The 67,158-nt window shown below is 57.4% G+C and overlaps 3 protein-coding genes across 4 annotated transcripts; 2 read left to right on the forward strand and 1 right to left on the reverse strand.

The window, feature by feature from the left end:
- The first annotated feature begins 10,880 nt into the window (after positions 1-10,880).
- GTSF1 (gametocyte specific factor 1) lies at positions 10,881-17,902 on the forward strand. Its single transcript, XM_068167490.1, has 7 exons — positions 10,881-10,953; positions 12,471-12,568; positions 14,199-14,325; positions 14,807-14,884; positions 15,433-15,493; positions 17,215-17,285; positions 17,731-17,902. Coding segments are annotated over exons 1-7 (459 nt in total). The 5' UTR covers positions 10,881-10,931; the 3' UTR covers positions 17,733-17,902.
- Positions 17,903-22,919: 5,017 nt separating this feature from the next.
- LOC137456190 (tudor domain-containing protein 5-like) lies at positions 22,920-40,503 on the reverse strand. The gene is made up of 9 exons (XM_068167495.1): positions 40,426-40,503; positions 38,920-39,155; positions 37,810-37,983; positions 33,329-33,444; positions 30,514-30,734; positions 28,202-28,408; positions 27,287-27,353; positions 26,475-26,675; positions 22,920-23,553 (listed from the first exon to the last, which is right to left on the reverse strand). Exons 2-9 carry the CDS (start codon positions 39,146-39,148, stop codon positions 23,479-23,481), a joined length of 1,290 nt encoding a protein of 429 aa, XP_068023596.1. The 5' UTR covers positions 39,149-39,155; positions 40,426-40,503; the 3' UTR covers positions 22,920-23,478.
- An 869-nt stretch (positions 40,504-41,372) lies between these two features.
- LOC137456265 (endogenous retrovirus group V member 2 Env polyprotein-like) lies at positions 41,373-48,699 on the forward strand. 2 transcript variants are annotated; one of them, XM_068167569.1, is made up of 2 exons: positions 41,373-41,575; positions 46,856-48,699. In XM_068167569.1, exon 2 carries the CDS (start codon positions 46,994-46,996, stop codon positions 48,308-48,310), a length of 1,317 nt encoding a protein of 438 aa, XP_068023670.1. In that variant the 5' UTR covers positions 41,373-41,575; positions 46,856-46,993; the 3' UTR covers positions 48,311-48,699. The 2 variants fall into 2 exon arrangements, with proteins under 2 accessions (XP_068023670.1, XP_068023669.1); XM_068167568.1 differs by lacking the exon at positions 41,373-41,575 and adding an exon at positions 41,946-42,611.
- Positions 48,700-67,158: the final 18,459 nt, after the last annotated feature.

The raw sequence follows: 67,158 nt of genomic DNA on the forward strand, positions 1-67,158 counted from the left end.
CTTCCTTGAACATACCTCGAGAAGCCTTGCCCTCCTTCCAAAGGTGATACTGCCTCTTTTTCCCCTTAAATCCTCCAGGAGCTGCTTGCTCATCCAGGCCGGTCGCCTTCCCCGCCAGCTCATCTTTTGGCCCATGGGAACTGCCAGTTCCTGTGCCTTCAAGAGCTCCTCTTTGAAGTAGGTCCAACCCTCCTGGACCCCTTGGTTCTTGAGGGCTGCTACCCAGGGGACTTTACAAATAAGTTTCTCAAACAGGCTGAAGTTTGCCCTCTGTAAGTCCAAGGTGAAGGTTCTGTTGGTGCTCCTCCCTAGCTCCCTGCATATTGAAAACTTCACTATCTCGTGGTCACTGCACCCTAGGCAGCCTCCCACCATCACATCTCCCACCAGCCCTTCCCTATTGGAGAAGAGTAGGTCAAGCAGAACCTGTCCCCTGGTAGGCTCACTTAACAGCTGCAGCAGGAAGCAGTCCTCCATGCACTCCAGGAATCTTCTGGACTGCCTCCTCTCTGCTGAATTAAGTTCCCAGCAGATATCTGGGAGGTTGAAGTCACCGACAAGGACAAGATCTGATGATCTTGAGACAGCCTCCATTTGCTTGTAGAATAATTCATCAGCCTCCTCATCCTGGTTGGGTTGTCTGTAACAGACTCCAACCAGGATGTCAGATGTCTTAGGCTGCCCTCTGATTTTAACCCACAGGCTCTCAATCCCTTCATCCTCCACCTCAAGCTCTGTGGCATCTAGTGACTCCCTAATATACAGAGCCACCCCTCCTCCTCTTCTCCCTCTCCTGTCTCTCCTAAAGAGCCTGTAAGCCCCCAGTGTAGCACTCCAATCATGTGTGTTATCCCACCATGTTTCTGAGATGGCGACTACCTCATAGTCATCCTGGTGGACCAGGACTTCCAGCTCCTCTTCCTTATTGCCCATGCTGCGTGCATTGGTGTACATGCTCTGCAGCTGGGTTCCCGACTTCTCAATTGCCCCTAATTTGTGCCCTACTTTTCCTCTGCAGAGGAACTGATTTCCTCACCTACCCCCTTCTGACCTAGTTTAAAGCCCTCCTAATGAGTCCTGCCAACTCTAGTGCTAGGACTCTCTTACCCTTTCTAGATAAATGCACCCCATCATGGCCCAGCAGGTTGGGTGCAGTAAAAGTTGCCCCATGATCGAAGGAACCGAAGTTCTGCTTCTGGCACCATCCCCTGAGCCAATTATTGATGGCATGTGTTCTCCTGTTCCTCTCAGTGTACTCCTCCAAGCACTGCTGGACTGATAAGAAGGAGACAGTGTTGGCCTTGATGGTTTGTGAACTATGGGAACTCAGTGCAGCAGTGCTGTTGGAGGAGGGCAGATATTTGATTACGTGTGATTGTTATGACCTGAGAGGGTCAGACTTCAGACTTACAGAAGAAGGATGTAACGGAGTCCCTGTTCCTGTTGTAAACAGCTTCTGCACTGTATTAGTTTTATAAAGAAGAATTCTGCATAATAAAGTGGACACCTGGCCTGCATCAGGCTGCGTCCCGTCTCTTAATCGCGGCAAATGGTGACCCCCGACACGATAGGGGCGATGGAACGCTAATCTGCGTCCTGTCGTGTATTCCCTCGGAACTTTGAAAGAGCTGCTGAAAGGAAGTAGGAAAAGCCAGTCGGCCAGAGCAATCCCTCCTGCTGGACGAGAGGTGAGCCGTGGGAAACATGGGGAACCAGGAGAGTTCCTCAGAAAGAGACACTTATGAATTAATGAAAGAACTCCTTAAAAAGCATGGCAAGGTTATCTGTGGCCGTGATCTTAAGGAGATGCTGGAGTGGGTGCAGGAGAACATCCCAACAGTTACAGTATCTAGCATGTTTACGAGTGAAATCTGGGAACAAGTGGGGGTGAAGTTATGGAATGCTGCTACTACAAGGAATGCTGAGGCGCAGCGCATGCTCCCATGGTGGCGGATTATATTTGAGATGATTAAAGCAGAAGAAGGGAAGTTGGAACAGAGTATTGAGGGAGCTCAGACTCCTCCTCTGTTACCCTCTAAGCTGCCACCAAAGCCTAAGCTGCAGACTGAGACTTTGGGTACAATCTCAGCAGAATACCCCCCCGAGGACAACCTCCTAGATCCAGGTCCTGTCTATCCTGAATGGGAACCAGACCTTTATCTCCGGGATCCTCACGATGTGTGGGCTTCTATTAAGTGCCAAGCTTTGCGGGATGGAGACACTGAGGTTGCCACAAGAATCATGGCTCCTGTACTGTACGCGGGAAGAGGGGGTAACCCTCAATGGGAGGCTTTGTCCTTCCCAGTGATTAAAGAACTCTGTCGTACTGCCGCTGAGCATGGGCTCTCTTCTCCTTACTTCACTAATCTTTTAACATCTATACTCGACAATCATGTAATGACACCATATGACTTAAAATCTCTAGCGCAACTGTTGCTAATTCCATCTCAGTATACTTTATGGGAGTTCCAGTGGAGAAAAGGGCTCCAAGCACTCTTACTTACATATGCGGGACATAACAATCAGGCTTTACCGGCACTCACGTTGGATCACCTTGTAGGCACAGGTCAACATACCGACCCGGCAGCACAAGCCCACGACTGCCCGCGGGAAGCCCTGGAAGCATCGCGAGAGGAGGCACGAAAGGCTTTTCTTAAAGTCCCAGACTTCCAAAAGCCACAAAAAGTTTTTAAGAATATCGTTCAGGAACCACGGGAACCTTACATGCAATTCATAGATAGGCTTAAACTGGCCTTAGAACGCCAAATCGATAATGGGGAGGCAAGGGAAATATTACTGTTGAAATTAGCTGTGGAAAATGCAAATGCAGATTGTAAGAAGCTGTTAAAATCTTTGCCTAATCAAAACCCCACCTTGTTAGAATGATTGAGGCATGTAATGAGATAGGTACGATGGAATATAAGTATGAAACTATGGCTGCAGCTTTTGCAGCTATGAATGGTCCAATGAATACAGGAGTTTGCTATGGCTGTGGGAAACTGGGTCATCTCAGAAAGAATTGTTTGGTAGCTAATACTGGAGCCAAACCTAAGGCACCCGGGATTTGCCCTAAGTGCCAGAAGGGGAGGCATTATGCTAACCAGTGTTGAGCTAAGTATAATTCTCAAGGGCAGCCTGTGCAGGGAAACTGAATGCGGAGCGAGGGAAGGTGCCGCGCGCAGACACAAATCATCCAGCAGTCACCGGCCAGCCAGATGCTGGCAGCACACATCTCTGACCTCCGCCCAGCAACAGCAGGCAGCGTAGGACTGAACCTGGCAACCTCCGACACAGTAACTTTACCTGATACCACGGTACATTTATTGCCAACAGGTGTGTCAGGTCCTCTTCCAGTTAAAACTCAGGCATTAATATTAGGTAGATCATCAACAACGATATCAGGACTTTTTGTGCTTCCTGGGGTTGTTGATTCTGACAGCACAGATAAAATTCAGATCATGACATGGACTCCGTTTCTTCCCTGCACGGTACCGAAGGGAAGTCGTATTGCACAGCTATTACTTCCCTTGGGATCGGAACGTCCCCTTTCAAAGGGACCTTTAAGAAATAAAGGAGGATTCAGGTCTACTGGGGATCCACACATTCTGTGGGTACAGACTATCTCTCAAAAACGTCCTATTTGTCAACGTGTCCTGATGTACGGTCGGCAGAAAATAGTGCTTAGTGGTATTATTGATCCTGGAGCAGACATCACAGTGATTTCTAAAGCTAAATGGCCCCCCCGCTGGCCTGTAGCTAGTGCATCTCAGGCACTGGCAGGCATAGGGGGAGCTGGAGAAAGTCATCAGAGTCTGAATTTCATTCAGATTCAGGGACCAGAGGGACATATAGCTTCTGTGAAACCTTTTGTTTCATCTGTGCCTATGGTGCTATGGGGTTGTGATGTGCTTTCACAATGGGGGATGACCATGAACACCCATTTTTAGAGGGGGCCATTGCAGTGCACGACACCCTCCAGTTAACATGGAAAACAAATTCCCCTGTCTGGGTGGATCAGTGGCCCCTACCATTGGAAAAGCTTCGCGCACTCCAAGAACTAGTCACAGAGCAACTGGGGAAAGGGCATATTGTACCCTCCATGAGTCCATGGAACTCTCCTATTTTTGTCATCAAAAAACAATCAGGCAAGTGGCGCTTACTCCGTGATCTCAGAAAGATTAATGATGTTATGGAAGATATGGGGAGCCTTCAACCAGGGCTACCCTCACCCACAATGATACCACGATATTGGCATTTAACTGTTATTGACCTGAAAGATTGCTTCTTTAGCATTTCTTTACATCCAAATGATGCTCCTAAATTTGCTTTTCCAGTTCCAGACATCAACATGCAACAACCTTTGCAGAGATATCATTGGGTTGTGCTTCCACAAGGAATGAAAAATAGTCCTACCATTTGTCAGTGGTATGTGGCAAAAATTCTTAGTCCCGTTCGAGAGGCATTTCCTGATGTTCTGATATATCATTACATGGATGACATTCTAGTGGCAGCACAAAGCCCCGAGCTCATGGAGAAAGCCGTAGCCCTTACTGTATCTACGGTGACTAAAGTAGGCTTTTGTGTAGCACCTGAGAAAATTCAGAATGTACCACCTTGGAAATATTTAGGGTGGAGAATTCGGACCCAAACAATTGTTCCACAGTCTTTACAAATCAATGTACAGGTGAAAACACTTCATGATGTTCAGAAATTGCTGGGAACCATAAATTGGGTTCGTCCTTTTTTGGGAATTTCCAATACAGATTTAAGTCCTTTGTCTGAACTCCTAAAGGGTGACACTAATCTGTGTTCTCCTCGAGTTTTCAATTCTGAAGCACTTCAGTCTTTGCAGAGTGTGACCATGGCCATTGCTTCGAGGCAGGCTCATCGATGTGCACCTGAACTACCTTTTTTCTTAGTTTTGTTGAATCCTGCTCGACAGCCACATGCCCTGATTTTTCAGTGGGATACAGGTAAAACAGACCCATTGCTTTTAACTGAGTGGGGTTTTCTTTCTAACCAGCCTGTTAAGACAATTTCTGTACAGCATGAAATGTTTGCCTTTTTAATTATTAAGGCTAGACAGAGACTATTAACTTTAGCAGGGAGAGATTTTGATTGTATCTATGTTCCTGTTAAAGAGATTTACTTGCAGTGGCTTTTTCAGCAATCAGATGTTTCTGTTATGTCTTTAACAGCCTATGCAGGTCAACTCTCTATGCATCCGCCTTCACATAAATTGTTTCATCTTGACTTTTCTTTATCCCCTTTACCTCGTAGGAGTGAGCAACCACTGTCTGCCCCTACTGTTTTCACAGATGGATCGGGGAAGACTCATAAGTCTGTCATTGTTTGGTGGAATGATCAGTCCTTAACATGGGAGTCAGATATTGCTGTAGTTTCTGGTTCGCCTCAGATAGTAGAATTAGCTGCAGTAGTACAAGCTTTTCAGAAACGGTCAGAGCCTTTTAATCTAGTTACAGACTGTCTATGTAGCAGGTTTTGTTCAGCAAGCTGAGGCTGCAGTATTGAAGGAGGTGAATAGTCCTCAATTGTTTGACCTGTTACAGAAGCTGGTCTTTTTTCTAGATTCAAGGAAACATCCTTATTTTGTCATGCATGTTAGATCTCATACTACTTTACCAGGATTTATTGCAGAAGGAAATCGTCAAGCAGATTTTATGATATTAGCAGTGCAGGTATTGCCAGATCACATTGCACAAGCTAGGCTTAGTCATTCCTTTTTCCATCAGAACGCAGGAGGACTGAAACGGCAGTTTGGTCTGTCCTCACAGCAAGCTGCTAACATCATAGCTGTGTGTCCTGACTGCCAGAAACATTCTTTTCCTTCTGTTGCCAGTGGAGTTAACCCAAGAGGATTGCAGAGTTTACAGTTGTGGCAAACAGATGATTACTAGCTTTGTTAAGAGGATTCTTGTTATATAACAGAAGGGGGAAATGAAGGGTTAAATCTTGGAGAGCCGTGCTCCAAGCACTGCTGGACTGATAAGAAGGAGACAGTGTTGGCCTTGATGGTTTGTGAACTATGGGAACTCAGTGCAGCAGTGCTGTTGGAGGAGGGCAGATATTTGATTACGTGTGGTTGTTATGACCTGAGAGGGTCAGACTTCAGACATACAGAAGATTGATGGAACGCATTCCCTGTTCCTGCTGTAAACGGCGTCTGCACTGTATTAGTTTTATAAAGAAGAATTCTGCATAATAAAGTGGACACCTGGCCTGCATCAGGCTGCGTCCCGTCTCTTAATCGCGGCACTGATGGGTGCCTGGTGCTGGTTTCTTGGCACACAGATGGCAGCCAGGCCCTGGCAGCCTATGGCTCCCATGGTGCCCTGCGTGGAGCGGCCGCGGCACGGGGTGGGAGCAGACGGTAAAGACACTGAGGGCACAGAGAGAGGCAGGGAGTCATAGTCATGGTCATGGTAAGTCATTAAGAGGCATCAAGAAGCTCTCCAAAGCTGTGCTGTCACCAGCAGCAAAGACTGCAGAGAGGGCTGCACACAGCCGTGGAGCGCAGCACAGCGCTGGCTGAGAGCAGCACACAGCCGTGGAGCACAGCACACAGCCGTGGAGCACAGCACAGCGCTGGCTGAGAGCAGCACAGAGCCATGGAGCACAGCACAGCGCTGGCTGAGAGCAGCACACAGCCGTGGAGCAGCACACAGCCATGGAGAACAGCACAGCGCTGGCTGAGAGCAGCACACAGCCGTGGAGCAGCACAGAGCCATGGAGCTCAGCACAGCACTGGCTGAGAGCAGCACACAGCCATGGAGCACAGCACAGTGCTGGCTGAGAGCAGCACACAGCCGTGGAGCACAGCACAGCGCTGGCTGAGAGCAGCACACAGCCATGGAGCACAGCACAGCGCTGGCTGAGAGCAGCACACAGCCGTGGAGCACAGCACAGTGCTGGCTGAGAGCAGCACACAGCCGTGGAGCACAGCACAGTGCTGGCTGAGAGCAGCACACAGCCGTGGAGCACAGCACAGTGCTGGCTGAGAGCAGCACACAGCCATGGAGCACAGCACAGTGCTGGCTGAGAGCAGCACACAGCCGTGGAGCACAGCACAGCGCTGGCTGAGAGCAGCACACAGCCATGGAGCACAGCACAGCGCTGGCTGAGAGCAGCACACAGCCGTGGAGCACAGCACAGTGCTGGCTGAGAGCAGCACACAGCCATGGAGCACAGCACAGTGCTGGCTGAGAGCAGCACACAGCCATGGAGCACAGCACAGTGCTGGCTGAGAGCAGCACACAGCCGTGGAGCACAGCACAGCGCTGGCTGAGAGCAGCACACAGCCATGGAGCACAGCACAGCGCTGGCTGAGAGCAGCACACAGCCGTGGAGCACAGCACAGTGCTGGCTGAGAGCAGCACACAGCCGTGGAGCACAGCACAGCGCTGGCTGAGAGCAGCACACAGCCATGGAGCACAGCACACAGCCGTGGAGCACAGCACAGTGCTGGCTGAGAGCAGCACACAGCCATGGAGCACAGTACAGCGCTGGCTGAGAGCAGCACACAGCCGTGGAGCACAGCACAGTGCTGGCTGAGAGCAGCACACAGCCATGGAGCACAGCACAGTGCTGGCTGAGAGCAGCACACAGCCGTGGAGCACAGCACAGCGCTGGCTGAGAGCAGCACACAGCCATGGAGCACAGCACAGCGCTGGCTGAGAGCAGCACACAGCCGTGGAGCACAGCACAGTGCTGGCTGAGAGCAGCACACAGCCGTGGAGCACAGCACAGCGCTGGCTGAGAGCAGCACACAGCCATGGAGCACAGCACACAGCCGTGGAGCACAGCACAGTGCTGGCTGAGAGCAGCACACAGCCATGGAGCACAGCACAGCGCTGGCTGAGAGCAGCACACAGCCGTGGAGCACAGCACAGCGCTGGATGAGAGCAGCACACAGCCATGGAGCACAGCACAGCGCTGGATGAGAGCAGCACACAGCCGTGGAGCACAGCACAGCGCTGGCTGAGAGCAGCACACAGCCGTGGAGCACAGCACAGCGCTGGATGAGAGCAGCACACAGCCGTGGAGCAGCACACAGCCGTGGAGCACAGCACAGCGCTGGCTGAGAGCAGCACACAGCCGTGGAGCACAGCACAGCGCTGGCTGAGAGCAGCACACAGCCATGGAGCACAGCACAGCGCTGGCTGAGAGCAGCACACAGCCGTGGAGCAGCACACAGCCGTGGAGCACAGCAAAGCGCTGGCTGAGAGCAGCACACAGCCATGGAGCACAGCACACAGCCGTGGAGCACAGCACAGTGCTGGCTGAGAGCAGCACACAGCCGTGGAGCACAGCACAGTGCTGGCTGAGAGCAGCACACAGTCGTGGAGCACAGCACAGCACTGGCTGAGAGCAGCACACAGCCATGGAGCACAGCACAGCGCTGGCTGAGAGCAGCACACAGCCGTGGAGCACAGCACAGCGCTGGCTGAGAGCAGCACACAGCCGTGGAGCACAGCACAGCGCTGGCTGAGAGCAGCACACAGCCATGGAGCACAGCACAGCGCTGGCTGAGAGCAGCACACAGCCGTGGAGCACAGCACAGTGCTGGCTGAGAGCAGCACAGAGCCGTGGAGCACAGCACAGTGCTGGCTGAGAGCAGCACACAGCCGTGGAGCACAGCACAGTGCTGGCTGAGAGCAGCACACAGCCGTGGAGCACAGCACAGTGCTGGCTGAGAGCAGCACACAGCCGTGGAGCACAGCACAGCGCTGGCTGAGAGCAGCACACAGCCATGGAGCACAGCACAGTGCTGGCTGAGAGCAGCACACAGCCATGGAGCACAGCACAGTGCTGGCTGAGAGCAGCACAGCCGTGGAGCACAGCACAGTGCTGGCTGAGAGCAGCACACAGTATTCAGCACTTCAAGGCCTGTCAGGATGGATTGTCAGCAAGCAAGGAGCTGCTCTCCCTTCTGCTTGCCTTTCTCAGGACAAAAGAAGAGCAGAAGTCCAAACCAGGAGAGGAGAAGGCAAGGCAAGGTGCAGTGCTGCTCAGAGGGGTTCTGCAGAAGCCATGTGTCACCTGTGACAGTGAGGAGACAGCTCCCAGAGAGCTCTCCCAGGTACCAGGAAGGGGCCACAGCCCACAGCCCATCCTTGTATCAGCAGTCACAGAACCCCAGCAGGGTGGGGGCTGGAAGGGACATCTGGAGCTCATCCAGTCCAGCCCCCTGCTAAAACAAGGGCAGCCACAGCAGGTTGCCCAGAATGGCAATGTCCATCCTGTCCCCACAGCAGAGCTTCTCCAGCCTCGGAGCAGCTTTGTGGCCTCCTCTGGACCCTCTCCATCAGGGCTGTGAGAAATTGTCACCTTTGGCACTCGCAAAGGGAAGGTGGTGCTGAGCATGGCTGGGGACCGCGGGGTGCGATCCTGAGGCCGCTTGGCTGCTTGTAGTCTGTGCTGTGCGGGAGGTGTTGGGAGCGAAGCGCAGGGGGGAGTGAGGCCGCGGAGACTGCGGCTGGGAGCGAGCAGGTCCAGAGTGCAAGCAGGACCCCAGCCCTGGCAGGCAGGACTGGGGCTAGGGGGTGGGAGCCTGCTTGGGCAACGGGAAGGGTTTGTGGAGACAGCTGTGAATAGGTCTGAGCTTGACATCTAGGCTCAGCTCTGTTGTTATGGCCCTCAGCCACTCTGCTCTGCGCCCAGCGCTGTTTGCCTTCATGTCATCATCAACTGTTTGCATCTCAGCCCTGAGCTCCTTTTCACAAGGTCCAGGTCCTTCCCGTGCTGAGGGCCCCAGAGCTGGACCCAGCCCTGCAGCTGAGGTCTGCCCAGAGCAGAGCAGCGGGGCAGGACCCTCCCTCTCCAGCTCTGGCCATGGGCACTGCCAGTGCCCAGTGCTGGCTCCCGTCCAGCTTCTTCCCCCCAGCACCCCAAAGCCTTCCCTGCAGGGCTGCTCTCAGCCTCACCCCCCCAGCCTGCACCCATGCCGAGGACTGGTCTGACCCCGCTGCAGGACCTGCCCTCGGCCTCGCTGCCCCTCACCAGGTCCTCCCGCGCCCCCTGCGCTACCCTGCCCTGTGCCTCGCATGGATCCCAGCCCTCAGCCTGCTCAACCGCACCCCGCAGCCTGCTGCCGCCGGCACCGCTGCCGAGGCCGCCCCCGCCGCCCCCGCCTGCGGCACCGCCGCTGCCTGCGCACAGATGCGGCGCCGAGGGCCAGGCCGAGCGGGGCCCTGGCAGCGCTGGGTCGCAGCTGGGACTCCAGGAGGCTCTGCTGCAGCCCCAAGGCCTCAGAGGCTCTCGGAGGGACTCCGCCCCGCACGCGCCGGCGCCGCGCAGAGAGAGCCCCGCGCGCGGCGTTGCCTCGGCAACGGCTCCCGGCGGGAGGGGCCTGGCGGGAGGGGCCTGGCGCGCGGGGCGGCGCGGCGGGAGGAGAGGCCCAGCCCCGCCCCGCCCCGCGCGACGCTTACAGCCCTGCTCTGCCCCGCCCCTCACAGCTCAGCCCCACCCCACACAGCTCTGCCCCGCCCCTCACAGCTCGGCCCCACCCCACACAGCTCGGCCCCGCCCCTCACAGCTAGGCCCCGCCCCACACAGTTCTGCCCTGCCCCCCACAGCTCGGCCCCGCCCCTCACAGCTCTGCCCCGCCCCTCACAGCTCTGCCCCGCCCCTCACAGCTCTGCCCTGCCCCTCACAGCTCGGCCCCGCCCCTCACAGCTCGGCCCCGCCCCACACAGCTCTGCCCTGCCCCCCACAGCTCTGCACCGCCCCTCACAGCTCTGCCCCGCCCCTCACAGCTCTGCCCCGCCCCCCACAGCTCTGCCCTGCCCCCCACAGCTCTGCCCTGCCCCTCACAGCTCGGCCCCGCCCCTCACAGCTCGGCCCCGCCCTTCACAGCTCGGCCCCGCCCCTCACAGCCCGGCTGGGCTCGGCTCGGCCCTGCTCTGCTCGCCATGGAGCTGCAGGAAGGCTTCGGTGAGGCTCTCAGGGGCTCTGCAGGGGCGGGAGGAGGCTGCTGAGGGCCGGCCCCCGCCGCGGCTCCGTCTCTCGGCTCTCTCAGCCCAGGGCTTGCCGAGGCTGGGACGGGGCAGACGCTCCCCGCCCCAGGCCTGCTGCTGTGGGCGCGGCCTGGCCTGTGGGGTGAGCCCTGGGTGCCAGCCGAGGCTGGGGGGAGGCTGCAGGGAAGGCCTTGGGGGCGCGGGGGGAGCGGCTGGGCAGCAGCCAGCAGTGGGCACTGGCAGCACAGGAGGCCAAGGGCAGCCCGGGCTGAGGCCAAAGCAGCTTGGCCAGAGCTGGAGGGAGGATCCTGCCCCTCTGCTCTGCTCTGGGGAGAGCTGGCACAGGCTGCCCAGGGAGGTGCTGGAGGCTCCATCCCTGGAGACGTTCCAGAGCAGAGCTGGGGCCCTGGGCAGCCTGCTCCGGCTGGGGCTGGCCCTGCTGCCTCAGGGGCTGGGGGCAGGTGGCCTTGCAGGGTCCCTTCCAGCCCAGGGCACTCTGTGACCCCAGGGAGGTTGCAGTGCTGCTCCCGGCTGTGCCTCTTGTCTCAGCTGACTGCAGGTGCAGGCTGCAGGGCTGCTGTGGGCAGGGGCTCAGGACAGGGCTCCCCTGTGCTGCTTTGGAGGCCTTGCTCGTTGCAGCCTCGGGCTAACTGTGCCTGCTGAGCAGCCCCTGGCATTTTGTGCTGGCTGCTTTACAGCACCGCAGCTGGGGGGAGACCTGGCTGTGTCTCATGGCTGCTGCTCTTCCTCCCTGAGAACATGGGAATGTGGTCGGTGGGGACTGAGGGAATGGTTTGGGTGGGAAGGGCCTTGAAAGCTCCTCTGACCCAGGGCCTGCAGCCAGCAGGGCCCTGCAGCTGCACCAAGTTGCTCAGCTGCTCCTTTTGCTCTCCTCATTGTTCAGAGACATAAGCAATGTGCATCCTGGCTGCTTGCCCTGAGGCTGCCTCGCTGGTGGCTGCCTGGATTCTCAGGGGCTGCAGCCAGCTTGGTAACTCCTCAGCTCCTCAGCCCTGCCCTGGCTCAGGAGCTGTTCCCTCCGAGCTCCCAGACACCGTGCTGGGCACACTGCTGCCTCGGCAAGCAAACTAAATTGCCTGGCAGCTGCCTGCAGCCGAAGCAGCTGTGGGGGGAAGGAGCTTTGGCTGAGGCTGAGGTGCAGCTGAGGGCCGTGGGGGTGTCAGCATCCCCCTGCCCCTGCTGTGGGAGAGCTGGGGAAGTGCTGCTGTCAGCACTGCCTTGGAGCCCCTGTGGTGCCCTCCCCCGCGGCAGCTCCAGGAGCAGCCCTGCTGGGTGCCTCTGCCTGCTCCCTGCCTGGCCTCACAGCCCAGTGCCACCGCTTCCCAAGGACCCTGGCTGCACAGAACCTGCCCTGATGAATGCTTGCAAACCAGGGGCAGCTGGCTCAGCCCCCCGAGGGCACGGCCCTGCCTGGGGGGCGCTCTGCTCCCCCGTGCCGGTGCTGCTCACCAGGGCTTCTCTCTGTCCTGCCAGATGCTCAGGATCCAGAGCGGTTGCTGCAGTGTCCTTACAACAAGCAGCACCAGATCAGAGCCTGTCGCTTCCCCTACCACCTGGTGAAGTGCAGGAAGGTAAGGTGCAGAGGAGGCATCCTGAGATGTGTGACCTGCTGTCCTCCTCCTTGGGGTAAGGTTCTGACAGGCCAGCCCAGAGCCCCAGAGCTGCTGCAGGCACCGCAACATCTCCTGTGGGGCCAGGCTGAGGGAGCTGGGGCTGGGAGCAGAGGAGCCTGAGGGCTGCCCTCACTGCTGGGCAGAAAGCTGTGCAGGGCTGGAGCCAGGCTCTGCTCAGGGCTGGCCAGGGACAGCACAGGGGGCACTGGGGGCAAGCTGGAGCAGAGGAGCTGCCAGGGGAGCAGGAGGGGAAACTTTGTCCCTGTGAGGGTGCAGAGCCCTGGAGGAGGCTGTGGATGGAGTCTGCTGCTCTGGAGAGCTTCTTAGCTTCTAGTTGTAGGCTCTCAACCCCAGTGTGGGGAAGAGGAGGCTGAGGGAGACCTCCCTGCTCTCCACAGCTCCCTGAGAGGAGGCTGGAGCCAGGTGGGGGCTGGGCTCTTCTCCCAAGCCCAAAGTGGCAGGAGCAAAAGAAATGGCCTCAGGTTGTGCCAGGGGAGGTTGAGGTTGGCTTCACCAAAAGGCTTAGCCAAGGCCTGGCCCAGGCTGCCCAAGGTCCCTGACCCTGGAGGCCTTTCAGAGCCATGGAGATGTGGTGCTGAGGGCCATGGGTTGGTGCTGCCCTGGCAGTGCTGGGTTGCCATTTGGGCCTGATGATCCTGAAGGCCTTTTCCAGCCTCATGATTCTCTTTCTGCAATGCCTGGCTGGATCCAGGCCAGCATCTCCGTTGGGTTTGGGATGGTGCCAGTGTGCTTTAACCCCCTCAGCCCCACTGCCAGGCTTGGAGTTCAGCCCAGGCTGGGTTTCATTTCAGTCAGCTCCAAGGGCCTCAGCTTCTCCAGGGCTGGGACTGGAAGAGAGTCATTTTAGTTCTGCCTTGGCTCTTGCTAAGAGTCTGAACAGCACATGGCCCAGGCATGAAAGCATAGAAACGGTTGGCTTGGAAGGGAGCCCCAAAGCTCCTCCAGTCCTGCCCCCTGCACTCAGCAGGGACATCCTCCCCTGGAGCAGCTTGCTCAGAGCCCTGGGCAGCCTCACCTTCAATATCTCCAGGGCTGGAGCCTCAGCCCCCTCCCTGGGCAACCTGCTGCAGTGTTCCAGCAGCCTCCTGCTGCAGAACCTGCTCCTCACATCCCATCTCAGTCTGCTCTGCTCTAGTTTGAAGCCACTGCCTCTCCTGCCCCTGCAGGCCTTTGGCAAGAGTCCTTCTGCAGCCTTCTTCCAGCCTCCTTCAGGTACTGGGAGGCTGCTCTGAGGTCTCCCTGGAGCCTTCTCCAGACTGAGCAACCCCAACCCTCCCAGCCTGTCCCCACAGCAGAGGCTCTCCAGCCCTCTCAGCATCTTTGTGGCCTCCTCTGGAGCCTCTCTGTCAGGTCTAGGTCCTTCCTGTGTTGAGGGCCCCAGAGCTGGCCCCAGCCCTGCAGGTGAGCTCTGAGCAGAGCAGAGGGGCAGGGCCCTCTCTCCAGCTGCTGCCCACCTTGTTCAGTCTCCTCAAGCAGCATCACAACCCTCCTTGGGTGCCTGGTGTGGGTCAGGGAGGCAGGGGGGAGGTGTGGAGCCGTGGCCATGGGTTTGTGTTGCTCTCTGCAGAGCCACCCCGAGCTGGCCAAGCAGTTGGCCACCTGCCCCTTCAGCGCTCGCCACCTGGTGCCGCAGCCAGACCTCAGAGACCACATCCTGAGCTGCCCTGACAGAGGCCTTCTGGAGCAAGACATGGGTAAGAGCCCCCCAGGGGCACAGGGGTTGGCACACCCTGGGGGCCTCTTTGTCAGGGGAGCTCCCAGAGCCAGCCCAGCAGAGCTCAGGTTGGCCCCTGAGGCGCTGTGGCTGCTGCCTGTGCCTGGCTGCTGCCTGTGCCTGGCTGCTGCCTGTGCCTGGCTGCTGCCTGTGCCTGGCTGCTGCCTGTGCCTGGCTGCTGCCTGTGCCTGGCTGCTGCCTGTGCCTGGCTGCTGCCCTGTGCCTGGCTGCTGCCTGTGCCTGGCTGCTGCCTGTGCCTGGCTCCTGCCTGTGCCTGGCTCCTGCCTGTGCCTGGCTCCTGCCTGTGCCTGGCTCCTGCCTGTGCCTGGCTCCTGCCTGTGCCTGGCCTCTCTCTGGCCTTTGCTCTACAGCCAGGAGATGTTGCCCAGCTTGGTGCAAAGCTCTCCAAGCCCCTGAAGCAGGGCTGACAGCTCCTGCCTGAGCTTTCTCTCTCCCTGCAGTGCACCAGTCCTGTGGCTCCCAGAGGATGGCTGTCAGCACGTGGCAGGCACCACCGTGTGAGGAGGACTGGGAAGCAGGTGAGGAGCTGCTGCCTCCTGCCTGGGCCTGTCCTTCAGCTGTCCTGGGGCAGTGTGAGCCCAGAGGGGCTCTTCCCTGGGCTTGCACTGCTAGGACACCTTGCTCAGGCTCCTTCCTGCAGCCTCTGCAGCCAGCAGCCTTCCCGTGGCACAGAGCCCTGCCCACCCTGCTGGCAGCTGCCTGCAGATTCATTCCCAAGCCTCTGCTCCTTCCCACGCCAGGCTCTGCACCTTCTGTGGAGTGATGGCAATGGGAACCTGCTGACTTTCACCTTCCTCAGTTAGATGACAGTGAAGCAGACACAGTCATCATCAGAGCACCTGCTGCTCCCTCTGCAGCATGCAGACATGGGAGCAGGCTGCCCAGGGAGGGGGTGGAGTCCCCAGGGCACCTCTGGCCTTGGGGCCATGCTTTGATGGCCATGGGGCTGTTGGCTTGGGCTCTGTGAAGGCTTTTCCACCCCAAACAGTCCCACAAATATGGCAGAGATGTTCCTGAGCTGCTCTTGGTTCCTGGCCCTGACCCACAGCCTCTCTTTCCCTTGCAGAGCTGCAGGAGGAGCCAGAGCCTCTCTTTATCTGGGGTGAGACCAAGGCTGGCATCAGCAGGTAGGGATTGGCTTCCTGACAGCAGTGTGCAGGGGGCAGCTGCAGCCTGCTCCCAGCCCAGCCTGCCTGCCTGGGGGTGACTCCTGCTGCACAAACCCTGGCAGGAGGAGGCTGAGGAGCAGAGAACCTTCTCAGGGGGCTGATTCTGGGTTGCTTCCTTTCTCCTGTGCCTGGCCCACACAAGAGGAGGCAGCCTGCAGGACCAGAGCTGCTCTGCTCTGCTCTGCAGTGCAGGCTCCTCCTGCCTCTGCTCAGGTCCTGCTGGACCTCTGGCTGGTGTGCAGAGGAGGACAGTGGGCTTGGAAGGGACCTCTGGAGCTCATCCAGTCCAACCCCCCTGCCAGAGCAGGGGCACCCAGGGCAGGGCACCCAGGAACACATCCAGGAGGGCCTTGAAAGTCTCCAGAGACAGAGACTCCACCACCTCTCTGGGCAGCCTGCCCCAGGGCTCTGCCACCCTCACAGTCAAGAAGTTCCTCCTCCTGTTCAGATGGAGCTGCCTGTGCTCAGGTTTGTGCTCCTTGCCTCTTGTCCTGTCACTGAGGACCACTGGGAAGAGCCTGGCCCCATCCTCCTGCCCCCCACCCTGAGGGATTTGTCAGCACTGAGCAGATGCCCCTCAGCCTGCCCCAGGCTAGGCAGCCCCAGCTCTCCCAGCCTCTGCTCAGCTGAGAGCTGTTCCAGTGCCCTCAGCACCTCAGTGGCCTTGCTCTGGACTCTCTCCTGTACTCCTTTGTCCTTCTTGAGCTGGAGAGCCCAGAGCTGGAGACAGGACTGCAGGGGAGGCCTCCTCAGGGCAGGGCAGAGCAGAGGGGCAGGAGAACCTCCCTCGCCCTGCTGGCCACACTCCTCTTGGTGCAGCCCAGGAAGCCCTGGCTGGAAGGTGCCGAGCCTCGAGGCTGCCACTGGAAACGTGGCCAGGGGCCTCCCTCTGGAGCCTTCCCAAGCAGTTGCTGAGCTGCTGTGGAGCTCAGGGGTGGGTGGCAGCACCCTGTGCCCTCCTGTCCCCCCAGGCTGGGTGCCAGCAGACATCTCCCCTCCCGCCCCTCGCAAAGCACAAGCGCAGCCTGGCCTTGGTGCAGCGGCCTGGGAGGTGGCTGGAGCTGCCTGGACTGGCTTCACTGCTCTGAGGGCTGTGGCTGGGCTCTGCAGGAGGTGTGAAGCTGCCACCAGAGCTGCCAGAGAGGCTTTGGGCTGAGCCTGTGGACAGCAGCAGTCCTGCCCCGGGCAGCTCCCTGCCCGGCCGAGCCCAGGGCAGTGCTGTCCTGTGGCCCTGGTCAGAGCTCTGGGCCAAGTGTCTGCTGGGAGCAGCACTCAGAGCTCTTCAGAGCTGCATCAGCTCCCCGGGGCAGGACACTGTCCCCTGCTGGCCCTGCCCTGGGGAAAGCCAAGTGCCTTGGGAGCATTCTCAGAGGGTCACAGAATGCTTGGCTTGGAAGGGAGCTCCAAGCTCTTCCAGCTCCAGCCCCCAGCCATGGGCAGGGACCCCTCCCCCAGCCCAGGCTGCTCAAGGCCTCATCCAGCCTGACCTTGAGCACCTCCAGGGAGGGGACAGCCACAGCCTCCCTGGGCAGCCTGTGCCAGAGTCTCCCCAGCCTCACTGCCAAGAATTTCTCCCTCCTCTCCAGTCTCCATCTCTCCTCTCCCAGCTCAAAGCCACTGTCCCTCGTCCTGGCACTGCCAGCCCTTGTCACAAGTCCCTCCCCACCTTTCCTTTCCAGGGCCACCTCTGCAGAGCAGAGCCAGCTGCCCAGCAGGCTTCGTGCCCCCAGGAGCTCCCCATGGAAAAGCTGTGAGTAGCCTGGGAGTGGCCTTGGCACTGCCACTTCTGCACCGGTGACAGCTGCTGGCAGCTCTGGCTCCAGCAGCACTGGAGCAGGAGGGGGGTGGGGGTAGGGTGCAGCAGCAGCTGCTGAGGGAGGTTGCTGCTGAGCCATCCTCTGTGTCCTTGCCCTGTGGCCTGCAGGCCTTGCTCTTGGCAACCTCTTCCTTGGGTGCTGCAGCCCTGTGCTGCCCCAGCCCCTCTGGCCTTGGCTCTGCACAGCCCCTCCCAGGCTTTCTGCACCTTGCACTCCCAGCCTGCCCCCAGGCTTCAAGCAAAGCATTTCCTCCCTCTCTGCCCCTCTGCTGGCAGCTGCTGCCAGGCCAGGGCTGGGGGCAGGGGGAGCCTGCCAGAGCTCAGCTGCAGCTGGCTGGGAGGGAGCCACCTGGCCCTGACAGAGGCTTCCTCTCCCTAGGAAGTTCCTGGATGTGCCCTTGGAGCCTTTGTGAGTCAGCTCCTGAAGCCCAGCTCTGGCTCCCAGCTGTGGACATCAGCCACAGCTGGGCCAGCAGCTGCAGGCTGGGGGTCTGCAGTTTGGTTCTGGCCAGGTTCTTGTTGGCAGCTTAGAATAAAAAGGTTTGAAAGTTCTTTGGCTCCCTTGGAGTTTGCAGAGACCTCTGCAGGGATTTGTTACCCTCTGGTGCTGTTGAGCAATGTCAGGGGGCAGGGCTGGGGAGGAGCAGCTGAGGGAGCTGGGGCGGGTAGTGTGGAGCAGCGGAGGCTGAGGGCAGAGCTCATTGCTCTCTGCAGCTCCTGAGAGCAGGCGGGGCCGGGCGGCGAGGGGCGGGGCCGGGCGGCGAGGGGCGGGGCCGGGCGGCGAGGGGCGGGGCCGGGCGGCGAGGGGCGGGGCCGGGCGGCGAGGGGCGGGGCCGGGCGGCGAGGGGCGGGGCCGGGCGGCGAGGGGCGGGGCCGGGCGGTGCCGGGCGGTGAGGGGCGGCGCCGGGCGGCGAGGGGCGGGGCCGGGCGGCGAGGGGCGGGGAGCGTCGGCCCCGTCCCAGCCTCGACAAGCCCTGGGCTGAGAGAGCCGAGAGACGGAGCCGCGGCGGGGGCCGGCCCTCAGCAGCCTCCTCCCGCCCCTGCAGAGCCCCTGCGAGCCTCACCGAAGCCTTCCTGCAGCTCCATGGCGAGCAGAGCAGGGCAGAGCCGAGCCGGGCTGTGAGGGGCGGGGCCGAGCGGTGAGGGGCGGGGCCGAGCGGTGAGGGGCGGGGCCGAGCGGTGAGGGGCGGGGCCGAGCGGGGCTGTAAGCGTCACGCGGGGCGGGGCTGGGCCTGGGCCTCTCCTCCCGCCGCACCGCCCCGCGCGCCAGGCCCCTCCCGCCAGGCCCCTCCCGCCGGGAGCCGTTGCCCAGGCAACGCCGCGCGCGGGGCTCTCTCTGCGCGGCGCCGGCGCGTGCGGGGCGGAGTCCCTCCGAGAGCCTCTGAGGCCTCGGGGCTGCAGCAGAGCCTCCTGGAGTCCCAGCTGCGACCCAGCGCTGCCAGGGCCCCGCTCGGCCTGGCCCTCGGCGCCGCATCTGTGCGCAGGCAGCGGCGGTGCCGCAGGCGGGGGCGGCGGGGGCGGCCTCGGCAGCGGTGCCGGCGGCAGCAGGCTGCGGGGTGCGGTTGAGCAGGCTGAGGGCTGGGATCCATGCGAGGCACAGGGCAGGGTAGCGCAGGGGGCGCGGGAGGACCTGGTGAGGGGCAGCGAGGCCGAGGGCAGGTCCTGCAGCGGGGTCAGACCAGTCCTCGGCATGGGTGCAGGCTGGGGGGGTGAGGCTGAGAGCAGCCCTGCAGGGAAGGCTTTGGGGTGCTGGGGGGAAGAAGCTGGACGGGAGCCAGCACTGGGCACTGGCAGTGCCCATGGCCAGAGCTGGAGAGGGAGGATCCTGCCCCGCTGCTCTGCTCTGGGCAGACCTCAGCTGCAGGGCTGGGTCCAGCTCTGGGGCCCTCAGCACGGGAAGGACCTGGACCTTGTGAAAAGGAGCTCAGGGCTGAGATGCAAACAGTTGATGATGACATAAAGGCAAACAGCGCTGGGCGCAGAGCAGAGTGGCTGAGGGCCGTAACAACAGAGCTGAGCCTAGATGTCAAGCTCAGACCTATTCACAGCTGTCTCCACAAACCCTTCCCGTTGCCCAAGCAGGCTCCCACCCCCTAGCCCCAGTCCTGCCTGCCAGGGCTGGGGTCCTGCTTGCACTCTGGACCTGCTCGCTCCCAGCCGCAGTCTCCGCGGCCTCACTCCCCCCTGCGCTTCGCTCCCAACACCTCCCGCACAGCACAGACTACAAGCAGCCAAGCGCCTCAGGATCGCACCCCGCGGTCCCCAGCCATGCTCAGCACCACCTTCCCTTTGCGAGTGCCAAAGGTGACAATTTCTCACAGCCCTGATGGAGAGGGTCCAGAGGAGGCCACAAAGCTGCTCCGAGGCTGGAGAAGCTCTGCTGTGGGGACAGGATGGACATTGCCATTCTGGGCAACCTGCTGTGGCTGCCCTTGTTTTAGCAGGGGGCTGGACTGGATGAGCTCCAGATGTCCCTTCCAGCCCCCACCCTGCTGGGGTTCTGTGACTGCTGATACAAGGATGGGCTGTGGGCTGTGGCCCCTTCCTGGTACCTGGGAGAGCTCTCTGGGAGCTGTCTCCTCACTGTCACAGGTGACACATGGCTTCTGCAGAACCCCTCTGAGCAGCACTGCACCTTGCCTTGCCTTCTCCTCTCCTGGTTTGGACTTCTGCTCTTCTTTTGTCCTGAGAAAGGCAAGCAGAAGGGAGAGCAGCTCCTTGCTTGCTGACAATCCATCCTGACAGGCCTTGAAGTGCTGAATACTGTGTGCTGCTCTCATCCAGCACTGTGCTGTGCTCCACGGCTGTGTGCTGTGCTCCATGGCTCTGTGCTGCTCTCAGCCAGTGCTGTGCTGTGCTCCACGACTGTGTGCTGCTCTCAGCCAGCGCTGTGCTGAGCTCCACGGCTGTGTGCTGCTCTCAGCCAGCGCTGTGCTGTGCTCCATGGCTGTGTGCTGTGCTCCATGGCTGTGTGCTGCTCTCAGCCAGCGCTGTGCTGAGCTCCACGGCTTTGTGCTGAGCTCCACGGCTGTGTGCTGCTCTCAGCCAGCGCTGTGCTGAGCTCCATGGCTCTGTGCTGCTCTCAGCCAGCGCTGTGCTGAGCTCCACGGCTGTGTGCTGCTCTCAGCCAGCACTGTGCTGAGCTCCATGGCTCTGTGCTGCTCTCAGCCAGCGCTGTGCTGAGCTCCACGGCTGTGTGCTGCTCTCAGCCACCGCTGTGCTGTGCTCCATGGGTCTGTGCTGAGCTCCACGGCTGTGTGCAGCCCTCTCTGCAGTCTTTGCTGCTGGTTATAGCACAGCTTTGGAGAGCTTCTTGATGCCTCTTAACGACTGACCATGACCACGACCCCCTGCCTCTCTCTGTGCTCTCAGTGTCTTTCCCACTCCGAGCCACGGCTGCTCCGTGCAGGGCACCAGGGGAGCCATAGGCTGCCAGGGCCTAGCTGCCATCTGTGTGCCGAGAAACCAGCACCAGGCACCCATCAGGGCCTGGAAGGGGTCCCCTGCCCCAGCCATGTGCCCAGGGCTGCCCACACATCCCCAAGGGCTCTGCTCTCTGACCTGGGGCTGGCAGCACTTGGGGGCTCCTCTTGCTCAGAGTGCTGCTGTCCAAACCAGGGGCTGACAGCTTGGCCAGCAGTTGGCTGTGGGGGGCAGTGTCAAAGGTCTTGCTGGAGTCTAGGCAGACTACATCCACAGCCTGCCCCACATCCACCAGGCAGTCACCTGATCATAGAAAGAGATCAGGTTGGAGAGGCAGGACCTGCCCTTCCTAACTCCATGTTGGCTGGGCCTGAGCCCTTGGCCATCCCTCAGGTGCAGTTATTGCCGCCAGGATAATCTGCTCCATCACTTTCCCTGGCACTGAGGTCAGGTTGCCAGGCCTGGAGTTTCAGGTTCCTCCATCTGACCCTTCTTGTGGATGGGGACCACCTTGGCCAGGTTCACAGTATCACAGTATCACAGTATCACTTAGGTTGGAAAGGACCTCGGGGATCATGGAGTCCAACCTATCAACACAGACCCCATGACTAGACCATGGCACCAAGTGCCACGTCCAATCTCCCCTTGAACGCCTCCAGGGTCGATGACTCAACCACCTCCCTGGGCAGCCCGTTCCAATGCCGAATGACTCGCTCGGTGAAGAACTTCCTCCTCACCTCGAGTCTGAACCTCCCCTGGCACTGCTTGAGACTGTGTCCTCTTGTTCTGGTGCTGGTTGCCTGGGAGAAGAGGCCAACCCCCTCCTGGCTACAACCACCCTTCAGGTAGTTGTAGAGGGCAATGTCACCTGGGACCTCTCCAGTGAACCAGGACTGGAGGAAAATGATGGAGAGCGGCTTGGCAGCTCATCTGCCAGCTCTCAGCACCCTGGGATGGATCCCATCCGGTCCCATGGACTTTTGAGTGCCCAAGTGGCTCAGCAGGTCCCCAACTAATTCCTCATGGATTTCCAGGGCACCACACTGCTCCCTGACCCCATTGCCCAGCTCAGGAGGCCACTTGTCCTGAACTCCTCCTGCCTTGCTGTTAAACATTGAGGCAAAGAAGGTGTTCAGGACCTCAGCCTTTGCCTCACTTTCAGTCACAGTGTTCCCCTCCAGGTCCAACAAGGAGTGGAGGTTACAGGAGGTAAAAACTGGAGCACAGGAGGGGACAATTGTTTGGTGGGAGAGTGCTGGAGGCCTGGAGCAGGCTGCCCAGAGAGGTTGCGGAGTCTCTTTCTCTGGAGACTTTCCAAACCCACCTGGATGCATTCCTGTGTGCCCTGCTGTGGCTGCTGCTGCTGTGGCTGCTGCTGCTCTGGATGCTCTCCAGAGGTCCCTGCCAGCCCCTAGCAGTCTGGGATTCTGCAAGCTCCTAGCAAGCTTTTCCCCAGCTGCTTGTAAAGCAGGACACTTGTCAGCTGCCACTTTCTTAGAAGCTCTTTTTCCCTCCTGGCCTGCTCTGGCAGTTCACGAGGGGCAGTGCCAGCAGCTCCCTGCAGTGCTCAGGTACCTGACACACAGGCACAGGTTGTTGGCTTTGCAGTTCAGCCATGCTGCTGGGTGCCAGCTGGGCCTCACAAGGTGTTCTGCTCTGGGCTGCTCTTTGTTTCTCGCTTCAAAGCTGTCCTTATGCTCTGGCAAGGGCAGAAGCTCTTCATGAGCAGGAGAGAGAGTCACTAAACTTTGGCATACAGTGAATTCTTAGACCTTTTTGAGCCTGGGGGCAGGATGTGAACATCCTCTGAACATCTGCTGCTGACAGCTGCTGCAGCACAGAGCAGGAAACATGCTGTTGGGTTCTGTGACAAGAAAAGGTTGAGAGGTGGTCCCCAGGTTCTCAAGGCAGATCCTAAACCCCAAGCTTTTCTGTCTCTGATTTTTAAGGCTCCTTTCTTTACCTTCCCAGCTTTCTGCAGGGCAAGCTCCAAGCAGTGCCTGCTCAGGGGCAGGGAGTGCACAGCTGGGCCCCGCTCTAGGCTCCAACCTTCTCCTGAACAGCTCTGTTCTCACAGCTGAGGCACAGGGACTCCATCTGCCAGCTCAGAATGGGTAAAAGGTAAAGGAAGGACTGTTGGGCACAGAGCAATAGCACTGATTCACTGGCTTGTTAATGAGGATAGAAAGTGGTTGCAAAGTAGTTCTCTCTTGCTTCCTTCTCTTTTGCCACTTCCATGGCTTGCTGCCTTGTCTCTCTTTCCTCACCTTCTGACAGCACAGCCCTGACTGTGAGGTACTGGGGGAAGAAAGGAGGGGGAAGGAGAGGGGGGCAGAGACTCTTATGCATACATGAGAGCGATACGAACAGTAACAATTCTTTATTAACATGAGAAATTGCCCCACAACTCACTCCTGGGTTCTGTGCAGGGCTGGAATCTCTATTTACAAGGGGAATGTACAATCCTGGGCCAGTAGCTAACAGCTGAAGCAGCTTCAAGCCAACCAGGAGCAGAAGGGGGAAAGAATCTCCGTCGCAGTGCGGCGCTCGGCCGCTAGGGGGAGACTCGCCAGGAGCCTTGCCCAAGGGGCAGCCGGGCAGAGAGAACCCATAGAGGGGATCCAGGGTGAAGCAGTTCCTCCCACGACCGCCCCCGGGGCTCTCCCCGGGGCTGCACTACAGTGCAGGCTTTGAGGCTGCCATTTCACTCTGCAGCCAGAGATTCCTGCTGCCCACTGGGCTGAATGTACAGGGCCGAAGGGTTCAGCTCTTGGAATCCCTAGGAACAAACCACAAACCCATCAGGCAGGAAGGCCAGGCTGGAGCTGCCCCAGAGAAGAGAAAGGATCCAGCAAACGGCTAACAGGGTTTATAAAGCAGCACAGCAGCCACAAGCCAGCTCCAAAGTCCTGCTGCAAACTGTCTTACTAGGAACAGCAGCTCCCCTCCCTCCCTCCAGCAGCCAAATGACTCAGCACTGCTCCCCCCCAACCCCAAACTGGCCCTACCCATGCTGCAGCAACAGGCTCCAACCCTGCCACCACCTGTGCTCTGCTGCTGCTGCAGCAACAGGCTCCAACCCTGCCACCACCTCTGCTCTGCTGCAGCAACAGGCTCCAACCCTGCCACCACCTGTGCTCTGCTGCTGCTGCAGCAACAGGCTCCAGCCCTGCCACCACCCGTGCTCTGCTGCTGCTGCAGCAACAGGCTCCAACCCTGCCACCACCTGTGCTCTGCTGCTGCTGTAGCAACAGGCTCCAACCCTGCCACCACCTCTGCTGCTGCAGCAACAGGCTCCAACCCTGCCACCACCTGTGCTCTGCTGCTGCTGCAGCAACAGGCTCCAACCCTGCCACCACCTGTGCTCTGCTGCTGCTGCAGCAACAGGCTCCAACCCTGCCACCACCTGTGCTCTGCTGCTGCTGCAGCAACAGGCTCCAACCCTGCCACCACCTGTGCTCTGCTGCTGCTGCAGCAACAGGCTCCAACCCTGCCACCACCTGTGCTCTGCTGCAGCAACAGGCTCCAACCCTGCCACCACCTGTGCTCTGCTGCTGCTGCAGCAACAGGCTCCAACCCTGCCACCACCTCTGCTGCTGCAGCAGCAACAGGCTCCAACCCTGCCACCACCTGTGCTCTGCTGCTGCTGCAGCAACAGGCTCCAACCCTGCCACCACCTCTGCTGCTGCAGCAACAGGCTCCAGCCCTGCCACCACCTGTGCTCTGCAGCTGCTGCAGCAACAGGCTCCAACCCTGCCACCACCTGTGCTCTGCTGCTGCTGCAGCAACAGGCTCCAACCCTGCCACCACCTGTGCTCTGCTGCAGCAACAGGCTCCAACCCTGCCACCACCTGTGCTCTGCTGCAGCAACAGGCTCCAACCCTGCCACCACCTGTGCTCTGCTGCTGCAGCAACAGGCTCCAACCCTGCCACCACCTGTGCTCTGCTGCTGCAGCAACAGGCTCCAACCCTGCCACCACCTGTGCTCTGCTGCAGCAACAGGCTCCAACCCTGCCACCACCTGTGCTCTGCTGCAGCAACAGGCTCCAACCCTGCCACCACCTGTGCTCTGCTGCTGCTGCAGCAACAGGCTCCAACCCTGCCACCACCTCTGCTGCTGCAGCAGCAACAGGCTCCAACCCTGCCACCACCTCTGCTGCTGCAGCAGCAACAGGCTCCAACCCTGCCACCACCTGTGCTCTGCTGCTGCTCAGGAAGCCAGCAGCCACCAGCACTCTGGTCTGCACAGCCTGACTGCTGGATGCTGGGGCTGGAACCTCTCTAAGGGTTTTCACCCCCACACAGCTCTTACTGAAATGGAGCTGAGACCTCCAGAGAACCACACAGCTGGGCCCAAGTTACAGCTGCTCTGTGCTGGCTCACAGCTTGGATGTCTGCTCAAGGCACTACACCACTCCCCTGTCTGTGCTGCCCAGTGCTGGACATGTCACTGCCAAAGGAAGAGACCTTCTCAGCCAAAGCCATTCCCCAGTTCAGTTTGCTCATGACAGAAGCAATCTTCAGTGCCTTGAGCAGAGAAGGCAAAAACATTTATTGACCTGTCCTGGCCCTCCCTCAGCTGGCTTGGCCTCTGCTCCAAGTGAGACACTACAATTTAAACTGGTGACTTGCTCTGTTGAGCTGTCTGGATGGCTCAGGGGCCTCTTTGAGTGGGAGAACTTGCTGGGATGGGCAGTGCCTGATCAAGTAACCAACTCATCTCCTAACCACCTCTCTCCATGCCACCTCAGCCTGGCCTTATGGTGACATCTGCAGCTCCTTCACTCTCTTCCTTACAGCAGCTGTGCATCAGCTTCAGACAAAGCTGCAAGTGCAACAAGCCAATCCGCTTCAAAACCAGCAAACAAAGCTGTGAGGAGTTAACTCCCATCCTGGAAGAAGGGGGGAAGGGCTTGGGAGTGCTTTGCCCTCCCTGCAGGGCATTTTCCCCCTGGGAAACTGAGTCTGTTCCACTCCCCCTCCCTGTCCAGCTAGGGAGGACACTGCAGCTATTCGCTCTCTTTGGGCTACTGCCTTTCCTGAGAGCTACTGCCACTGCCTTTCTGCTTCTCTGCCACGTGGTTGGGCCTGATCCTTCTCCCTGCTGCCTCTGTGCCTCTTCTGAGAGAGACTGGTTTTATATTCTTGGTTTCTTTGTCCCCCATCCATCCTTGTTCCTTGCCCTTGTGAACCTTTCCTGTCTCTTTTCCTCTCTACTTCCAAGCTGACTCCAAATTATTTCCTGGTGGATTTGCTGCTTCCTTTTCTTTTTCCTCTCTGTTGGGAGGGAGGAGGGGGGAACGGGGGAGGGATTCTCAGCCTTGCCCCCATCTGAGCTCTTAACTCCCAGTTCAGGCTCAAACCACCACAAGAGTCTTCTCCTCCACTCTCAGAAGACAGGAAGAAAGGAAGTTGTAGCAAACCACAGCATCTCTGCTGTGCCACCCAGTTCCACCCCCCCCAGAACAGTCAGCTGCCGCTGGGCGCAGCCACAGGGGGGCTTGGGGCACAGCCACAGGGGGGAGCTCTGGGTGAAGCTGCCATGGGGGGGGGGGCAGCCTCAGGGCACAGCCCCACAGCGGGGCAGGGGCTCAGCACTCTTGCTCCCCACCCCCCAGCTGCTCCCAGCTGCAGACCTGCCCACTGCAGGCACCGGCTGAGCCTGTCCCTGCCCTCCCAGCAGCACGTTTCCCTCCTGACCTGGGAAGGAACATTCTCCTTGCAGATGGCAGCATGTCCCCTGCTGCTCAGGACCTGGTGCACGTAGACATCCTCCTTGGTGGATGTGTCACAGAGGAAGAGGTGCAGGACACCGTTCACATACTCGTCAGTGATGCCCACGAGGAGTTTGGAGCCACACAGCTCCTGGAACTGCAGAGTTGCTGCACTGGACCAGGTGCCCTGAAGGGAAAAACACCAATGCAAAGGTTCTAGAAACAGATCAAGAGCCCCCCTGGGACCTGCCCTCCTGGGCTTGTCAAAAAGGCTGGGAAGCCAGGTCAGGCAAGGGCCAAAAGCAGGAGACTCAGGCAGAGCAGCCTGGCCTCAGTCACATGGCCCAGTGACCCTGGCAGTGCCCCTTCACCTGCAACACCAACTGGCCAGCATGGGCCCAAGGCAGCAGCAGAGACTGTGTCACAACTGCCTGAAACGTGGCTGCCTGCTGTCTGAGTTTGGTGTTCTTGAACTCCTGGAATGGGGAAAGGTTTAAAACAAAGGGCTGGAGCTAGCAAAGCTTCAGAAGGAGCCTGAAGAACTACTGCCAGAGAAAGAAACACAACTTTGCTCCTTTGCTTAGCAGAAGCTCTCCCCTTCTGCAGGAGTATCAGTGAGGAGACTGATCAAACACAGACAGCAGGAGAGTGACTGCTGCCAGAGCCAGGCAGAGGCACTCCCAACAGCAGCAGGACCTGAATGAGTCCCAACCTTTGCCTTAGCAGAAGGCAATGCCAGCCTCTGCTTGCCAGCTCCCAGCCCTGTGCCAGCAGCCAGCCCTGCACACCAGCACCTACCTGCATGGGCTGTACTCCTGCCAGGGAGCAGGGGAGGGCCTGGGCAGGCAGCTTCAAGTAGCACCACCTGCAAGACACAACCACTGCATGTCAAACTTAGATTCCACTCTTGCTGGTAACTAAGCTTCATTTGCTTTCTCCCTGAGCTGCTCTGGCACTCTGATGCTGGGGGGAGTTTTCACCCCCACAACCCCCAAGCATCAGCATGGCAGCAAGGAAATGCCTGCAGGAGGCCTGGAATAAAATCCCACACCCCTTCAAGGAAATACATATGCTGGGATGTCTTCCTGAAGACAGCCTCAGCTCCATCTCGCCAAGGTGCTGGAAGGAGTCCTGGGAACCATTTCCTAGAGTCAGAGAATGGTTGGGTTGGGACCTTAAGGATCAGGTAGTTCCACCCCCCCTGCTATGGGCAGGGATGCCTTCCACTAGACCAGGTTGCTCAAAGCCCCATCCACAGCTCTCTGTACCACTTGTTCCAGTACCTCACCACCCTCACAGGGAAGGAGGAGTGGCTGATACCCCCCCACCCCGGGTCATGCCTCTCAGAGGGACCTCAACATCACACAGAAATGGGCTGCCAGGAGCCTCAGGCAGGTGCACTAAGTCCAGCCCTGGGCAGGACATCGCCAGGCACCAGCACACATTGCCAGGCACCAGCACACACCAGGCAGCAGCTCACTGGGCATCAGCACTTCTGCCAGGAGGGTGCTGAAGCCCTGCAGCAGGATCCCCAGAGAGGCTGTCCAGTCTCCACCCTTGGAGACGTTCAAACACCCTCTCCATGTGGTCCTGGGCAGCCTGCCCCAGTCAGCCCTGCTGGAGCAGGGCGCTTGCACAGGATGACCTCCAGATGCCTTTCCCATCCTCAACCACTCTGCAGTTCTGTCACCCACATGGAACTCATTGACTTACTTGAGTAATCTCAGGGCAGACCTCTGGACAGTCTTGAGGTGCCCATGATCCACACAGAAGACCTGCACCTGCTGGGGGCTGAGCAGGCGGTGGATGACCGCTCGGTGCCACCAGTCGGCGAGCAGCAGGCAGCAGAGCTGCCCAGGCCGCAGCAGAGCCTCGGGCAGCAGGTAGCGGTCGGAGACGACTCGGTGGGAGTAAAGGAACCTGCAAAGATCAGAACAGGAGCTGGGCAGGGTGCAGCACATGAACACACAAATCCAGAAGGCTGCAGAAGCAGCCTGAGCTCTCCAAGGTCCCATGCCATGGGTTCTCAGGAGTTGCTTGCTTAGAGCTCTGTTCTGCCAGGCTCCAGCAGCAAGGTTGCCGATGGACACCGCTGAGGCTAAGCATTGCCATGCTGGCCACTCCTTTCTGCCATCACCCTGACATGCCAAATGCTCCTTACAGAGCCATGGCTCCCATGGACAGTGCCTGCAGAGTGCCATCACACCTGAGATGTGCCCCACGGACACCAAGCAGTGGCCCTGGCACGCCATGGACAGCCCCCGGCAAGGGGGAACAGCATCCCCAGGGCAGCTGACAGGAAGGCACTGCTGTGGCTCTGCTTTCAAACAGAGATTGCCAAAGGTCTGTTAGCTCTTGCTTTCTGGCAAGTGCTGGGGATGGAAGTGACTGAACAGAGCACAGCAGCAGCACAGACAGCAGAGGTGCAAAGCAAGCCCCAAGCTCCTTCTCATGACGTGTCCAGGAACTGACAGGGCAGCAGTGTCTGACACAGCCAAGCTCACCCTCAGCTGCTCTTCACACACTGAATTCCAGGCCTCTCAGCCTGACCTCAGTGCCAGGCAAGATTATGGACCAGGACATCTTGAGTGCAATCACACAGCACTTACAGGATGGCCAAGGGCTCAGGCCCAGCCAGCAGGGATTTAGGAAGGGCAGGTCCTGCCTGACCAACCTGATCTCCTATGCCCAGGTGACTGCCTGGGGGATGTGGGGCAGGCTGTGGATGTAATCTGCCTGGACCTCAGCAAGGCCTTTGACACCATCCCCCACAGCAAACTGCTGGCCATCAGCCCCTGGCTGGAACAGCAGCTCTCTGAGCTGGGTTAGGAACTGGCTGGAGGCTGAGTGGTGGTGAATGGTGCCACAGCCAGCTGGCAGCCAGGCACCAGTGGTGTGCCCCAGGGAGCAGTGCTGGGCCCCAGGCTCTTTAACATCTTTATTGATGATCTGGATGAGGGCATTGAGTCCATCAGCAGTAAATGTGCAGATGACACCAAGCTGGGGGCAGGAGTTGATCTGTTAGAGGGTGGAAGGGCTCTGCAGAGGGACCTTGCCAGGCTGGACAGATGGGCAGAGGCCAAGGGCAGGAGATTGAACACATCCAAGAGCCAGGGGCTGCCCTTTGGCCACAGCAACCCCAGGCAGTGCTACAGGCTGGGGGCAGAGTGGCTGAGAGCAGCCAGGCAGAGAGGGACCTGGGGGTAGTGGTCAATGGTAGTCTGAACATGAGCCTGCAGTGTGCCCAGGCAGCCAGGAGGGCCAATGGCATCCTGGCCTACAGCAGGAAGAGTGTGGCCAGCAGGAGCAGGGAGGTCATTCTGCCCCTGTACACTGCACTGGTTAGGCCACACCTCAAGTCCTGTGTCCAGTTCTGGGCTCCTCAGTTTAGGAAGGAGGTTGAGCTGCTGGAAGGTGTCCAGAGCAGGGCAAGAAAGCTGGGGAGGGGTCTGGAGCACAGCCCTGTGGGAGAGGCTGAGGGAGCTGGGGTTGCTTAGCCTGGAGGAGACTCAGGGGAGACCTTCTTGCTCTCTGCAACTCCCTGCAGGGAGGTTGGAGCCAGGTGGGGGTTGGGCTCTTCTGCCAGGCACCCAGCACCAGAACAAGAGGACACAGTCTCAAGCTGTGGCAGGGGAGGTTCAGGCTGGATGTTAGGAAGAAGTTCTACACAGAGAGAGTGATTGCCCTTTGGGATGGGCTGCCTGGGGAGGTGGTGGAGTCACTGTCATTGGAGGTGTTCACAGGAGGAGACTTGATAGGGTGCTTGGTGCCATGGTTGAGTTGTTTAGGTGGTGTTGGATTGGTTGATAGGTTGGACACTATGATCTTGAAGGTCTCTTCCAACCTGGTCTATCCTATCCTATTCCCTGGTCAAAGCAGCAGGTGATGTGCTGAGTTTGGTTCCAGCACCTCTGCACCAGCATGGCACCAGCAGTGACCGTGGCCAACGCCTGGGTGCCCTCTGTCCTCAGCCCAAACACTCAGCCAGCAGGCAGTGGTGCTGGGCCAGCACAGCACCTTCTTACCTCATCTCACACATCATCTCCCTCAGTTTGCTAGATGTCTCCTTGCTGTAGAGCTGGATGTAGAACTGGCTTGGAGAGATGATGGATGACACAAAGACTGCCACCATGCTCCTCCTCTCCAGGGGGGGCAAACTGCAAAGCCTTCTGTCCTGAACAGCATCTGGAGGCATTTCTGGAGTCAGTATCAACTTCTCTAGCAGGGCCTGCTCCAAAGCTTCAGGCTACCAAGGGATAAGAAGAAGGTGTCACTCAGATGCCTCACAGGTAGGGCTGCCCTTTCCCTGGGGGGGAGGACAGCGACTCTGCTCTGCCCTGCAAACTTGGATTGAAACTCTCCCACATTTCCTCCTTCCTTCTTCCCTCCAGCTACAGAGAGGTGCAAGAAAAACACCTTGCAAGGCATAAGGGAGAGGAAATGATGTTTTACCATCTCTTTGGATGGAAGTATTGTATGGCTGTTGCCAGGAAACTAAACCAAACACAATCTACATGGCTGTTGGATTTCAGCCACAAGATGCTCTGTGACCATCCAGGAGTCTGGGACTGACCCTGCCAATGACTCAGGTGACAGGAGACAAATTTGCATCCCCAGAGCAAGCCAAACAGAACCTAACCATTCTTTTCTCACTCCAGACAAAGCTGGATGGGAGCTGCTCACAGCATCACAGAGAACTTCTGCTTGGAAGAGACCACCAAGCTCATCCAGGCCAGCCCTCAGCCCAGCACTGAAGGGTCAACACCAAACCATGTTCCTAAGCAGCAGGTCCACAGCTGCTTGAACACCTCCAGGGATGGTGACTGCAGCACTGCCCTGGGCAGCCTGTTCCAGGGTTTGAGAATGCTCCCAGGGCAGAGATATTTCCCAGCACCCAGCTGGCACCTCCCCAGGTGCAGCTTGGAGCCTCTGCTCCTGCTGCTTGCCACCAAGGAGCAGAGGCTGCCCCCTCCTCACCCCAACCTCCCCCCAGATTGCTGCAGGGAGCAATGAGGTCTGCCTGTTCCCACAGCTCACAGTTGTGTCTTGTGCTTTAACTGCTGAAAACATTTCCCTGGAGCCAATGGGGATGGGAAGCTTCCTCAGCTGCCAGCTGCTTTCCCTGCCCCAAGAGCTTCCTCCTGTGCTAGCAGCACTGCTCCCAGGGGCTCAAGGCAAAAGCCCTGCAGTGTTGCAGAGGGTGGAAGTTACCAAGCTGCACAGCAGGCAGTGTGTGGGGAAGCTGTCTGCCAGCACCCCCCTGCTACTGCTGTGGCTGAGCCCCACTGCAGACAATGGACTTCCAGAACCATCCTTTAAAGCAGCAGCAAGAGCCTTTGCAGCCTGAGCAAGGGCTAACAGCCTGCAGGCCAGGAGAGACTTTGCCTAAACCACTGGAGTTAGCAGCTTTGAGTTCAAGAGCAACTCAGCAGCAGCAGCTCCTCCTCTAGCGAGCCCTGAGCAGCTGTGGGCTCCCTCCAGGCAGTGCCTGTGACCAGAGGCACTTCCAAGGGGCTGCTTTGCTCAGAACAGAGCAAGCAGGGTCCCATCAGACCCTGACACCAGCTCCACATCCCAGCTCACACACTGGCAGCCACAAAGCCATTCCTGCAGAGCTGCCAAGAGTGCTGTGGCAGACCCCTGTCCTTGTGCTCAGGGGGGCAAGAGAAAGCTGCTGAGAGCAGCAGCTCTGCCTGCAGCCCCTTCTCAGGGCAGGGCAGGGCAGAGGGGCTCAGCCCTCAGCTGCTCCTCGGAGCGCCATCAGCCTCCCGTGGCTTGGACCCTGCCCTGCTGCAGGCTGGCAGCTCACAGCTTCCCCCTCCAGCCTGCAGCATCCCAGTCTGCACCCTGACCACACATCACAACCTGCTTCACTCCCCTGCAGGGCCTTGTAAGCCCAAACAGCAAACTTGGGGCTTGCTGCCCAAGAACAGCTGCACAAAGATCTTCCCAGACTTATCCTGCCAGGAGCTTCCAACAGCTTCCCTCTGGGACAGCCACAGAGCAGCAAAGCTCTGGGGCCGCCTGCACCACAGGCCTCATCTTTCCCTGGGAAACCAACATTTCTCTGAAGGCCCAGGGCAGCCTGCCAAAAACGGGTGTGCAAGTGCCACAGGAAGGCCAACTTGCAGCCCAGGCTTCCAAGCTCCTCAGCACACACCACCCAAGCCAGGGAGAACTCCTGGGACTGCCTCCCTGCCTACACACTCCAACTGTACAGCTGAGCACCCAGGGCAGCTGGGCAGAGGAAACCACTCTCAGCAGGAAGGTTCTCCTGACAAAAAGAAGGCCCCAAAAGCTTAGAAGGGACACAGACAAATTCTCCTGATCACTCCTGACTGCTCAGAGCCTCTGCACTGCTCCTCTCCACCCCTCTGCAAAACCACCACTGAACAAACAGCATTTCCCAAGTCCAAGCACACAGCAGAGTGGAGCTGCAGAGATCAAGGCTTCTGGGGACAATTCCTCCCCAGCTCTGTTCCCCAGCTGCTCCATACTTCAGTCCTGTCCTCTGCAGCAAGGTGAATTCCACACAGCACTGTCAGGCTCAGAACAAAGCTGCTGAGCTCCAGGTACAAGTCAGTAAGCACAAGGGATCAGCACTGCTACCAGGGAGGAAGCTCAGCTGCACTGGCCTGGGGGATTTGCCACACAAAGCAGAGAGAAACAAGAGAGACACCAGGCCTGGATGCCAGCTGAAGCTGCAGCCCAAGGCAGCATGAGCCTGCTCACCTCCAGGCTGACCAAAGCCAGCAAAGCCTTTCTGGAAGCAGTGAGGCATCACCAGCACAAACCCAACACAAACAGCAAGAAGAACATTCCCCCTGGGCAGCCTCTTACTTGCTGGAGGCCAGCACCCAAACCCCCTGCTTCTGTTGCCACTGCCTCTGACTCCTCCTCTGATGGCAGGTGGAAGCTCTCTGTGTCAGAAGAGGATTCCAAAGGAGGCATCTCAGCTGCAAAAGGAAAGAGAATTTGGCTGTTACCCTCTGTTAGGGGCACAAAGCATTCCACAGCAAGCAGAAAGAGAAGAGAGCTACCAATGAAAGCCTGCAGGCACTGCTGCTGCTCTCCCCTCCTGCAGCACTCACAGCACTCAGCCTGCAGGCACTGCTGCTGCTCTCCCCTCCTGCAGCACTCACAGCACTCAGCCTGCAGGCACTGCTGCTGCTCTCCCCTCCTGCAGCACTCACACTCAGCCTGCAGGCACTGCTGCTGCTCTCCCCTCCTGCAGCACTCACACTCAGCCTGCAGGCACTGCTGCTGCTCTCCCCTCCTGCAGCACTCACACTCAGCCTGCAGACACTGCTGCTGCTCTCCCCTCCTGCAGCACTCACAGCACTCAGCCTGCAGGCACTGCTGCTGCTCTCCCCTCCTGCAGCACTCACACTCAGCCTGCAGGCACTGCTGCTGCTCTCCCCTCCTGCAGCACTCACACTCAGCCTGCAGGCACTGCTGCTGCTCTCCCCTCCTGCAGCACTCACAGCACTCAGCCTGCAGGCACTGCTGCTGCTCTCCCCTCCTGCAGCACTCACAGCACTCAGCCTGCAGGCACTGCTGCTGCTCTCCCCTGCTACAGCACTCAGCCTGCAGGCACTGCTGCTGCTCTCTCCTGCTACAGCACTCAGCCTGCAGGCACTGCTGCTGCTCTCCTCTCCTGCAGCACTCACACTCAGCCTGCAGGCACTGCTGCTGCTCTCCCCTCCTGCAGCACTCACAGCACTCAGCCTGCAGGCACTGCTGCTGCTCTCCCCTCCTGCAGCACTCACAGCACTCAGCCTGCAGGCACTGCTGCTGCTCTCCCCTCCTGCAGCACTCACAGCACTCAGCCTGCAGGCACTGCTGCTGCTCTCCCCTCCTGCAGCACTCACACTCAGCCTGCAGGCACTGCTGCTGCTCTCCCCCTCCTGCAGCACTCACAGACAGACTGCAGGCACTGCTGCTGCTCTCCCCTCCTGCAGCACTCACACTCAGCCTGCAGGCACTGCTGCTGCTCTCCTCTCCTGCAGCACTCACAGCACTCAGCCTGCAGGCACTGCTGCTGCTCTCCTCTCCTGCAGCACTCACAGCACTCAGCCTGCAGGCACTGCTGCTGCTCTCCTCTCCTGCAGCACTCACAGCACTCAGCCTGCAGGCACTGCTGCTGCTCTCCCCTCCTGCAGCACTCACAGTCAGCCTGCAGGCACTGCTGCTGCTCTCCTCTCCTGCAGCACTCACAGCACTCAGCCTGCAGGCACTGCTGCTGCTCTCCCCTCCTGCAGCACTCACACTCAGCCTGCAGGCACTGCTGCTGCTCTCCTCTCCTGCAGCACTCACAGCACTCAGCCTGCAGGCACTGCTGCTGCTCTCCCCTCCTGCAGCACTCACACTCAGCCTGCAGGCACTGCTGCTGCTCTCCCCTCCTGCAGCACTCACACTCAGCCTGCAGGCACTGCTGCTGCTCTCCTCTCCTGCAGCACTCACAGCACTCAGCCTGCAGGCACTGCTGCTGCTCTCCCCTCCTGCAGCACTCACACTCAGCCTGCAGGCACTGCTGCTGCTCTCCCCTCCTGCAGCACTCACAGCACTCAGCCTGCAGGCACTGCTGCTGCTCTCCCCTCCTGCAGCACTCACACTCAGCCTGCAGGCACTGCTGCTGCTCTCCTCTCCTGCAGCACTCACAGCACTCAGCCTGCAGGCACTGCTGCTGCTCTCCCCTCCTGCAGCACTCACAGCACTCAGCCTGCAGGCACTGCTGCTGCTCTCCCCTCCTGCAGCACTCACACTCAGCCTGCAGGCACTGCTGCTGCTCTCCTCTCCTGCAGCACTCACAGCACTCAGCCTGCAGGCACTGCTGCTGCTCTCCCCTCCTGCAGCACTCACAGCACTCAGCCTGCAGGCACTGCTGCTGCTCTCCCCTCCTGCAGCACTCACACTCAGCCTGCAGGCACTGCTGCTGCTCTCCTCTCCTGCAGCACTCACAGCACTCAGCCTGCAGGCACTGCTGCTGCTCTCCCCTCCTGCAGCACTCACACTCAGCCTGCAGGCACTGCTGCTGCTCTCCCCTCCTGCAGCACTCACACTCAGCCTGCAGGCACTGCTGCTGCTCTCCTCTCCTGCAGCACTCACAGCACTCAGCCTGCAGGCACTGCTGCTGCTCTCCTCTCCTGCAGCACTCACAGCACTCAGCCTGCAGGCACTGCTGCTGCTCTCTCCTGCTACAGCACTCAGTCAGCCTGCAGGCACTGCTGCTGCTCTCCTCTCCTGCAGCACTCACAGCACTCAGCCTGCAGGCACTGCTGCTGCTCTCTCCTGCTACAGCACTCAGTCAGCCTGCAGGCACTGCTGCTGCTCTCCTCTCCTGCAGCACTCACAGCACTCAGCCTGCAGGCACTGCTGCTGCTCTCCCCTCCTGCAGCACTCACACTCAGCCTGCAGGCACTGCTGCTGCTCTCCCCTCCTGCAGCACTCACACTCAGCCTGCAGGCACTGCTGCTGCTCTCCCCTCCTGCAGCACTCACACTCAGCCTGCAGGCACTGCTGCTGCTCTCCCCTCCTGCAGCACTCACAGCCAGGACTCCCTGCAGAGGCTCCTTCCCTCTACCAGCAAGTCAAACCAGTCCAACCCCCCTGCTCCTGTGAGCAGGCTGAGGCTTACAGCAGCTGCTAGCAGGATGGAACTCCTCTGCTTGGCTCAGGCAGGAACTGCTCACCTGGCAGAACTCCTGGGGATTTTCTGCCTCCTCACAGACCTGCTGGGGGAATGCTGAGGCCACCCCAGACCTCTGTTCTTTTCTGGACCTTGGGGCTGTGCTTTTCAGACTGGTGCACATCTTCAGTCTCAAAAGCAGCACCAGAGAGGCTTTGGGAGCTTGTGGACATGTTCAGGAGATGCTTTTGCTGTCTGCAAGGGTCAGAAATCCCAGCCCTGCTCACACACTCAGACCCTTCCCTGAAGGGGATTAACATCCCTGCTCTCTCTTCACACCAAACCCCAGTGGCCACCTGTAGAAAGCTTCCTGTGTTGCTCTCTGCTAGCCAGACAGCTCCCTTGGGACATCTGCTTCTGCAGCATCCCACACCCCTGCTGTGCCAAAAGCCAGGGGAGCTACTGCAGCAACTGGAAGTGCAGCAACACCCAGTGGCAACAGCTGCCTGGCACCAGTGCCTGTGCCAGCTCTGGGCCTTCAGGTCACTCCCTCACTGCCAGACCTTCTGGCATCTCTCCCTGCCCTACCTCACTTGCCAGGTGCTCCTTCAGGGTCAGCAAGGAAGCTGCTCTGACCTGCTCAGCCACAACCTCAAACCTGCTGCTGAGCACTTCAGCTACCCTGTGCACAGTGCAGCCCTGGCCAAGGGTCTGAAGAAAGCCTTGTGGAAGCCCAAGAGCAGAACTGTGAGGAACTCAGCAGGTCCCTCACCTCAGCCTTCACTCTTGTGACACAGTCCCCCTGTCACTTGAAACCCACCTGATGAAACTCCACCCTGCCCCCTCAAGCCCTCTTCCTAGCCCTCAAACCAGCCCAGGAAAAGAAGCAGGACACTAAAAGATCTCCTTGCTGGGCTGGGCCTCCACTTTCCCAAGCCCTGCACTGCTCTCCCTACTGCCTGGGGGTTGGTGACCTCCTGACAGCCCTGTGCCTCTCTACCTCAGTCATGGCCAACAGGGGAGCAATAGCAAACTTCAGAAGCCAGCAAGTTGTGGGGCAGTGTAACTGGCAGAAAGCATCACAACACTTCAGCACTTGGGAGGAGGCAGAAGGGAAAATCCCTGCTGAAAGTCGATCCCTGAGCCCCTGTGAACAGTGAGCCTAAAGCCAGACCCTTGGAGCTGTCCTGGATCACAGTGCAACATCCCTCAGGCACCACCTCCAGCAAGGGCCAGGACCAAGTCAGACTTCTCCAGGCTCAGCTCTCATCCCCTGAGAGTGCCAAAGCTTTGCCAAGCGTTTGCTCTGAACTCAAGCAGCTCCTGGAGAGGCTCCTGCTGTAGCTCCTGGAGAGGCTCTCTGCCAGCCAGCTCTGTGTTTGGACAGCACCTTTGCTGTCACCCTGGGGGTGTCTCTTTACTCCACTGGATACAAACAGCTGCCTGTGTGTGCTCTGTATTTCTGCAAGCACACAGACCCACCAAGGACCTTCTGGAGCAAGTTAAGTGTGAACATTATCACTACCAAACCTGTACTAAGTTGCTGGTTTCAGCCTAACATCCTGCTGGCACCACCTGGTCATTGTCAGTTGGGTAAGGACTAAACCCTGTTCAAACCCAACCTCTTGATCCACCTCCCACTGTCAGTGCATCTGAAACTGCTGCTGCACCAGAGCTGCTTCAGCATTTTCACCTGCATCAGCTGTTGCTGGCAAGGTGCCAGCCTTGCTCCTCTGGGGACTGGGAGAGGGAGCAGCAGCCCCTGCCCCCCCTGCAGCACCACTCCTCCTGGAGCCCCTCCGCGTCCTGGAGCTCCTCCGCTTCCCCAGCAGGTCAGCAATGCCCTTGGTGCTCTCATCTGGGATGCCTGCAGGAGGGAAACAAACTCTTAGCCTACACTGAGCCATGAAAAGCTCTGCACCACGAAGTGTCCTCTCCTTCCCTCTTTCCTCTTCCCTACAGCCTCCTCAGAAGCAGGAGTCTCCCTCTGGGACCACACTGAATCCTGGCTGGCTTCCAGCAGGGCACCTGCTCTGCCTCTCCCTTTCCAAACTGCAGTGAAGTTTACAACAGCCAACAACCAACCTGCAGCCTCAACCCCAGCCCTCCAGATCCAGGGAGGAAGGCAGGTCCAACTCTTGGATAGAGGATCACAACAGGAACCTCAGCTGCTGCCAGTTTGGTTGGGAACACAAAGGGCTCCCTGCTCCCCTCAGAAAGCAGCACAGTGGCCCTGCTGCAGAGCGGCCTGGGGCTCTCCCTGCTGTAACCAACTGCTTCTGCTCTCCCTGCAGCACTCTGAACAAGCACCACCCCAGCCTTCCAGCCAGCTCTCTGCACCTACCAGTTGTTTCCACAGCTCTTCCCCACAGAGCAGGGAAATGAAGAGAGTTATCTGATGCACACTCAACTTCCCATGGGGTCAGGGAGGGAACTATTTGCAGCTGGTCCTGAGAGGCCCCATCCCTGTGCCCCTGGCTTTAGTTCCTGCTGTAGTCTGCAGTGACAGGGAGTGCAAGGCTGAGCAGCTCTGGTGCACCTGTGAGGAACATCACTGCAACTTCTAAACTCAGTGCACAAAGGACAAAAGCTAGAACCTAGAATCCTTGGTTGCTTTTCAGGGAGCAGGAGTGGAAAGGTATTGAAGAGAGAGCAGAATGCAGGGCTAAGACATTAAACATAGTGACCTGAGAAGAAGAAGCAATAGAGACATGTGACCTACAGCTCTGCAAGTCCTGCACACTGCCCTTTGGCAGCACCACTCAAGAGCAGGACAGCCACCCACAGGGGAAAACCAACTCACCTTTGAGGAGAGTTCTGCCTTTATGGTGACAGACTTTGACAGCTTCAGGCATAGCTGCCACCAGCTCCAGTGTGGACTGGAAGCCCAGGTCATGGAGAGGGAGAGGTTTGCCAACCATGGCCAGGTACTGCTGCTCCAGCCTTGCTGGGGTTAAGCCCTCTCTGGCAGCCAGCAGCAGAGACCTCAGCTCCTTCTTCAGCAGCTGCAGCAGCTGTGCCTCCTTCGCCATCGCTGCGCTGGAGGGGGAACAGAACCAGGGAGAGAACAACTGCCCTGCTGCTCCCACCCAGGCAAACCACTTTGTACCCCTAGCAACTGAAACCTGGGGGGAGAGGGCAGCAAGCCAGGCCCCCCACAGCCCCCCGGGTAGCCCTGGAGCTGTCACCAGCAGCGCTCCACAGAGCCGCTGGGAGAGGCAGTGCTGAAAGCCCTCCTCCCATGGGGCAGGCTCCAAGGAGCTCTGCTCCGGGGCAGCTGAGGAGAGCTGGAGGTGCAAAGAGGGCAGGGAGAGGTCCAGGCGCTGGCAGCAGGACTCCTGAGCCCTAAGCCTGCTCTGCTCCCCATCAGGGCCAGTCCCTTGGTGAGCTCCCGAGCCAGCCCTGCAGCTGTCACCCCGCAGCTGTCACCCTGCAGCTGTCACCCTGCAGCTGTCACCCCGCAGCTGTCACCCCGCAGCTGTCACCCCGCAGCACTCCCCCGGCCCTGGCGCTTCCCACGCCGCAGCTCCCTTCCCTTCCAGGCACAGCGCTTTCAGGGCTGCCTTGGCACGGCCTGTGCACCCCGGCAGCAGGGGGAGCCAGCAGGGGGAGCCAGAGCTGACCCAAGGCAGTGGCAGCCCCGGGCCCCTCCCTGCCCCTCCGAGCTCCAGCCTCACCCTGCTGCTGAGCCACTGATTGCTCCCAGGAGAGAGCCCGGGCCCAAAGCTCCCCCCGGGCCCAAAGCTCCCCCCGGGGCCCCACCCGCACCACGAAATACACCCCGGGACCCCCACAAGCCCCCCCAGGACCTGCACATTCCCCACGAGGCTTCTGCTGCCTCCTCACAACCCCCAACTCCCCTTCAAGAACCACACAAAGAGCCCTCCAGGGCCTCCCAACCCTTCTGGGGGTCAGCACAGCACAGCACAGCACAGACACAGAGCCCCGAGCCCAGGCCAGCCTCCGGCCGCAGCCCCCCCCCAGCCCCAGCCCCAGCCCCGGCCGGGCTCCGGCCGCAGCCCCGCCCCCTCCCCCCACCCCCCCAGTCCCAGCCCCGGCCGGGCTCCGGCCGCAGCCCCCCCTAACCCCAGAAGGATCTCCCAAGAATTCTCAAGTCACTCCCAAGACCCCCACAAAAAAACACCAAACACCCCCCTCCCCCCCCACAACACTGCGGAAACCTCCACCCCCCCCCCCCCCCGCCCCGGGAACAGCCTCAACCCCTCACAACACCGCTGGAGAACCCAACAGCACCCCCGAGAAACACCCAGCTGCTCCCCCCAACCCAAACAAAGCCTGCAGACCCCACCCCAGGGAAAGCACCCCCGGGCCGCCCGCAGGGAACTCCTCGGCAGGGCGCAGCAGCAGCAGGGAGCAGCTCCGTGGGGGGCGCCCAGCGCTCCCCTGATAAACCCGCGCCCGGCACAGCCCAGAAGCTTCCCTGGCCTGAGACACTCCATTGGGCCGGAGCCTTGTCCGTCTGCCGAGGCCCCGCCTCTCCGGCCCCTGCTCCAATCAGCTGCGCCGCTGCCGTCACACCAGCGGCAAGAGCCGGGAAAAGCTCTGCTGAGCCTCCTGCGCTGCGCCTGGCTGCGGCGCTGCGCGGGGCGAGAGCGGCGCCCGGCCCGGGGCTTCGCGTTCCTTAGTGCAGGGCGCAGCAGGCACCCTCGGCAGCCCGGGGAGCGCCCCCCCCCCCAGAAACCAGGGCCCTGCAGGGCAGCCGCCTGGAGACAGAGCCCCAGGGCGCTTATTACAGCCATCAGCCCAAGTAGGAGACTCCTCAAGAGGCAGAGGCGCTCCTGCTCCTCTGCGCTTCAGAACCTTGCCCATGATTGCCTCTTCCTCTCTGCTGGTGATGAACAGAAAAGTCTCATTAACAGAATAACAGAGTTGATAAGAATTTTCTGCTTGTTAGCTGAAATGCTGGAATGCAGGGAGGGGGAGAGGGGTTGGCAGACAGCCTTTGGATAGATAAGGAATAGCAGGATTTTTCAGTGATTTACTTCTGTGAGTCTTGGACAAGATGATCTTTTGTATAAGATAAAGGACACCTACATGATATGTATACTTCTGCTCTTTTAGATAGATAAGCTTTGTATAGATAGGAAGCATCTGGATAGATAAGCTTTGTATAGATAGGAAGCATCTGGACCCCTGTCATTATAGACAGATAACTTTTTGTATAAAAGCTTGCCCAAAACTCTCTGAACATACACAGGTCTTTTGAAATGATTCTACCTGTGTCAGGCGCCAGAATAGAAGCATAATACAAGAAACTTACTGAGTCTCTTGTGTGTCATTCTCTAAGTCAATTTGGCGACCGCGGCAGGACGACTCTGTTTGGCTGCAGGACCTGCTGAGGAGCCGGACCTCTCAGGGCCCGCCGAGAAATTCTCGAGGAGAGCTCCGCTGCTCATCAGATCGCTGCAGGAACAGACAAGACTGCCAGCACAGAGAAGGTATGCTTCTATGAAAGGGGTAGCTCCGTAAGTCGCGAGGGGACGCCCTGCGCGGGAGAGAGGCATTTATTGCACCCCTAGGTAAAAGAGCTCTTGGGTTGGGACCAAGGGGGTCCCAAAGGTAACTATAGGCATTGTTTATGTATCATGAACATTGTCTGTAGTGTGGGACCAGGGGGGTCCCAAAGGGAATTATTAGTACCGTTTAAGTGTGCGAGGGGCCAAGAGGGTCCCTAAAGAACATAAAGTACGAGAGGTTTTGAATGTGTGGCTGAGTGTGTGTGGCCAATAACTGTGTGCTAAGGACCGGTCATTATTGTTGTAGTTGTATTTGTATTTGTTTTGTGTTCTGTGTGCTGTAAAGAGAAAGTACTGTGTTGTATTGTGTAAAATGGGAGGGAGACAAAGTAGTGAGATCCCAAGACATAGCCCACTTGGTTGTATACTTGCCCACTGGGGGGAAATTGGAGGACCCCCAGGAGGGTCAACAAATCAAAAGACTCTAATTAAATTTTGTACCCGGTGGTGGCCATTATATAAATTAGATGGTGGAGAGAAATGGCCTGTAAATGGGAGTCTGGAGTATGATACTTTACTGCAATTGATGTTGTTTTTAAGAAGAGAAAAGAAATGGGATGAGACAATATATGCTGATATGTTTTTCTATCTCCGAGAGCATCCGGAGTTTCAAAGGGACTGTGGTGTTAGAGCTCCCTCAGATCCAATGGTTTTGGCCCTTGAAAAAGAAAACAAGGCCAAGAATAAGAGGCAGACACAGTTGAAAAGGTGTTGCTCTGCGTGTAGTATAGGGCAGAGGTGTCTTAAACTTGAGGAAATAAAAGACCTGCCTGAATTTTATCAATCTCCAGGAAAATTGCAAGAGGTAGTGACAGAGAGTTCGGAAAATAATGTCGGAGGTTTTGGGAGTGGCAGCAATTCAGATAGTGATACTGGAGTCAGTTCCCAGAGCTATGCTCAGGGAAGCCCAGTGGCAAGAAGGACCCGAGGACAGCAAGCAAATGCCCCGGCTTCCCAGGTACTCATTCAAGCCCCCCTGCGACAAGCAGTAGGGCCTGAGGGGGACCCAGTCTGGATTAAGGTGCCTTTTACAAGTCATGATTTGGATAGTTGGAGAGAAAAGGCTAAAAATTATCGTAATGATCCCACAGGGACAGCTACACATTTTCGATTCATGGTTAGGCAGCACAATCCAGACTGGGACGATATCCAGTTATTATTAGAACAAATGACTGAAACAGAGAAACAATTAATTGAAAAACATGGATTGGAGCTTGCAACAGAAAGAATTCAAACCCGGGGAGGGGGGGCAAACATTGGAGATGTATTTCCACTCCAAAATCCGGAATGGAATACAAACAATGCGCTGCAAAGGACTAGATTGGAGGAATACCGGGAGTTTGTAGCCAGGGGAATAGAAAAAGCCATTCCGAAAGCAATTAACTGGTCTGTGTTATACTCAGTCAGATAAGGACCTGGTGAATCACCCTCAGAATTCTTGGATAAGCTGAGGGAAGTAATGAGGAAAAACACCTCTCTTGACCCCGGATCAGAAGTAGGTATACAACAACTGGTATCCCTATTTATTGGCCAATCTGCTAGTGATATCAGAAAGAAGCTGCAAAAGTTGTCACCCCCACAGGGAAGGGATTTAGAGGCACTTTTGGATGTAGCATGGAGAGTATTTTCTAACAGGGAAGAAGAAAGTAGGAGAAAAGAGAAGAGAATGTTGGTAGCAGCGTTGCAGGAAAGTAAGAAGACTAAAGGGACTAATAGAGTGCGGTTGGAAAAGGATCAGTGTGCGATTTGTAGAAAGAAGGGACACTGGAAAAGAGAATGTCCAGAGAGGAAAAAGAAAAACAGAATACAGGCACAACTAGAAGAGGATGATTAGGGAGGACCGGAGGAGACTATAAATACCCTAGCAGATCCTCTGGTTATAATGAAGCTAGGGGAACAAGAAAATAAACTGGAATTCCTAGTTGACACAGGAGCAACCTTTTCAGTCTTAAATCAAGCACTGCTGCCTCTGGATGAGAGCTATGTTTCTGTGGTAGGGGCTACAGGTCAAACTGAGAAGGCATATTTTTTTAAACCTCTTAAATATAAATATGGTAAAACTTGGGGCTTACATAAGTTTTTATATATGCCAAATGCCCCAAAGTCATTGCTGGGGAGGGATTTGTTGGAAGCATTGGGAGCTGAAATTAAATTTAATAAGGGGAAGGTAGAATTCAGAGTAAGGGAGGAACAGTTGGTTGAGGTTTTAAGTCTTGCATTAATGAGCCCTCAACAAGAGAAAGACAGAATAAAAGAAAGCATAAAAGATCAAGTATATCCTGGGGTTTGGGACACTGAGCAGCCTGGAAGGGCCAAAAATGCCCTACCTGTGATAATAGATCTTAAGCCTGGAGCTCAACCTGTTAGATTAAAACAATATCCTTTAAGGAAAGAAGATAGGGAAGGAGTTTTGCCTATTGTAGAAAAATTCTTAAAGTATGGGCTGCTAACAGAGTGTGAATCAGCTTACAATACTCCAATTTTACCTGTAAGGAAACCAGCTGGAGGGTATCGGTTAGTGCAGGACCTAAGGGCTATAAATAAAATAACAAAGGATATCCATCCTGTGGTGGCAAACCCATATACCCTCTTGACTCAATTGAGAACAGAATTAGAATGGTTTACCGTCTTGGATCTAAAGGATGCCTTTTTCTGTTTACCCCTGGCCCCTGAGAGCCAGCCACTGTTTGCCTTTGAATGGGAGAACCCAGAAACTAACCGAAAGTGTCAATTAACTTGGACAGTCTTGCCCCAAGGATTTAAGAACAGCCCTACTGTCTTTGGAAATCAGCTCGCAAAAGAATTAGAGAAGTGGAACAGGCCAGAAGGCAACGGAGCTCTGCTACAGTATGTAGATGACATCCTGCTGGCCACCCAGACCAGAGCGGAATGTGAAAGCTGGACTGTGAGTATGCTGAATTTCCTGGGACTTCATGGGTACCGAGTTTCCCCGCAGAAGGCCCAAATAGTACAGCAGCAAGTAACCTACTTGGGATATGAATTAACAGCAGGACAACGAGTGCTGGGCCCTGAAAGAAAGGAGGCCATCTGTTCTATTCCACTTCCAAACACAGTAAAGGCACTCCGAACCTTTTTGGGAATGACAGGGTGGTGCCGGTTGTGGATTTATAATTATGGCCTGCTTGTGAAACCCCTCTATGAATTATTGAAAGAGACTGATAAGGACTTGCAATGAAATGGAGAAGCTGAACAAGCTTTCCGTACCTTAAAGAAGGAATTGATGAGGGCACCAGCACTAGGCCTACCTGATGTCACTAAACCTTTTTTATTGTATTCCCATGAAAGCCAAGGGATAGCACTCGGAGTCCTAGCACAAACCTTAGGACCCTACCGAAGGGCGGTGGCATACCTCTCTAAACAACTGGATGAGGTAAGCAAGGGATGGCCAGGATGCCTGAGGGCTGTGGCAGCAGTTGCAATTAACATTCAAGAGTCTCGAAAGTTCACAATGGGGCAGAAGATCACAGTCCTAGTATCACACACCATCTCTGCTGTTCTAGAAGCCAAGGGAGGACACTGGCTGTCTCCACAACGATTTCTTAAATACCAAGCCATCCTAGTAGAGCAGGATGATGTAGAAATTAAAGTTGCTAACTTTGTCAATCCAGCCTCTTTCCTCCAGGGTGGTGATGGAGAACCAGTTATTCACGATTGTTTGGAAACAATTGAGGCCACTTATTCCAGCAGACCTGACCTGAAGGAAGAACCCCTAGAAAAGGCAGACCATAATTGGTACACCGATGGAAGCAGTTTTGTGATCCAGGGAGAAAGAAAAGCTGGGTACGCTGTAACTACAGGAGAAGAGGTAATCGAGGCAGAAGCCCTACCAAGTAACACCTCCGCTCAAAAGGCAGAGATAATAGCACTGACCAGAGCTCTTGAGCTTTCCCGAGGGAAAAGTGCAAACATATGGACTGACTCCAAGTATGCCTTTGGGGTGGTACATGCCCATGGAGCCATTTGGAAAGAAAGAGGACTGTTGACATCTCAAGGAAAAGGTATTAAACATGCAGAAGAAATACTGAGGCTGCTAGAAGCAGTGCAGAAGCCAAGCAAAGTCGCCATAATGCACTGCAAAGCACACCAAAAAGGGAATACTGGTCAAGAAAGAGGCAACAGACTGGCAGATGAAACAGCTAAAAGGGTGGCCAGGGAGGGGAGAAAGGTGTCAGAGTTTGTTTTGATCCCAGATGGTAAACTGTCAATTGAGCAAAAAGAGCCAGAACCTGTGTATAGCACAGAGGATCAGAAATTAATTAAAGACCTTTTGGGGAATAGGACAGGAAAGGGCTGGGCCAGGACACCGGATGGGAGATTAATCATTCCCACGAACCTTCTCTGGGCTTTTGTTCAGATGGAACATGCAAAGACTCACTGGGGAGCAGAAGCCCTGTATCGAAAATTGGTTCAGGAGTGTATAGCACGGAAATTATACACCACGGTCGAACAGGTAACCCGGCAATGTGAGGTGTGTCTTAAGGCTAACCCCAAAGTAAGAAGAGGAGTTAGACTGGGACAAATTAGCAGAGGAAATTATCCAGGACAGCAATGGCAAATTGATTTTACTGAGCTCCCAAGAAAGGGGGGATACAGGTACCTGTTGGTACTCACTGACACCTTCTCTGGTTGGCCAGAAGCATTTCCCTGTCGCACAAACAAAGCACGGGAGGTTACTAAGGCAGTGTTACAAGAAATAATACCTCGTTTTGGGGTACCTGCTGCTATTTCCTCAGACAGGGGACCTCATTTTGTGGCCAAGGTGGTACAACAGGTGAGCAAAATTTTAGGGATTGATTGGCAACTCCACACCCCCTACAATCCACATTCGAGTGGGCAAGTGGAGAAAATGAACCATTTAATCAAAAACCAGATAGTAAAAATTGGACAGGAAGCAAACCTTCCTTGGCCACAAGCATTACCAATTGCCCTGTTGCGAATTCGAACTAAGCAAAGAATAAAGGAAGGGTTGAGCCCATTTGAAATCCTGTTTGGAAGACCTTATGTAGTAGGAACTATGGACCCTTCTGAACCAGGGCAATTTAGAGAGGAAATGTTGAACAAGTATGTTCAGCAAATTTATAAGAACCTGAGCATTGTTAGCAAACAGGTGATTGGAACCAATGTGAGAGGGTTAGACAGACCAGTCCATGATGTGGAACCTGGAGATTATGTCTATGTCAGATCTCTTTCAGAAAACCCTCTGGAGCCCAAGTGGACCGGACCATATCAGGTGTTATTGACATCCTTCACAGCCATCAAAATCAAGGAACAAGCTGCTTGGATTCACCACACCAGAGTCAAGAAGACTTCAGCAAGAGAATGGAAACTCGAATCTCAGGGACCCCTGAAGCTCAAGCTGTATCGATAATCGTGATTTGTTTGTTGATTAATACTATTGAAGGATGGGAAGGCAATATGTACTTAAATGTTAGTCAAGAATTGGCTTTGCAAACTAATCTTTCTAACTGTTGGATATGCACTGAACTTCCTCGAGGCCAAATGAGGACCCCTTTATTTGGGGTAGCCTCAATGAATTGGACATGGGGGCCGTCAGACTGGGTGACTACATCTGATAGTAACTTCCACAATTGTCAGCATGGGAAAGATAGCTCAGAAAGGTTGGGTCCAAAGTTTGACTTATTAATTGTAGATCCTTCACGAACCCTTTTTGTAGAAAGTAATGAAAGTAGTGAAAATAAGGTAGGATGGCGAAATTTAACAGGGTTGGGCTGCAGCTGGAATTACTCTTCCCCTGGAGAAGTCTCAGGTGCCAATCCATGGGTTCAGGGAAATGGCTGTACCTCTTCTAAAGAAAGCAGGCTGGATGTTGTAGGGGCTGGTGTCGCCCTATTAAGTCAAATTAGTTGCTTACTCCCTTATGGATATTGGTGGTTATGTGGGGATGGGCATGCCAGAAAAAGCTTACCCCCAAAATGGACAGGAGTTTGCACTGCAGGCTACTTAACCCCACAAATCACTGTCCATCATGAGATCCTGCCTAGAGGATATTGGAGAACTCTTTGGAGAAGACACAGAAGGACAGCAAATCCCCTTGTCAGATACAATACTGGATATCACAGTTTTGTTCGAGCATTGTTCCCTGCATTAGGTGTTGCACAACTTGAAAAAGCAATAGTAAATATATCAGCTACAATGGAAGTCATTGCTAATTCAGCAGCTGATGCAGTGCAGAATCTGCAGGTGGAAGTTAAGTCTGTGAGCAGTGTGTCACTACAAAACAGGCTGGCTTTGGATATTATTACAGCTGAAATGGGAGGGGTGTGTACCCTGATAAACACCACTTGTTGCACCTATGTAGATAGATCAGGACAAATTAAAACTGATGTACAAAATATATGGGAACAGGGGAAAGTATTACATGAGGTAAGCAAGGATGATACATCATATGGATTATCAGACCTCTGGGAAGAGTTAACCTCATGGATGCCCAATATACGCTGGCTTAAACAGTTGTTGCTGGGAATTGTAATGATTGTTTTATTAATAATATTACTGCTAGTTTTGATTGAGATAATTATGTGCACTGGAAAGAGTAGTGTAGAATCCTACCATAAGTATAAAAATTATACACTCAGGCATGAGCTGGAAACAGGACATTATTTTAAGAAAATATAGTATAGGAATATACTCTTGGCTGTAAGAAAGGGGGGAATTGATGAACAGAAAAGTCTCATTAACAGAATAACAGAGTTGATAAGAATTTTCTGCTTGTTAGCTGAAATGCTGGAATGCAGGGAGGGGGAGAGGGGTTGGCAGACAGCCTTTGGATAGATAAGGAATAGCAGGATTTTTCAGTGATTTACTTCTGTGAGTCTTGGACAAGATGATCTTTTGTATAAGATAAAGGACACCTACATGATATGTATACTTCTGCTCTTTTAGATAGATAAGCTTTGTATAGATAGGAAGCATCTGGATAGATAAGCTTTGTATAGATAGGAAGCATCTGGACCCCTGTCATTATAGACAGATAACTTTTTGTATAAAAGCTTGCCCAAAACTCTCTGAAGATACACAGGTCTTTTGAAATGATTCTACCTGTGTCAGGCGCCAGAATAGAAGCATAATACAAGAAACTTACTGAGTCTCTTGTGTGTCATTCTCTAAGTCACTGGCACCAGGGATTGTTGGGCTCACAGGGCCCTGGGTGCTGTCTGTAACTATAACATTTAGAATAAACAGAATCTAAACATTTAGAATAAACCAAACCAGGTTGGAAGAGACCTTCAGGATCATCGTGTCCAACCCATCAACCAATCCAACCCACCCAAACAGCTAACCCATGGCAACCCTGGGGGGCTGTGGGGGCAAGAGGGCAAGGGAGGGCCTCAGCCCCCAGCTGCTGTGCTGGACCTGGGCTCTGGCTGTGGAGTCTCCCAAGGCTGCTGCTGGGTTTGAGTCCTGACTGCAGAGTCCGAGGGCCTAGGCTGACCGTGAAAGCCAGGAGCAGAGGAGGCTGTGCTCCTGTGCCTGCTGCTGCTGCTGCGTCCTGGCTGTGCTGGGGATGGCTTTGGTTTGTCTTGCTGCTGGAAGCTGCCTGCCCAGGCCCTCCCCTGCTCCCTGGCAGGGGCACAGCCCATGCAGGTAGGTGCTGGTGACTTAGAGAATGACACACAAGAGACTCAGTAAGTTTCTTGTATTATGCTTCTATTCTGGCTCCTGGCACAGGTAGAATCGTTTCACAAGACCTGTGTGCCTTCAGAGAGCTTTGGGCACACTTTGATACAGAAAGTTATCTGTCTATAATGACAGGGGTCCAGATGCTTCCTACCTATACAAAGCTTATCTAGCTAAAAAGAGCAGAAGTACACACATCATGCAGGTGTCCTTTATCTTATACAAAAGAGCATCTTGTCCAAGACTAACAGAAGTGAATCACTGAAAAATCCTGCTATTCCTTATCTATCCAAAGGCTGTCTGCCAACCCCTCTCCCCCTCCCTGCATTCCAGCATTTCAGCTAACAAGCAGAAAACTCTTATCAACTCTGTTATTCTGTTAATGAGACTTTTCTGTTCATCAATGGTGTGCAGGGCTGGCTGCTGGCACAGGGCTGGGAGCTGGCAAGCAGAGGCTGGCATTGCCTTCTGCTAAGGCAAAGGTTGGGACTCATTCAGGTCCTGCTGATGCTTCCAGCAGAGCTGCTGCTGTTGGGAGTGCCTCTGCCTGGCTCTGGCCCTGGCAGTGGTTGCAAAAAAGCTCCTGAATTCTGCCCCTCCCCCTCAAACACAGCATCCCTCCTCGTGCCCCCACTGTCCCCATCTCATCCCACCCCCTGCTCCTGTGCTTTCTGTGTGGCTTTGACAAGTTCTTCCCCCACTTCTGCCCCCACATCTGTGACAGGGCAGTCAGGGATGGGGGCAGGTCCAGCCCCACCCCCACCCTGGCTCCTGGGGCTCCATCCCCATGCTCTCAGCTTCCAGGCTAAGGCTGTGTCCCTGCTCTTGAGCAGGCTGGCAGGCAGCCAGAGTGAGGGGAGGCCCCAGGGTGGGAGGCTGCACTGTGTCCCCAGGCTCCTCAGTCAGGGAGCCACTGCTCAGACAGTCCTGGCTGACCCCCACCATATGTAGGGAGGACGTGGAGAGCCTTAGGCCTGCGCCAGGAGTTACCTCTTTTGGCAGGGCAAGGTGTTGTAGATGGCCCTGGGGATTCTGTGTGGCTGCCCAGGTGCTGGGGGTCCTGCAGCCTCCAGGCTCCCATGGGACAGCCCCTGGCAGAGAGGTGCCAGGCGTGGTGGTGGCTGCTGGAGGGAGGGTGGTGCTTGTCCCTTGGCTGTGGAAGACCCAGGGATCAAAGCAGCCTCTGCATGGAGCCCTCTGCAGCCCTGGGGGGGAGAAGCTGTGCTGGCATGGGGGGGCTCTCCAGGGGCAACTGCTGAGCCAGGCCCAATCTCCAGCTCTGCAGCAGGCAGGTTGGGAACTCGTGGCCAGGGTGGTCCCTGCAGGCTTTGCTGCTCTGCCACTGCCATGGGGGTGCCCACTGGGCAGGAGACACAGGAGATGACACTGGAGGGGTGGCCCCAAGGACCTGGGAAAGTCTCTGGGACCTGGGCTGACTGGGCAGGCATCAGCCAGGCATGCTGCACCCCCTTCCCAAAGCTGCCATGGGGCAGGTGAGATGGGCATGCTGGCAGTGCCGGGGGGGGTGGGATGTTGAAGGTGCCAGGACAATTAGGGGTGCCATGCCTGCTGGGGGAGCCTGGGGAGCCCAGGCTGCAGGGAAGGGCTGCTCCTGCCAGGCAGTTGGCACAGGTTGCTTGTGCCTGGCAGGAGCCATGGCCAGAGGTGACCTCTGCTCTTGTCCCCAAGAGCCTCCTGTGCCTGAGAGGGTCAAGGTCTGTCCCTGCCCTCAGGGGAAAAGGTTGTGAGAATGGCAGAAGTCTGAAGCAGCCCTGGCACTGGGGGGCCCTGGGGGCTGCAGTGGTGGCAGCACCATGGTTGATTCTGGCTGCTGAGGACTCTCTGGTGCCTCCCAGGAAGGAGTGTGGGGACTCCTCATGTTGCAGCCCTCCCCAGCAGCCTCCCCAGCTCCTGCTGGGCAGGGAAGAGGCTGAGAGGGGCTGGGGTGTCCCTACAGGGGGCTCTCACAGGCTGTGGGGGTGAGTGCCTTCAGCTGGTCAGTTCCCAGAGCTGGGCTATCCTTGGGGCTGGTGTGATTGGGTGCAAGGAGCCCCATGCCTGGAGCCTGCCCAGCAGGGGGAGGAAGGGCAAAAGAGGTGGAGGTGTCACAGGAGATGGATGGAGAGGTTTGAGGTGGGGCTGAGAGCCTCTGGGTGAGGGAAACAAAGCAGATGTTGTCATGGGTGTCTGCCACACGTGGCCCAGCACTGAGGAGTTGTTCTCCAGGCCATGAGGAGCAGCTCTTGTCCTTCTGCTGGAGCTCAGCTTCTGGGCACACCAGCTGGGAATACCAGAGTGATGGCAGCAGGAGGGCTGGAGCACTCCTGGAGTGTGGGAGAGAGGATTCTGGTCAGGAGCACTGGGGCAGCCACCTGGGAGAGCTGCCCACCTGGGCCTGAGAAGGGCTCCTGGCAGATGGGATGCTCTTGGCCACAGAGCTCATGGAAGGGCTGAGTGTCAGGAGAGAAGAGGACATCAGATGATGTCCTGGCTGCTGAGAGAGCCAAGGTGGTGCTCAGGGAGGTACTTGGCAGAACCCCCTGGGAATCTGCTGTTGAGGGCTCAGCACTTGGTGAGATCCACTGCCAAAGGAGCTCCCTGTCCCTTCCTGCCAGGACACAGCTGCTGGGAGGAGCTGGGAGGAGCCCACATTCCTCTCATTCCAGACACCTGATCCAAGGAGCTTGGTCAGGATGATCTTTTGGTTTCCTTTCTACACCCAGGGGTGGTTTAGTTGTCTCTTTCTCCTCTTCTGCTGGAAATCTGTAGCTGAATCTGAAGGGCACAGCCTAAAGCCACCACCCCCAGACAAAGGTTATCTACCTGAGAGGGCCAGAAGTGTTTCACAGGAAGTCCCAGGTCCTGTTTGCTCCTTTCTCCAGGCTGCCTCTGCCCCTTCCTGCATCCCAGCCAGGTAGACAAGGGCAGTTCATCAGTGCTGTCAGTTCCTTCCATTGGGTGTCTGCCCTGCTCTGGGGCCAGGCAGATCCTCTCTTGCCCCTCAGAAGGGCAAAACAATGACTCTGCCACAAGTGGAGTGAGAAGTGCTGGAGAGTGTAAATGGAAGAGCAGTTGGTGTTTGACAGAGGCCACAAAGCACAGAGAGTCCCTTCCAGCACAGCCAAAGGTCCCCAGCGTTTCCCATCTCCCCCCCTTGGGTACACCCAAACCCCAGGGCTCTTCCCCCCTCCCCTGCCAGGCTGGGCTCAGGCTGGCTAGGTCTGAGACTGCTCCCCCCTTCCCCTCCTGGCATTTCTCTAGAGCAGCCAGCCTGAGCTGCCAGAGGCTCTCTTCAGCAACTCTTGACTCAGCAACCAAAGAGCTTTCTGCTCATCAGCTCCAAGGACTTCCTCTTTCTACTTCATCTCTGAACATCCCCTCTGCCTCGGGAGGGCCAAAGGGCCCCAGCACAGGCCCAGACAGGCACCCAGGTGTCTGGACAGGGTCCCCCTCTGCCCCCTCCTCCCTGCAGAGAGCCAGGGTGAGATGGGCAGAGGAGCGAAGGGCACAGGAGCACGGGTGTCTGGCAAACACGTGTGTCTCTGGTAAGGGCACAGCTCCTGGGCACAGCCTGGCACAGCCCCTGCCCATGGGGGAGCTGTCAGCTGCCCTCTGTTGCCCTCTTGGCCCAAGGAAATCTTGGGCAAGATTTATAGACAGGCTGATTTCTACTTGCCTGAGCCTGGCTCAGCCCCGCTCAAGCCTCCCTCAGCCCCAGTTAGTCCTGCTCAAGCCTCCCTCAGCCCCAGTTAGTCCCACTCAAGCCCCGCTCAAGCCCCGCTCAAGCCTTGCTCAGCCCCGCTCAGCCCCGCTCCAGCCCCACTCAGCCCCGCTCAGCCCCGCTCAGCCCCGCTCCAGCCCCGCTCAGCCCCGCTCAATCCCACTCAGCCTTGCTCCAGCCCCGCTCCAGCCCCGCTCAGCCCCGCTCCAGCCCCGCTCAGCCCTGCTCCAGCCCCGCTCAGCCCCGCTCCAGCCCCGCTCAGCCTTGCTCCAGCCCCGCTCAGCCCCGCTCAGCCCCGCTCCAGCCCCGCTCAGCCCCGCTCAATCCCACTCAGCCTTGCTCCAGCCCCGCTCCAGCCCCGCTCAGCCCCGCTCCAGCCCCGCTCAGCCCTGCTCCAGCCCCGCTCAGCCCCGCTCCAGCCCCGCTCAGCCTTGCTCCAGCCCCACTCAGCCCCACTCAGCCCCCCTCCAGCCCTGCTCAATCCCCGCTCAGCCCCGCTCAAGCCCCGCTCAGCCCCGCTCAATCCCCGCTCAGCCCCGCTCAGCCCCGCTCCAGCCCCGCTCAGCCCTGCTCCAGCCCCACTCAGCCCCACTCAGCCCCGCTCAGCCCCCGCTCAGCCCCGCTCAATCCCCGCTCCATCCCCGCTCAGCCCCGCTCCAGCCCCGCTCAATCCCTGCTCAGCCCCGCTCAATCCCTGCTCCATCCCCGCTCAGCCCCGCTCCAGCCCCACTCAATCCCCGCTCAGCCCCGCTCCAGCCCCGCTCAATCCCCGCTCAGCCCCGCTCAATCCCCGTTCAGCCCCGCTCAGCCTTGCTCCAGCCCCACTCAATCCCCGCTCAGCCCCGCTCCAGCCCCGCTCAGCCCCGCTTCAGCCCCGCTCAATCCCCGTTCAGCCCCGCTCAAGCCCCGCTTCAGCTCCCTTCAGCCCCGCTCCATCCCCGCTCAGCCTTGCTCAAGCCCCGCTCAGCCCCGCTTCAGCCCCGCTCAATCCCCGTTCAGCCCCGCTCAAGCCCCGCTTCAGCTCCCTTCAGCCCCGCTCCATCCCCGCTCAGCCTTGCTCAAGCCCCGCTCAGCCCCGCTTGGGCCTCGCTCAAGCCCCACTCATCCCTCCTCAAGCCTCGCTCGGCCCCGCTCAAGCCCAGCTCAAGCCCCGTTCAGGCATTACTCAGGCCCCACTCATCCTCACTCAGTCTTGCTCAAACCCCACTCAGGCCTCATTCAATCCCCGCTCAGGCCTCGCTCAAGTCTCTCTCAAGCCCCTTCAGGCCCGCACAGCCTCGCTCAAGCCCCGCTCAGCCACACCCCCACTCAGCCCTGCTCAGCCTCGCCCAAGCCTTGCTCAGCCTCGCCCAAGCCACACTCAGCCCCGCTCAGCCTTCCACAGCCTCGCTCAAGCCTTGAGCCTGCTTGGGCCTTGTCTGGCTTGAAGCTGCCTGGAGCTGCCCTGCCTCCAGCGCCTGGTCCAGCACCTGGGATACAGCCACAGCATCCACACCGCGAGCCAGGAGAGGAGCCAGGAGCTTGGGAGCCGGAGCCAAGCCTGCTGCCCCTTGCCCCCAGGACTCTGCCAGGCCTCAGCTCACCCAGGCCAAAGCAAGTGCCAGGCACCACAGCCTGCTTAGCAGCCTGCCGGAGCCAGAGCAGCCCCGGGGCCACAAGGCCTTGCTGCTGGCACCCTGCCCTGCCCGGCCTGGCAGAGCCCCAAAGCCTCCAAGCTACAGCATCAGCACTGCCTGCCTGGGCACCAGCAGCTCTGAGCAGCTCATTCACTGCCTGCCTGGGCACCAGCAGCTGTGAGCAGCTCATTCACTGCCTGCCTGGGCACCAGCAGCTGTGAGCAGCTCATTCACTGCCTGCCTGGGCACCAGCAGCTGTGAGCAGCTCATTCACTGCCTGCCTGGGCACCAGCAGCTCTGAGCAGCTCATTCACTGCCTGCCTGGGCACCTGCAGCTCTGAGCAGCTCATTCAGTGCCTCAGCCTTGCTCCAGCCCCGCTCAATCCCCGCTCAGCCCCGCTCAATCCCCGCTCAATCCCCGCTCAGCCCCGCTCAATCCCCGCTCAATCCCCGCTCAGCCCCGCTCAATCCCTGCTCAGCCTTGCTCCAGCCCCGCTCAATCCCCGCTCCAGCCTCGCTCAATCCCCGCTCAATCCCCGCTCAGCCTTGCTCCAGCCCCGCTCAATCCCCGCTCAGCCCCGCTCAGCCCCGCTCAGCCCTGCTCAATCCCCGCTCAGCCCCACTCAGCCCCGCTCAATCCCCCAGCAGCTCTGAGCAGCTCATTCACTGCCTGCCTGGGCACCAGCAGCTCTGAGCAGCTCATTCACTGCCTGCCTGGGCACCAGCAGCTCTGAGCAGCTCATTCACTGCCTCTCTGGCACAAAGGCTCCTGTTGAGGCTCCCCTGCTGTGGTTGTTGTTGTTTCACTCCCGGGGTCTTCTCTTTCTGTTCTCTTCCTCCTGGCTTGCAGCTGACAAGTCTCCACAGCTCAGAAGAAGGCAGCCTGGGAGTCCCAGGGGATGGAGGGCAGACAAATTCCATGGCTGTGATGAGCTGCTTGGAGCAGTCCCTGTGCTGGGCAGCACAGTGCCACAGCTCAAGCAGCCACAGTTCAGCAAGAACAGAAGGACGAAGGAGAAGGTTCATGTGCCAGCCCTGCAGCTGTTCAGTCACCTGTTAGAGCAGGACAGTTCCAGGCACAATGTGAGTCCCAGACCCATTCCTCTGCCAGTGTATTGTCCAGGTCTGCTAAGCACAGGAAATCCTGGTAAGGGCTGTCACTAACTCCTGCTGTAATGCACCCCAGCTGGAAGCCCAGGCAAGCAGCAGCAACAAGAACTGAGTGGTGCTGAGAGCTTGGGCTTGAGTTTAACTTTGTGTTGGAGAGAATTTGGGGGAGGGGCCCAGAAACACCTTAGCTAAGAGCAAAGGAAAGAGACCCCCCAGGGCCCAAAGGAGGAGGCCAAGGGCCTTGGTGGCTGGTTGTTTTGGCAGCAATGTGCCTGGCTGGGAGCAACTGCCAGGCAGGACACCAAATGCTCAGGGGGCAAGCAGGAGGTGGCTCCCAGCAGGGTGAGCAGTCCCACCGCGGGTGGGGGTCCTGCCAGGGTCAGTGCCTCACTGCCTCTGCTGCAGCTGCTGCTCCACACCTCTGCCACACGAAGAGCTGGTGCCAGTGCTGCCTCTGTTTTGGGCCAGGCTGAACCTGCCTAGCTCCAGTTAGCCTTCTAAGAAGGGGACCTCTGCCTCTGGTGGCAGAGACCTGCATGCACTCAGGAGGGGAGGGGGAAAGAATGGTCTCCTCTCCTTCTTCTCCAGTGGCCTCTGCCTTGGGGCAGCCTGCTCCTCTGAGCTCTTCACCCCAAAGGAAGAGAGCAAAGGCAGAGACAGGGGAGAGCTGCCCTGAGAGCCAGCACTGCAGGGGGGGCTCAGCAGAGCACAGGGGCAGAACCCCCTCAGGTGAGGCTCTGTCTCTGCCAGTCTTGCCCTGGGCTCAGGGCAGAGAGCAGAGCTCTGTCTCTTCTGGACAGCCAGAGGGATCTCTGCAGGCCTGGGGCCCTGGCCCCTCTTCACTGCCCTTCCACTCTGAGCCTTTCCCACCCCCCTGCCCCCATCCAGCCTGGCCCCTTGCCTGTGGGCACAGTAGGGGCATCCACGACACTGTCAGGAGCCTCCTTCTTGTCTGGCAGCAGTGCTGGAAGGCTTCTGCTGCAGGCAGCTCCCTCTTGGCTGGGGAGTGAGCCCCAGAGGAGAAAGTTGGGGGGGGCTGGGGGGCCCTGAGGGACCCAGGCCCAGGTCATCCAGGACCTAAAGCAGAAGAGCAAACCTGGGTCATGCTTCCAGCACCTCCAGCCTCACAGCTCCTTACAGACACTGAGCTGTTGGTCAGCCTTGGGTGAGGGAGGTGGAGCACAGCCCCAGCCCCAGCCCAGGCTGCTGGGCAGGCTCCAGAGCAGGGCCAGGGCACCTGCAGAGGACTCTCTGCCCCGAGTGGCTCAGCTGCAGGAAGCAAAGCCCAGGGGCTGCCCTGGCACCCCCTTTCTCCCCAGACTGGGAGAGCAGCTGACAGGCAGCAGGCTGCACAGAGAGCACTCCCTGTGCCCCCAGCCAAGCCCCAAAGTTGCTGAGGGACAGCAGCAGCAGCCTGGGCAAGGCTCTGTGCCCTTGGCACCTGCTGGCACACAAGGCCCCCACGGGGCAGGCTCAGCACCTGAGTGTTGTGGGGCTCTACCTGCCCTGCCCTGGGCAGCTTCCTGCTCTCCAGGATGGTGCTCATCACATCTGCAGAGCTCAGCACCTCGATGGCCAAGCAGGGCACCCTGACTTCCTGGCCACTGGCTGACCCTGCTGCACCTCCCCCTTCGGGCTGGGGCCACTTGGGCTGCTCAGGAGGCTTCGGCTCCTCCAGGAACTCTTCCTTCAGCCTCTCCTGAGGCTCCTTCTTTTTAGCCTTCTGCCTCTTGGGGCAGGAGAAAGGCTGCTGCTGGGCTGCTTGCTGCAGCACTTCTGCCTCTGAAGGGACCTTGCAGCCTGTCCCAGCAGGACAAAACATGAGCCACCTCCTCCTGTGACGCCTCCTGGGCCTTCACCCTCAGGGCCAAGGTCTTCTGGCTCTGGCTCTGGCCTTGCTCTCTGCCTTCTGCCCCTGAGCAGCTATCTGCCAGGGCAAGCTTGCTCTGCTGCTTCTCATCTTGCCAGCCAGCTGGCACAGAGTCTGGGCACTCCTGGGCAGACCCCTTCTTGTCTGTCCTCTTAGTGAGGCTCAGCTGCCTGCTGCTGGCCGCCTTGGTGCTACTGCTGGATGTGTTTGTGCTGCAGGCAGGAGCTGTCTACCTCCCTGCCCCACAGAGGGAGCAGGGCCAGCAGCTCCTCCCTAGCCTGGCTCTGTGGTACTGCCAGGCCAGGGCAGCAGAAGAGAAGGAGGCCACGGGAGGGCCAGGAGAGAGTGTCAGAGGGCACAGGCAGGCATGGGCAGTGCTGTGCCAGAGCCCAGGCTGGCCCTGTCCTTTGGCAAGGGCTGCTGGGCTTGCTCAGCCCCTCGGAAAGCAGCAAGAGGATGCTGTGTGCCCAGGGCAGAAGCATCAGGTGGGGCCCTGGGGGCCTTGCCCAGGGCCCTGGGCAGCAGCTCTAGCAGGGCAGGCAGCTCCTGCCCAAGGCAGAGAGGCCAGAGAGGCCAAAGCCCCCGGAGCTGATGGGCACCCCCTGAGAGCTGAGGATGCTGCCAACGGCAGCGGAGGTGGAGGAGCCCACGGCGGTGCTCTGTGGGAAGGAGCTGAGGATGGGGCCGGGCAGGGTCACCACCACGGGGGAGGGCTGGATGGCAACGGTGGAGTCCTGGCACTGCCTGACACAGGGCTCACTGCAGCTGTTGGCCAGTGGGGGTGGGCCCAGGGCTGGCAGGGCCTGCAGCAGGACATGGCTGGGGCTGGAGATGAACCTGGTGGAGAGCAAGGGGGAAGCAGAGCAGAGGGGGTGAGTAACATCCTGATCCCCCTGCTGCAAGGGAGATAAAACAGCTGGCTGGGGAGCTGAATACTGCTCAGAGAGCATGGAAGGGAGGAAAAAGGGCTTTGCAGTCACCTTGTGCTCAAGGAGAAAGAGCTGAGAGCAGTGGAGGAAGAGCAGGGCTTTGGCCTGGCTTTCATACTGCTCACACTGCCCCAGGGCTGCAGTCAGGCAGATCCAGACAGCTTCCTTAGAGGTCATTGTGCAGCAGAGCCTCTCACTGAAGGCATCCCAGCCAAGGCAGAGGCACTTTGGGGTTTCCACCTTTCCATGCTTCCATGCTGTGATTTAGGCCATGAGCACTTCCCTTTGAGGCTCCTTTCCAGTGCTGAGCTGAGAGACCCAAGGGCTGTCAGGTCAGGAATGCTTCATCTTGGGCTGCAGGCCTGAGCTGGTTGCTGTGTGGGGATGCAGCGGAGGCAGCTGACGATGGCCTCAGATGTTGCCATGGGCTCCTTTGTCACCCTGACCAAAGCAAGGGTTGCAGCTGGCTCCCATGGGTGCTGCTCTGCTCTCCAGCCAGGGAGCTGCACTGCTCACTTTGGATCCCTTCCAACCTCTGCTGTGCTGTGACTCTGTGCTGCTGCTGCAGTGGCACAGACCTGCCAGTGTGCTTTGCCAGTTGCTCTCTCCCAGCCATCTCCTGGGGGCTCCAGCCAATGCCTTCAGCCTTCTGGGCTCATCTCCCTGTCCAGTGTGTGTGCAGCCAGCCTCTGTGTCAGCTCACACCTGTGTCTCTGCCCTCCCCCTGCCTGCATTCAGCCTCTGATCAGAAGGGTTTGTTCCCTCAGCTCTGGCTATTCCTGCACTCTCCTGTGTGTGCCTGCTCCTGGCTGTGCACAGCCCCTGGCCCTGCTCCCTGCCTGCCTCTGCTCCTCAGCAGGGGATGTGCTGCTCGTGGCAGGGACACTCTTCACTCCTCTCTCTCTGTGCACCACAGAGCCACAGGTTCCAGTGGCATGGACCTGCCGGGGACCTGCCCTGGCTGCTGGCGCTGAGACACAGCACAGATGTCCTGAGCTTTTCCTTCTCCTCCAAAGCTCTCAGATTTCAGAGCCCAGCCCCTTGTGTCCCAGTCAGGCTGAGCAACCCCAGCTCCCTCAGCCCCTCCTCACAGGGCTGTGCTCAAGGCCTCTCCCCAGCCTTGTTGCCCTTCTCTGGACACGTTAGTTGGAGCATCTCTCCGTTTCAATTACAGTGCTGAAGAACTTCAAATCCTTCAATAACTGAATTGATTGGGGAATTGTTGACTCCACCTGCACAGGCAATTGATGTGCTTGAGTTAGCACAGCACTGGATTAGCCAAAGGACTGGCTTTTGCAGAAAGGAGAACATTTCAAAGGGGTTAAAGTGCACATGTGAGTGTGGGAATGCTTGTTCTAACTCTTGGGCAAAACTGTGTTGTGGGAGATGTCTGCATAGCCCATGGGTAAACGAGGTTTGTGTGTGCTCCAGATAGGTTTGCTTAAATCGTTGGCTTAAATATAGGTTTGAGACCCTTCAATAACATCCTGTAGCAGTAGCAGAGTTCCAGTGGACAGACAAGGAAGGAAATCCTGAAGGGGGCTGTCTCGGACCGGAGAGGGAAAGGGACTCAGTGCTTTTGAATAGTCCTGTGATGTGAAATGAGAGGCACAAAGCAGGCCAAAATATCAACAGCTAGGCTATTGATTACACAAATAAAGGGGAGGGATCAGAAGGGGAGAGAGAGAAAATAGAGAGGGAGAAAGAGAAGAGAGAGAGAAGAGGAAAGGAATTCTATTCCCACAGCCCTCACCCCCCCAGGACAGTTTGAGTCTGTGGAGGAAAGGTGCTGCAGGAGAGGTTGGGGCTGTAGAGGAGAGGTGCTGAGGCTTTGGCTGCAGAAGAGAGGTGCTCCTCTGGGCAGCCTCTTCAGCTCCATGAGCTGCAGCAGGGGGATCTCAGGACATGGAGAGAAGGTTCAGGCTGCTCCTTCCAGGCTCCAGAGCCTCTTTTCTCCGGAGCAGCTTTGTCCTGGGCGTTTCCTTCTCAGCGGCATGGTCCGTCTCCTGTGTTTTCCTTCATCTCTGTTTTTCTCCTGTGTTTTTCTCCTGCAAGCCAGCAGTGGCTCAAGTCTTTTATACAGCTTTTAGTCCTTAGCTATGTGTCCAAGTATTGTCCCTCAGGAATTCAGGGGCCAGGCAATCATCCCCAGCTCAGTATCCAGGTCTCGTTCCCCAGGACATCTCTCTGTGCATTCCTGTGTGTTTGGGCAGGGGGCTGGATGGAGGGGGGAGGCCTCCACCTCCTCCTTCTCCATCTACCTGCCCACACACTCCTTACACATCAGGACACAGGTGGTGAATCCATTGTCTCACCATCCTCCCTTCCTGGGGTATCTGATGGCTGGAAAATGTTCTTGTCCTGAAGGCTTGATGTCCTTGGGCCAGTCCTTGGGCCATTGTTGTAGGCCAGCTGCAGTCCAGTGTTCATGATGTTGTCTTTGCACCTTCCAAGAGTCGTTCCAGTGGCTCTGCCCAACACACATCAGCTATTGTCTGGGCAAGCAGCGAGTGATTTTGTCTTTGTTGAGTCACATCAGAAGAGACAAACTTTTAGCCTCTCACAGGGGCCCATTGGAGGTAGGAAACCTGGTGCTAGAAAATAAGGAAAATCAGAGGTTGCTGGCGGTGTGGTGGGACTTGAATAAGCTGGCTTCCCACGGCAAGGGAGCAAGCCATACCCAAAGCTTAGAACAAGGTGGTGGTAAGAGGTTGTCATTTTGGCTGGAGCAGGAAATCACTGAACAGCGATGGGCAGGACACCATCAGGCTGTAGAAACCACTCCTGAGCAAGCTGAGTGGCAGCTTTTACAGACTCACGCAGGAGGCGATCAGACCCTGCCTGCAACAGGACCGAGCAACAATTGGGCAACATGGCTTTAGGAAGGGCAGGTCCTGCCTCTCCAACCTGATCTCCTTCTAGGATCAGGTGACTGCCTGGTGGACGTGGGGAGGCCTGTGCATGTGGTGTACCTGGACTTCAGCAAGGCCTTTGACACCGTCCCCCACAGCAAACTGCTGGCTAAGCTGGCAGCTCCTGGCTCGGACCACTACACTCTGTGCTGGGTTAGGAACTGGCTGGAGGCTGAGCCCAGAGAGTGGTGGTGAATGGTGCCACAGCCAGCTGGTGGCCAGGCACCAGTGGTGTGCCCCAGGGATCAGTGCTGGGCCCTGTGCTCTTCAACATCTTCATTGATGATCTGGATGAGGGCATTGAGTCAGTCATCAGCAAGTTTGCAGATGACAGCAAGTTAGGGGCAGATGTTGGTCAGTGAAAGGGCAGAAGGACTCTGCAGAGGGACCTCGACCAACTGGACAGATGGGCAGAGTCCAACAGGATGGCATTCAACAAGTCCAAGTGCCAGGGGCTGCACTTTGGCCACAACAACCCCATGCAGAGCTACAGGCTGGGGTCAGAGTGGCTGAGAGCTGCCAAACAGAGAGGGACCTGGGGGTGCTGACTGACAGCTGCCTAAACAGGAGCCAGCAGTGTGCCCAGGTGGCCAAGAGGGCCAATGGCATCCTGGCCTGCATCAGGAATAGTGTGGCCAGCAGGAGCAGGGAAGTCATTGTGCCCCTGTACTCTGCATTGGTTAGGCCACACCTTGAGTCCTGTGTCCAGTTCTGGGCCCCTCAGTTTAAGAAGGACATCGAAACACTTGAATGTGTCCAGAGAAGGGCAACAAGGCTGGGGAGAGGCCTTGAGCACAGCCCTGTGAGGAGAGGCTGAGGGAGCTGGGGTTGCTTAGCCTGGAGAAGAGGAGGCTCAGGGGTGACCTCATTGCCCTCTACAACTACCTGAAAGTTGGTTGTAGCCAGGAAGAAGTTGGTCTCTTTTCCCAGGCAACCAGCACCAGAACAAGGGGACATAGTCTCAAGCTGTGCCAGGGGAAGTTTAGACTCAAGGTGAAGAGAAAGTTCTTCACCGAGCGAGTCATTCGTCACTGGGATGTGCTGCCCAGGGAGGTGGTGGAGTCATCGTCCCTGGAGGTGTTCCAGAGGGGATTGGATGTGGCACTTGGTGCCATGGTCTAGTCATGAGGTCTGTGGTGACAGCTTGGACTTGATGATGCTCGAGGTCTCTTCCAACCTTAGTTATACTGTGGTACTGTGATACTGTGAAGCTCCTGAAGAATATCCCTTGCTGCCAAGAAGATCTCCAAACCTCCTTGCTCCTTGCAAGGGAGTAGAGGATGGAAGGCAGAAGGATAGTTATCGATGGAGCTGAAATAAAGAGGAACTCTCAGGAGCTGAGAGCTGTAAAAACTCTTCTCTGGTCCTTGGTTCTAGTTTCTGCAGGAATAAATCCACACCAGCCTTGGGAATGGACACCCTCAAGGTGGGAAGATGGAAAGGTCCTTAAGGAATTCTCTCAACAGAATCGCCTAGCTTTCCAGCCTATCCATGTGATCTAGCTCCAGTCAGCCCTTGTTTGGATGGAATGTCATAGCACCTATGCCCTAGTTCAAATCCAGGGAAACAATACTGTAAGGTACCCAAGGAATATTATTGTGCCTGTTGGGAATGCCTCACATTGGCCACAGCCTGGGCCCCAAAGGTAAAAGATCAGTTGTTAACTATAAGCTGGGGCCCTGGGGGCTGTCAGCCTCCTGGAGCAGACAGGTCTGAGGGAACTGCAGGTAGAAGTAGTTGTAAACATTTAGTTCTTAATGTTCCCCTACCACGTGATCCCGGCTGGTCTTCTGGGAGAACCTGGCGGGGTCGGTATTGGGAACCTGGAAAGGACAGAGGAGGGCTGATTCTTATCCAAAGTGTCTCTAAGGGAACAGGGCCTAATAGAATATTACAGGAACATTAGATAAAGGAGAACAGTCAAAAGTAAAGTTGACCACAGTCTCAGTCTCACAGTCTCACAGTCCCGCCAAGGTTGGAAGAGACCTCGAGGATCATCAAGTCCAACCTGTCACCACAGACCTCATGACCAGACCATGGCACCAAGTGCCACATCCAATCCCCTCTTGAACACCTCGAGGGATGGGGACTCCACCACCTCCCTGGGCAGCACATCTCAATGATCAATGACTCTTTCAGTGAAGAACTTTCTCCTCACCTCCAGCCTAAACTTCCCCTGGTGCAGCTTGAGACTGTGTCCTCTTGTTCTGGTGCTGGTTGCCTGGGAGAAGAGACCAAAGAGACCACAACTAATGAAAGTTTTAACACCACCCCAGCAATCTCTGAGTCAGCCAAAATACCTATCCCATGTGTGGAGCCACTGTGGGACATGCTGGAAGCAGCTTATACAGCGATGAACATAACCAATCCAAAGGGGACAGCCTGATGCTGGCTGTGCTGTGATGTAAAACCACCTTTTTATGAAGCAATAGGCATAAACATAACCTATAAAACCAGTGATGAAGAAGCACCTGATGAGTGCAGCTGGGTAAAACAAAAAGGAAAGGGAATAACAATACAGCAAGTAAAAGGCCAAGGGAAATGTTTAGGGAAAGCACCTCGAAGCATAAGACCATGATGGATTAACTCAGGGAAGCAAGAACCAGATTCTCGCTGGGCGATCGCTGTAAATCGCCCTCTGAGGAGAGGCTGAGGGAGCTGGGGTTGCTTAGCCTGGAGGAGGCTCAGGGGAGACCTTCTTGCTCCCTGCAACTACCTGAAGGGAGGTTGTAGCCCGGAAGGGGTTGGTCTCTTCTCCCAGGCAACCAGCACCAGAACAAGAGGACACAGTCTCAAGCTGTGCCAGGGGACGTTTAGGCTTGAGGTGAGGACAAAGTTCTTCACTGAGTCCTTCATCACTGGGATGTGCTGCCCAGGGAGGTGGTGGAGTCCCCATCCCTGGAGGTGTTCAAGCGGGGACTGGATGTGGCACTTGGTGCCATGGGTTAGTCATGAGGTCTGTGGTGACAGCTTGGACTCGATGATCTCTGAGGTCTCGTGATTCTGTGAGACTGTGCTGCTGTGAAATGGCAGTTGGAGGATCTGTGCACAACCAGGACTGACTCCTTGTGCGTCAAGTACTACGTTGAATGGAATTGGGGATCATTGTATATTGATTATCACAGTCTCACAGTATCACTTAGGTTGGAAAGGACCTTGGGGATCATCGAGTCCAACCTATCAACACAGACCCCATGACTAGACCATGGCACCAAGTGCCACGTCCAATCTCCCCTTGAACGCCTCCAGGGTCGATGACTCAACCACCTCCCTGGGCAACCCGTTCCATTATGGTAAGACCAACAATCACTTATCAGACTGGAGACACAATGTGTGCCTATGGGGAGGATAATAAGCAGAAACTAATGTAAAGGGAACCCCTCACAGCCGTTACCACTGCGCCGTTAACGGCATTGGGCATTGCTGGGGCTGTACCGGAATGACTTCCTGAGTCCAACGAGGCCAAGGGTGGTCAACATTGCTGGGGACAAGGCTTTAGAAAGAATAGAAACATTGATATCCTCCCTGGAGAAATATCATAGTATCATAGTATCATTCAGGGTTGGAAGGGACCACAAGGATCATCCAGTTCCAGCCCCCCTGCCATGGGCAGGGACACCCCACACTAGATCAGGCTGGACAGAGCCTCATCCCTCACCTCTCTATCTGAGGTGGGACTCCAAAACAGAAGGGGAAGGGATCTGTTATTTTTACAGTCAGGAGGGCCCTGTGCTGCTTTGGGGCAGGAATGTTGCTTTGGTGCAGACCATACTGGAGTAGTAAGGACTCAATGGCTAAAGCACAGGAAGGTCTGGGAAAAAGACAAAAACAAAGGGAAACCTCTCAAGCATGCTATGAAAATTGGTTCAATCGATCCCCATGGTTAACCACATTGATATCAACCATTGTGGGACCTTTAATATTGGTGCTGTTGGTCTTAACTTTTGGGCCATGCTTGATTAATAAGCTTGTTTCATTTGTAAATCAGAGCGTTGAGAAAGTCAATGTGATGATAAAACGAGAGCTACAGGCTGGGGGCAGAGTGGCTGAGAGCTGCCAAACAGAGAGGGACCTGGGGGTGCTGACTGACAGCTGCCTAAACAGGAGCCAGCAGTGTGCCCAGGGGGCCAAGAAGGCCAAGGGCATCCTGGCCTGCAGCAGGAAGAGTGTGGCCAGCAGGAGCAGGGAAATCCTTGTGCCCTGTGCTCAGCACTGCTGAGGCCACACCTTGAGTCCTGTGTCCAGTTCTGGGCTCCTCAGGTTAGGAAGGACATTGAGACACTTGAAGGGAGGTTGTAGCCAGGTGGGGGGTTGGTCTCTTCTCCCAGGCAGCCAGCACCAGAACAAGAGGACACAGGCTCAAGCTGCACCAGGGGAGGTTTAGGCTTAAGGTGAGGAGAAAGTTCTTCACCGAGCAAGTCGTTCGTCACTGGGATGTGCTGCCCAGGGAGGTGGTGGAGTCCCCATGCCTGGAGGTGTTCAAGAGGGGATTGGATGTGGCACTTGGTGCCATGGTCTGGTCATGAGGTCTGTGGTGGCAGGTTGGACTCGATGATCCTTTAGTTCTCTTCCAACCTTGGTGATACTGTGAGAATCACATTCTGAGACAGACTGCAGCCTTGAGGCAGCCAGGGAGGCTCTGGCTCAATTTGAGCAACAGATTACAGGGTTTGTGATGTAAGCTAAACATAAAAGTGTAAAGATAAAAAAAGGGGGGGGGGGGGGGGGAGGGTGTAGTAGTTGGGACAAATGAATCATTCATTTGTTAGTCTCTAGGAGAAGGAGAAGGTTCACAGTTGTTAGTTGCTAAGTGGCTCTGTAGCCGACCACCGTTCACCCCCCCCACGCAGTGTGCCGCAGCGTCCTGTGCCTTGCGAGATCGCTCAGTGCGCTGGGGGCAGATGGCTCAGCAGCAGGAGCTGGGCTGGGAGGGAGAAGTTGTGCTTGTGCACAGCCAAACTCAAGAGAAGGGCAGATGAGGAGGACTTAGGAGCCTTCATCGGACAGGGCTCCGACTCCAACGCCGACCCCTGCCCGCCCCTGCAGTGCTGCGCGCTGCTGGAAGGGCCTGGGGAGAGCGCAGGGCTGCAGGCATCCCAGGGCGTGAGGAGAGCGCAGGGCTGCAGGCATCCCAGGGCCTGGGGAGAGCGCAGGGCTGCAGGCATCCCAGGGCCTGAGGAGAGCGCAGGGCTGCAGGCATCCCAGGGCCTGGGGAGAGCGCAGGGCTGCAGGCATCCCAGGGCCTGGGGAGAGCGCAGGGCTGCAGGCATCCCAGGGCCTGAGGAGAGCGCAGGGCTGCAGGCATCCCAGGGCCTGGGGAGAGCGCAGGGCTGCAGGCATCCCAGGGCCTGGGGAGAGCGCAGGGCTGCAGGCATCCCAGGGCCTGGGGAGAGCGCAGGGCTGCAGGCATCCCAGGGCCTGGGGAGAGCGCAGGGCTGCAGGCATCCCAGGGCCTGGGGAGAGCGCAGGGCTGCAGGCATCCCAGGGCGTGAGGAGAGCGCAGGGCTGCAGGCATCCCAGGGCGTGAGGAGAGCGCAGGGCTGCAGGCATCCCAGGGCCTGAGGAGAGCGCAGGGCTGCAGGCATCCCAGGGCGTGAGGAGAGCGCAGGGCTGCAGGCATCCCAGGGCGTGAGGAGAGCGCAGGGCTGCAGGCATCCCAGGGCCTGAGGAGAGCGCAGGGCTGCAGGC

This window comes from Melanerpes formicivorus, unplaced genomic scaffold (assembly GCF_026170545.1).
Source record: "Melanerpes formicivorus ecotype bairdi unplaced genomic scaffold, bMelFor1.0.p_v2 SCAF_119, whole genome shotgun sequence".
In the NCBI taxonomy this organism is placed as follows: Eukaryota; Metazoa; Chordata; class Aves; order Piciformes; family Picidae; genus Melanerpes; species Melanerpes formicivorus.

Excerpts from the sequence above, each read along its gene's own strand:
- GTSF1 (XM_068167490.1), top strand. The coding sequence starts at position 10,932 with ATGGAGCTGCAGGAAGGCTTCG. Across the intron at positions 12,569-14,198 it reads ACCTGGTGAAGTGCAGGAAG|AGCCACCCCGAGCTGGCCAA; the intron begins GTAAGGTGCAGA and ends TGCTCTCTGCAG. Across the intron at positions 14,326-14,806 it reads CCTTCTGGAGCAAGACATGG|TGCACCAGTCCTGTGGCTCC; the intron begins GTAAGAGCCCCC and ends CTCTCCCTGCAG.
- LOC137456190 (XM_068167495.1), bottom strand. The coding sequence starts at position 39,148 with ATGGCGAAGGAGGCACAGCTGCTGCAGCTGCTGAAGAAGGAGCTGAGG. Across the intron at positions 30,735-33,328 it reads TGGGTGCTGGCCTCCAGCAA|CCTGAAGCTTTGGAGCAGGC; the intron begins GTAAGAGGCTGC and ends ATCCCTTGGTAG. Across the intron at positions 23,554-26,474 it reads AGGAGAATGTTCCTTCCCAG|GGATTCCAAGAGCTGAACCC; the intron begins GTCAGGAGGGAA and ends GTTTGTTCCTAG.
- LOC137456265 (XM_068167568.1), top strand. The coding sequence starts at position 41,967 with ATGGGAGGGAGACAAAGTAGTGAGATCCCAAGACATAGCCCACTTGGT. Across the intron at positions 42,612-46,855 it reads CAAATGCCCCGGCTTCCCAG|ATCTCTTTCAGAAAACCCTC; the intron begins GTACTCATTCAA and ends TGTCTATGTCAG.